Raw genomic sequence first — 72,089 nt, forward strand, 5'->3', positions numbered from 1 at the left:
TTCCCATGTGTAGACATGATACATTGTATCATCTCGCACACTGATCCTGAGACGATGACATTGAGCAGTGTCAGCGGGATGAAGATCACTACCTTCAAGGCACAAGATTATGATGAGATGTATCAAATGTCAGAACCCATAACCATCCTGGAGACCCCCTTCAACTTACCCAGCAATAATTCAAACTCCAGAGACATTTTGAAGAATTGGGTGAAGGCGCAGGCTAAATTTAGAATGATGCCCAACTAGGTCTATAAGACTAAGATACTGTGGAAGGCATATCAATACTTGGTCATTCTTACGTGTTGACTGTATCGCCAAGAAATCACCTAGGCCTTCCCACATAAGTGGGTAATCACACTAGACCAACTGGCCAGAGAGGGCAAAGCATGTAAATAGTCCAACATGTTGGCTCATTAGCTAAAAGAATAGGCAAGAAGGGCTCGACAGCCACCCAAATGTATGCAAGAAAATATCTACATGTCTACCTACATCTTGGATGCAATCTGTGCCCCATATGAGTTCCCCAGCTTGAAGTGGGCATGCACATAGGTAGAGACTGCTGTGAACACTTATTGTAAGATGTTGTCTAAATTCAGCTTCAGAGGAGTTATGACACGGTTGTCTGATCATTTTTTCACCCCAGTTTACAAGATGATATTGGAATAGGACCCACCCTGCATGTCGAAGGCAACAATGGAGGCACTCATAGACATTGTTGATTGGTATTCCTCACCATCCAATACCTTCATACATATGTACATCGCAAAGAAGTCTCTGCATGTTGTACCGAAGTTTTCCTTGGACATACTCATCATGTAGAAAGTAGCACATCACATCTCAGGAGGATTGAAAACTAGGATGCATCGGAAGAAGAAGGCACCTTGGTCAGCTCTTTCACTGTGCATTGGGTTATACAAGATCTATAGTTTGAAGAATTTGAATGTCAAATCAGAGTAGATGAAGAAGTATCCATTTGACCTCTGTTTTGGAATGGTTAGCGAAGTAATGTGTAGTAGCGTTTGGGAGAGCACCAGAGGTAGCAGTAGCAGTAGAGGTTAACATACCAGTGCACGATAAGGGAAAGAAGAATATTTTCAATCGCATGGACGAAGAGAAAATCTGCAAGTTCTGAGTAGATCCAATTGTGGAGAAATAATCTATGGCCATAGAGGCAAAGAGGAAATAGCGCGATAAGAGAAATGTTCAATGGCAAAGAGAGAAATGGAGAAGGAGTTGCATGAGTTAAAGGAGAAAATCCAGAAGGAACAGGAGTTGCACATAAAGGAGAAGGAAGCGTAGCAACAATAGCTATAACATGGGGTGCATGTTCTTCAAATGGATAAAACAATGCCGTTACTGGTAGTGGGCTCATCAGAATAGCTGGCATCGGGAAAATAGGGTGAGCCATCATAGGAGCAAACTTCACTCAAGAGATAAAGTGAGCACTTGAACAAATGGATATTGTTATGAAACCAGCTCAAGAAAAGATAGAAAAGATAGATCAACACCTTAGAATTCAGCTTCTTCGAGGGGGCAACCTCCTTTACATTATATAAATGAATAATTCTTGGATGATACAAATGACAAAACCTCCTTTCTATATATAGGAGTCTAAGGTGTCACAATATAATCCATCCGACCTAACAATAATAATATAAAGCCACAAAAATAACAATAGAGGGATTCTATGGGGCACAGAAATAACAATATGGGGGTAATAGGGGCACAACAATATAAATAAGGGGTATAACTACAATAGTAATGGGGTAATCACTAGTATTATAGGGACCCAACATGCCCCTCTCCTTCAAAAAAGTGTTGTCCTCAATGCTTGAGTAGTTATGGATACTTCTGCATAAAATTCTCATCCTCCCATGTGGAATCTTCAGTGGATAAGTTCTTCCACTTGATAAGATACTCTGAAATTGATCGATTTCGTAGCTATCGAGTTCTTGTTTCTGTGACTGTTTTCGGTTCCAATATAATTTTTCCTTCCTCGTCAAGTTTTGGCAATATTGTTTGAATTGGGAGCTTGTCATCTATAACCTTCTTTAAACATGAAACATGGAAAACTGGGTGCAATCGAGAAGCTGCAGGAAGCTCCAATTTGTATGCCATAGTACCAATCTTTTGCAACACCTTGTACAGACCATAATACTTTGGTGATAATTTATTATCCTTCTTAGCTTGCCTTAGGGACATTTTCTTATATGGTTGTAGCCGTAGGAATACCCAATCACCTACATCAAAACTTCTTTCACTGTGATGTTGATCTGCCTGTTGTTTCATTCTATTTTGTGCCAACACGAGGTTATCCTTTAAGAGTTGGAGGACTTGTTGTTGATGTTCAATGTGATGTTCCACTGCCTGAACCTTAGAATTTTCTCTTAAATATGATGTGATGGATGGTGGTTGATACCCATAAAGTGCCATAAATGGGGTCATTTTTTTTCTGTATGGAAGGAAGTGTTATACCACCATTCAGCCAGAGGCAACCATTTGACCCATTGTGTCTGTTTATCAGATACAAAGCAACGAAGATATCCTTCCAAACATTTGTTTACTATCTCAGTTTGCCCATCAGATTGAGGATGATAAGATGAGCTATGAGCTAACTGAGTACCAAGATAAGAAAATAATTCTATCCAAAAATTTCCAGTGAAAATGGGATCTCTGTCACTTACAATAATCTTTGGGTTTCCATGTAGCTTTTGAACTGTTTCCATAAATGCAGTAGAAACTGTACTAGCTTTAAATGGATGTGATAATGCACAAAAGTGTGCATACTTGGTAAGTCTGTCAACTACCACCATGATGACACTCTTTCCCTCAGACTTGGGTAAACCTGTGATAAAATCCATTGAAACCTCCTCCCAACGTTGGCTTGGAATGGATAAAGGTTGTAATAGACCCGGTGTCTTAATTGTTTCAACTTTATTTTGTTGGCAAACCAAACATTCCGCCACAAACTTTTGAATATCTGATTTAAGGCCATCCCAAAAAAATTCCTTCTTAACCCTGTGGTAAGTTTTTAAAAATCCTGAGTGCCCTCCTAAGGGAGAAGTGTGCAATTCCATAAGAATCTTTTGTTTTAGCTGGGAATTCCTACAGAGGTATAAGCGATCTTTGTACCATAACGAATCATTTTGCCAGCAGAATGTATCAGAAGTACTGGAATCCTGTTGTAGTTTCGAATAAGTGCCCACACTTCTTCGTCATTCTTCCATTCCTCCCTTGCTTCGTTTATCCAATCTGGTTGGATAATAGAAATGGCACACAACAATGCTTCCACATCCTCATCCTTTCTTGAGAGTGCATCTGCCACCACATTTTGCTTCCCTTTTTGTAGATGATTTCAAAGTCATAACCCAACATCTTTGTGACCCACTTTTGTTGCTCTTCAGAGGATAATCTTTGTTCTAAAAAGTATTTAAGGCTATCATGATCCGTTTTTACCTTGAAGTGTCTTCCCATTAGGTAGGGTCGCCATTTCTTAAGTGCATGAAGTATTGCCAACATTTCCTTCTCATAAATAGCTTTTCTTAAAAACTTTCCCTTGATTGGACGACTTTCAAAAGCAATGGGTCTTTCATCTTGCATTAGAACAACACCAATTCCATTTCCTGAAGCATCACATTCCACAATAAAGGTTTTTGTGAAGTTCGGTGTAGCTAAGACCGGTGCTTGGCACATTGCCTCTTTAAGATGTTCAAAGGCCTTTTTGCTTCCGGAGTCCATGAAAATGAATCTTTCTTCAATAATGTTGTTAGAGGTGCTGCTATTCTCCCATAATTCTTAACAAACTTGCGATAATACCCTGTCAACCCAAGAAATCCTCGCAGATGCTTTATGGATGTGGGGATTTTCCATTCCTTAATGGCTTTAATTTTGCTAGGGTCTACCTTAACTCCTTCATGAGATACAATATGACCCAAATATTCCACCTCCTGGACTCCAAAGAAACATTTGGATCTTTTTGCATATAATTGTTTCTCCTCCAATAGTTGTAGCACCCTGTCAACATGTTCAACATGATCCTTCCAAGACTTGCTGTAGATTAGTATATCATCAAAAAATACTAACACAAATTTTCTAAGGAATGGTTTGAAAATTGAATTCATCAAACCTTGAAATGTTGAAGGTGCATTGATAAGGCCAAAAGGCATGACCAAAAATTCATAATGACCCTCATGAGTTCTAAATGCCATTTTCAGAATGTCTTCAATCTTCATTCTGATTTGATGATATTCCGAACAAAGATCCAACTTGGTGAAGTAAATTGATCCATGCAATTCATCCAGTAATTCATCAATGACAGGAATGGGGAACTTATCTTTAATAGTGAGCTTGTTGAGCTCCCTATAATCCGGACACATGCGCCATGATCCATCCTTCTTGTGCACCAATACTACTGGAGCTGAGAAAGAACTTTGACTCGGTTGAATTATACCAGCCTCTAGCATTTCTGCAACCATACGTTCAATTTCACCTTTTTGGACATAGGGATATCTGTACGGCCTGATGTTTGGAGGAACACTTCCTGGAATCAGATGAATAGCATGATCATGATCACGCATAGGTGGGAGATCTTTGGGAGTCTCAAATACCTTGGAATGATTGTCCAGGACTTTTTGGAGATCTGGAGAAATAGATGATTCCAATGTGGAAACATCTAGCGAACATAATTGTGCAATTACACCTCTTTGCTCCTTTTTTAGAAGCTTTGTCATGCCATTAGAGCTGATTATCTTTCCTGGTTTCCCTGCAATACCACTTAATTCAACTTCCTTTCCTTCCATAGAAAATTTCATGAAAATTTCTTGAAAATTAAAAGCTATTGTACCCAAGGATTGTAGCCATTGGACTCCTAGTACAACATTAGCACCTCCCATTGGAATGGAAAGCATTGGGCTAGTCAATACATATTCTCCCATGGATAGCTTGATATTATGGCACTTTCCAGAGCAATTTATTGTTCCTCCATTTGCAATCATCACTTGACACTCTGGTGCTGGATATAGGAAGCAATTCAATTCTTTTGCTACCCTACAATGAATAAAATTGTGGGTGCTTCCTGAATCAATCAACACTATTACCTTTTTCTTCTTGATTTGTCCTTCTATCTTGATGGTTTGAGGAGTGGTAATTCCCGCCAATGCATTACAAGATATGGTCGGATTTATTTGTTCTTCATCTAGGCTTTGTTCCTGGAGTATATCCTCTTGTTTTGACCTTTCTTGCTCCTTTTCTTCTTCCTCTTCACAATCTATGTAGAATAATTTCTTCTCAGCACACTTATGACCTTTTGTGTATTTGCTATCACAATTGTAACAAAGCCCTTTTGCTATTTTTCTTCCAATTGTTGTGGTGTCAACCTTGTAGGTTGTGGAATACTAGGGGCAGCAACACTTCCGTCTTTATAGTTGTGAATGGTATGCTTCCTAGTTGCCATAATTTTGCTTTCCATTTTTCTTGCTAACCTGAATGCCTTCTCTAATGAATCAGGTTCCCAAAGGCGAACATCATGTTGGATATTATCCTTTAAAGACCCTATGAACACATCAATCCTATGCTCCTCTGGAATATCTTTTACCCTTATGTTCAATTTTTGGAACTCCTCAATGTGCTCCATTATTGAACCCTTTTGTTTGAGACTTATCATTTGGCTAAAAAAAGTGTTGCTTTTTGTATCCTCATAATGTGCTATCAATTCTTCCGTAAAAATTGCCCAAGTGATAAATTGTTTATGAGAACAAAGCCATTGATACCATACAAACTGATTTGGTTCCAAATATACAGTTTCCATACGTACCTTTTGTGCGTTTTGCACATTATTGAGATCGAAGAATTACTCCATCTGTAATATCCATGTGGCGGGATCCTTGCCATCAAACTTCCTCATATCGATTTTTGGAATATGGTGATTCTTCGATCCAACATTAGCATCTACGGAATCATGATTAACATTTCTTTTGTTCTCATCATGAGTTTCCTTTACTACCTTTTCACCATTAGTAAGTATTTCTTGTAGAAAATTTGTCAAATCTGTCTTCAAATCTGCCATGCCTGTCTTCAAATTTGTGTTCAAATCTATCTTCAAATTGTCCATCTTAGCTTCCATGCCATTTGTCTTAGCTTCCACGCCATTTATCTTAGCTTCTGTTAACTTTTGTGAGCGTGACATTTGTTGCACTTGTTCTTGTAATTTTGATATATCATGTAGCATTTCTTCCTCTTCTTCATGAGTCATGCTAGAGCTTTCAGGTTCCTTACTAGGTGTTTGCATTTTCTTTCCTCGGGGCATCAGTTACTGATAATAATTCTCTACTATGCCCTTTGAATTCCTTCAAAATAAATTTTCAAACCAAGCTTAAGCAAAAATTTAAAACAAATCTACACACCTTTTTTCACTTTGTAGGAGCTTGATATTGCCTCTGATGTATCTCTGTAATTTCCAATCATCTAGTTCTGAATTTGTGATCTATGATAGCTCTCTGTGTCCTCTTTCCAATGCCACCAGTCTGATCCAAATTGGATTCTCCAAGAAAGAGTTATGCACAATCTGGCAAGATGACCGGATTATAGACCTTTCCAGAAGAGCGAAATTGTATGAAGTGCCACGTGTACAATTTTCGATCTTTGGTTCTGAAAAAGATATACAAGAAACTACAATCCGTCCTCTTTCTGTGAATTCTTACGAAATTTCAATCTGATTCCCAGAGAGAAAGTTATGACGATTTTCCCCAGGTCACCTATTTTGAATGTAATTCAGGAGTCTGTAAAAAGACCAACTTCCTCAGATCATATCTCCGCAAATATCATGCGAAAAGCTCTGAAATTCAGACCCAAGGTTCAACACGATCTCTTCTCAAATTGATTTGTTTTGTGACTTCTGAAACATCAAACAAGAAAAGTTATAGCGGAAATGCCACGATGACCTGTTTGGAGCAGCGAAACCCTAGAATCCAAAGCTCTGATACCAAATGTTATGAAACCAGCTCAAGAAAAGATAGAAAAGATAGATCAACGCCTTAGAATTCAGCCTCTTCGAGGGGGCAACCTCCTTTACATTACATAAATGAACAATTCTTGGATGATACAAATGACAAAACCTCCTTTCTATATATAGGAGTCTAAGGTGTCACAATATAATCCAGCCAACCTAACAATAATAATATAAAGCCACAAAAATAACAATAGAGGGATTCTATGGGGCACATAAATAACAATATGGGGGTAATAGGGGCACAACAATATAAATAAGGGGTATAACTACAATAGTAATGGGGTAATCACTAGTATTATAGGGACCCAACAGATATGGATATGGAATGGCAAGAATTAGAGAAAGACACCAACCTCATGCCTCACCACTAAGAGGTCAACCCACCAGCTTCACCACATCTGGAAGATAAGCAAGTCCTAACCAACCAAGGAGACACTAAGATCCTTGGAGATCAGTTGGAAGGAGAGATGTACAACATCTCATTCGACAAGTCTCAACATAGAGTTGTGTAATATCGTAGAGTGTCGACTCCAAAAGATCACACATCTCCTACATAGTATGAGGAACGAGTGATCATGTCTGACACGTGTGAACATCCAACAGCATTGGCCGATGCTACCAGTTCTTATGCCGAAGCCACTAGCTCGATTGTTCACTTTCTGATAGCTAAGAACAAGCAAATGGTGAAGAAACTAAAGACAACCAAGAAGGGAGGAGAAGTCTTTATAGCATCCGCCGAAGGAGAATTGAAGAAGGCAATACTAGATTAATTGCTTTCCCTTGACATAGTCATGCGGGTGTTCTATTCCAAGTTTGGTACCCTGCATAAGGCAGTTGTCCATCTCAACAGATGGCACTAGTGATGTGTTAGAAGAGCATGTATCTTCTCAAAAGTGCATGATGTTGTTGATTACATGCAAACATGGACAATGAGATATAAGGGAGCTCTACTTCACTTGCCTAAGATGATGAATCCCAGAGAGATCAATATAAAGGTATGCATTCGGAGTCAGATCCAGAACTATGAAGAGCTCCTGCAACTCATCACTAGTCTACAGGCTTCCCATGCATGCCTATTCAACAGTATGGATGTTGTGGTGCACGCACATGTGATCCCATATATTGGGACTCTCAGCTAGGCGAAGATGAAGGAATAGGTTTGACTAGAGCTTGACTAATACTTTGATGAGTTGATGCTTATAGCCACCAGCCTAGACTTGCTAATCAATCCAAACATCATACACAATTATGATGTTGTTTCAGTCGCACTGAAGACAATGATGCACATGCTATAAGACGAGTTGGACAGAGGAGCCCGAGCAGTGTACCTAGATGTTATGGAGGCAAGAGTCAGGTTCCAGAAAGATGTCACCTTGGAGTACATAGACACCATTTCGGAATATCGATCTTGGTGTCAATTTGCTACTATCGATCATCAAGAGGATGTCAAAGAGTTAGACTTCCCATGGTTTTCTGAGTCGTAGTAATGTCTTGCATGGTTGGCTCAAGCCATTTTGTCTCACATGGGCACATGTGCATTGTAATGTAATGTCTTGTCAAGTGTAATTTCAAGTGTCGATAGTTGGATGTAACAGTCATAGAGTAAATGATGAGGGTAGATGAACTGTCACAAAGGGGAATGTCAAGGGTAACCCCACCCTTTTCTATAAATAGTCCCTCATAACTCATTGTAAGGGATTTTGGTGAGCCAAGCTTCAATAGGACTATCTTAGGGAAAGCTTGGACAATATTGTAATGTGCCTCGGCTTCTCCACTGCGTAGAGCTAGTATATCTCTTTGGAAGAGCATGTGGTTGTGGCTGTAATGTTCCACTATTACAACTAGTGGCTGGACATGGATGTTTGCATGACTGGAACTTTCACCTCTTAATATAACAGAGCCAACACGTTTTCATGCATATTTTGTTATTGTAGTTGGGCAATTCTGGTTACTGTAGCAATGCAAGTTATTTAACTTACGCATTTGTGTATGAACTATTTTGTATGCAATTGTATGAATCTTGTTGAAGATGCGTTGTTGGTTTAAACATCACTTTGGATTGCTCACTATCTTGCTTTCCATCTAGGGATCCATCTTTTCTCATATGTTCCCTTCCAAGTAGAGTACTATTACAGGTTTCCAAGGGGCTCACTCAACTCACCCTCAGTGTGTTAGAACCTCTAATGCACCTTCCTTAACTCAGCACAATTGTCACACCCTTGCTACCAATGAGGACATCTTAGTTGCCTCTATGTGAAATCGCAGTTAAGGCATTACTGTACGACCCACTATTGCGACTCCTACACGAAATGGTTTGAGGGCTAATTGGGAATTCTAACCGAGGAGATCTCTTGACTTGTTGGTGGGTCCAGCACCATCAATATAACTCTCAAAGGAATTCATGGCAATTTGTAAGTGTGGATATAGTGAGTATTTCCCTAGTTTTGTTAGGTGGCCTTTTCCAAAATACCTAATAGATGTATTCCACTCACTTGTATCTTGAGTATGGTTCTTATGTAGAATTATTCTACTAAGGTTCAACTAAAAATATTCATCTATAACTCTTCCATACTAGTAGTATATAAGGTTGTTAACCAAATTTTTTTATGCTTATTATCTTTACATATCATCTTCATACAATCAGGAGAAACTATATTTTTTGTACATAATTAACATGTATCAATGGAAATTGTATCCTATTTAATTTGTACTAATTTACAAAAACATATTATTGTACATACTTCAACATGCATTAGAAAGAGTAATTTAACTACACCTACCCATGTACATACATCAACATGCATTAGTACCAATAGTCTCCTTTACAATTTATTTATGTGTACGTTTTACCTCAAGTTACCACCATTCTAATGTCAATATTGGTATATAATTTTCACTAGCACACTTAAATATATATATATATATATATATATATATATATATATATATATATATATATGAGAAAATCATCCATACACTTAACATAGTTTTAATGTTACTCTTAAATACAATAATAACTTATCTTAATGTTCAGTATTCATTTAGGAATATTATGGGATAGAGCACATTCCTCCCAACCGATGAGTTGCACACTAGCAACTCCCCCACAAGGAAAACGTCCTTGCATCCATAGATTCTACACAACCAAAGTCATCCAAACTATTTTCACATAGTGGTAATTATTATTTTCATCTTAGCATATTTTTTTTAAAAGCATCTTAATTATAAGGTTTTCCCACCTTTTTTCTTTACCTAATATTTTTGAATTTTGGAAAACTTACTTTATTTTTCCTTGATAAGAATTCCTTTCTCTTCAGTTATGTTTATGTAACATAAAATTTCTCTCCAGTTATGCTGTTTCACAGTGGCAATATTTCTCCTCAGAACTTTGGGAGAATTTGGAAAGGTCCACCATTTGGACTTAAACATTTAACAGTTACCTGGACAACAAGGAAATCTACATTACTCATGTGCTATTTCCCATATAGCTTCCAAAGGAAAAAATAATTTATATATTAATGTGAAATTCATTTACATATGTCAATTTCACTTAGTCTTGGTCCCACAACCAACATTTACACTTTTATAAAGCATGCAAAAAAAATTGCACCAAGGGTATCATACCTCTCCCACTCAGATTAAACACCATCCTGAGTGTTTCATTAGTTCTCATCACTTATAAAAAAGTTAAAGAAATTCCTCCCACATATTCTCTTCCATATTTGATATAGCCTCCTTAGGGTTGAAGTGCTTCCATTGTGCTCTAATTTTAGCTATTCCTCAATTCCGGAGTAAGGTTTACTCCTATGTTAAATTCACATTCAATTCCAATATGTTCACATCCATGCTAAATATTCACTGTCAATTTCCATTCATGCACCCAACAAAAGTCATCAACATACACCCAACAAGGGTCATCAACATGCACCCAACATCAATTAGCAACATCATTATAAGCACATAAACAATGGTAGTTAGTAGAAACACGTCTTTTTTTAAACTTATATAATGGATATTTCATGTAACATGGACCCCATTAAATGATTTCTCTACATAATTCAAAACAAGGAATTACCAATTCCATTTTTACACCATTCACACAAAAATAATATTTTAAGGACTAATTACTTAACTTTCCACTTCTGATAGGTTACAACTAATCACATGTCACATAATATCAAAATATGCATCAGTCATGCATGGTTAAATTTTTGGACAAATTCCTTTTTATGTCATTTTCATGGTTGTTATATTATTGTTTATTCTATCCAAATAGACTTATCAATGTCTCATTTCATCATTCCACCACTTTATTCTATCCCCTTTATCTCCATTTATGTTTGACATCGTGTTTAAGTAGGGTATTCCACTTCTAGTTGTTTTCTCATTTAACTCTCCTTCCAAATCTCCTTCTTCTTTTTGCTTCTTCATTCCCAAGAACCACGAAGACCAAATCATAGGAGATAATAAGAAGCATACAAATAAGGGAGGAAATATCAACATAGACATATCAAAGAACAACACGACCATGCTCAAGGTTTATGGCCAAAACAACAAATGAGAATTCCCCAGATAACTCATACACTATTTTCCCATAACTCACTCCCTTGAGCTTTTATTTCCTCCTATTTTGTAGGTTGTTGATGGTGGTTACATGCATTTTTCTTTTTTGAAAAAAACATGTGGTCTTCTCCCCTTTCAATTTTATACGTATCATTTGTTTCAACAATTTTTTTGTTAGTACTAATATCTTAACCATGATCGTCGTCTCACATAACCTCATAGACACATACTCATATCATGCATTCAACAATACTTTAAATGTTCCTACAATTAAAATACATAATCAATAAAATTTTTGAACATGTATATGGAGAATATTATTTCCTAGTATTGACTTATGAATAATGCACTCATATTATGCATATCACCATGCATAGGTGTCGATTGTGTCATTCTACCATCCACACCTTATTTTTCGTAACCTTTATTCTTCTAGACTATCTGAAATAATTTCCTTAGTCTCCAACTGGGTTGTTAACTTACTTCTAGTTATAAGTTTACTATTTCCCATATTTTTTCCTACGAATCAAGTTAAGACAACAAACTACTCAAAGTCTTAAGCATGAAAATTCGTTATTGTATGCACCTAGCATCTCCTCAATTCATATCTATCATGATTTTATGCACGATTTCATCTTTTCAATTTTTATCATGCCTATGGTATCATTCATTAGCTTATGGTACCTTTTCAAAACTTTTAAAGAAATAATACATAAATCTAGCAAGAGCTAGGTTAAGAGATTTCCCCATAGAGTTATGGTTCCACAACTTAGCGATAAACATTTTACAATTACATTGGGATGCTCTAGGGAATGTATTTATAATTTTTCCTTTTTACCGTATGACACCAATTCAAATCAATGTTTAGGTACAAAAATTACAGTTAAAAACCATTTCAATCAACCAAACTTTCTGGTCACTTTAGGTTTCGGGTATACTTCACTATTTTCTTTTGTGAATATTTATAAATCAATAATAATAGTTTGTATTCCCTTAAATATATGATGTCCATTTCATTGTTTAAGTATATGTTAATGCAAGATTTATTTGAACTTTTTAGGTTCCACTACAATTCCTTCTTTGAAAATTACATGTTATAAATATTGATTTTGGTGTCGATTGAATTCACATTTACCAAATTTGGCATGGAACTGATGTTCTCCGAGTATTTTCAACATTATTCCTAAGTACATTCCTACTTCTTTGGTGTCTTGGAGTAACCAAGATGTCATCATCACTATCATTTTTAGTTTGACATGCTCAAAATGATTATATTGCTTTGTTATTTTAGGGACTGTTTTACTCTTAATCATGAAATTGTTAGCCTCACTCTCTTAAAAATAAATAATAAATCCAATTATTAAATTAAATAAATAAAATCATGAGAATTCCTCAAACCAAGGAGTCTAGTTTAGATGAGAGATTCTCTCCAACTACCTCTCCTAAATTAGTGTGTAAGTTGAGAAATTGTCTCAACCAAGTGAGTCTAAGATAGACACACTATCTTAAGACCACTTACTCATGTATTTAAATGTATTATTAAATTTTTTGAATAATGTGAATTACATGAGCATGAGAGACCACATGATGGATCTCTACCTTTTCTGCCATTTTAATTTTTGTGTGTTAATTTGTTGTGCATATGGTTATATGGCTTTGTGATTCTTCTTCATGTGATATCTGAGCTCAGGTTGGAGCTATATATGAAGAACAACTAAGTGGTGAGGAAGGCAATGGTATACTTGTTGAATCTTGTTCAGTTTGGCACAAATTACATGTGCAACACACCCTTAGTGAATCTGAGAGAGGCCATTTGAAAATGTGCTCAGAAGCAGCATCATGTCAACAAAAACTGCATGGACATTGGTGCCGCTACAGACTCTTCATCTCCTCTTCATTGTTGATGTGCTCCTCAAAAAATTTCTTGAGCTTCTTGCACACCAGGAAACATAACCTTACAGTAGCACATATTCATGGGAGCTCAAAATTCTCTCTACATTATCGTTCATGAGCTCTACAACTATTTTATGTGCTTTTCTCACTACATCAACCCCTGAGATTTTCCCATCATCATTCTCAATTTCTTTGAGTTCTTGCAGATCCTCTAAATCATCATCCTCGTCTTCGATCTCTTGTTGGGTAGCTACAGTTCTACTAATTCAGAGTAGTAGAACTAGCGAAATGCAGATTAAGCTTCTGATAGTCAGATTGTTATAGAGAATTCGTTTTTTGTATAAGATCTCCATCTTAGTGACTTGGTCAATTTGTAGAGTTTGAGTTTGGGTAGAGAAAAATTCCAAACCATGCAACTGAAAGGCAAAGATGGATAGCTTAAGGTTTTTGTTGCATGCTACTGAATGAAGTCATGCGTATCGAGTATCAAGTCATGGGTGTGGCATCACGATCTCTCCAGCAGGCCATTATTGTTCCCTTGTCTGATTCTGTGTAATTTCTGAATTGAACATAGGATAAGATGGGCTCCATTCAAAGAGAGTCGTAAAATGTTTTGTTACTTTAAGAATTAGAGTTATTACCCCAAACACGTTTCCTTAATGGAGGGATTTCTGTAGAATTTTTGGCCTCCAAACCAGTCTGCAATGACATACATGGTAAAGCGTTAATAACCGCTGGAGAGGGAATCTATCAATTTTGTATGCTAGGGTTAATTCCATATACAGTCCACCTCTATTGTCTGTCTGTAGTTTCTGTGAGGGCAAGTGAGATTTGGTGACACCGGGATTATAAAGACCTCCCTACTCTTCCTCTCAGCCAGTAGCAACAGAAGCAATAAGAACCATTCTGGGATCAAGTGGTCGAAGACTTTGTAGATCTACATAGACCAGACCAGGTCCAAATCACATCACAAGATAGGGTGATAGGGACACAGCCAGTGAGCAATGTGGGCAATGTGAAGTGTTCGACATAAATTGTTGATTTCTGTTACAGTTGAAATCAAGCTAGTTTTATATTATGTTTGGTGCCACATAAACTGGACAATTTTCATGGCATGAGTTACATTAGTTATAGGACTTTGAAGGAGCTGCATTGACAGGCAGATATGACATTCAGGCCTAGCAAGCTTTCAAAGCCCAGCCCCCAACTCCTCGTATCTGCAAATTCTACAAAGGAGGGTTTCAACCCACCATGCACTTGACAATTCGGTTAAGATCGGAAACAACCTCGGGAGGCAGCATATCAATAGTAAAATTCAAATTCATGATTTTTTTATTAAGGGTCGCTTATTGTTGAAATCCAAAAGTAGTATTTTACTTTGAGGTAGCTTAAATTCATTTCAAAGTCAAAGTCAAATGTGAAGTCATAATGACAAGTGAGAAAAGTGAGGGTTGATGTGAAAGAGAGGTAAAAGAAAATATTAAAGTTAACTTTGACGCTAGAGCTTGGCATTATCATTGTTTTAGAGTTAGTTTTTGAAGACAATTTGATGCCAAGGAGTTCTCAGTCTGTGCTTGAGATGCCTCACGGAAGACATTGTCATGATGATGTATCTTGAAGGTTAATAAAAAATATCTTTTTGTGGTGATCGTGTCCTAGATCTGCCAAAAATTGAATAAGGGGATCATAGGTACACTCTGAATCATGAAGTTGCTTGCATGATTTGTGTCTAGTTTGTAAAACACTCTCTTTTTTAGGCTTAAACAAAACAAGTACATGCACATAAGAAATTTTACATATACAAGTCATCGATGAAGCTCCTCAAATCGAAGCTCCCATAATCAATTAAGTTCATAAGCACAATCATCACATCATCAACCTGATAAAAGTAATATTCTGCAACAACATTTCACAACTGCTAATTCATGCCATCAAGTTAGGTATGCTACAAATTCAAGAATTTCAAGCCAAGACAACATCAACATCATCAACACTTTTTGTATCACTTGCAGATAAAAAAAAATTAACTGAATTGTACGGGTGTATTCTCAGTTGTAACTGACACCCTAATTTGACTTGTTAAGGTGAATACATTAAGTCAAGTAAGTCTTCAACTGATTCATCAAGATTGAACTTGTAGTTTGTCTTGAGTGCATTTTCGACAGTGTTCAACACCCTTTCCTTTTTTTACAAATCATCACATTCACTGAGTACATTCAACAAATCACAAGTGTTAGTAATCAATCAAGCAAGTTCAAGTGAGAATGTCAAAATCAAGTGCAAACCCTGAGATCTACAACAAATGAGCCAATGTGAAGTTGATTGAAGCATTCACAAAGTGTCAGTGAAGCATTCAAGCAAAGCAATCATCATCGAGCAAGCATGAAATAAAGAGTTCAAGCAAAGAAGTTATAAAACTCTAGCAAGTGTTTACAACATCAGTAATAAGCAATAGTACCAATGAGCCTAAATTCAAAGTGAGTAAGCTAACATGGTGACACACATTCAACTGTCCCAAATTCTTACCAATTTGATTTTATCATCAGCTGGGGACATGGTGAAAATCAACAAAAAAACTCTTGCTGACATTCAGGTGCATATTCAACATGTACATGAAATGATTGAGTTACTTTAACTGGAGTCGCAACTAGAGAGAAATGTGTTGCTTCCAAGTCTTTGACCAATCCAGAGATAGCTGATCGTTCGACTTCATTCATCCAACCAGCTTCAAGTGTTGAAGTTGTTCCAGTTCAACTTTCTTCCAAACCCATCATCAAGCCATAGGAAGAAATTCAAGGTAATTGAATCGACGAGGCTTAGGATATGTCAAAGACAACGACAAATTACATATCCCTGATTATTCAAAGCCCATTCAGTTTGTCAGTGCCAGATTACTTGAACAAACCACCTCAGCAAGTTCTTAGCAACTTGCAAACTGACGTTAATTCACACAAACTGAATTTGTAGACAAAAATAAATGCACACAAACTCAAGTTGTAGACAAATCAAAATGTTCTCATTGTCAAAGAACCGGTCATCTAGAAAATCAACGTTTTGATCTCCATCCTTGTAGCCATTGTGGAAATTCAAATCATACATCAGAGAAATGCTGCAACCAACAAGAGTCAGCCGGATTGAAGATAAATTATTCATGGATTGATCCTTGGGAATGGTCATCCACAACCAGAATATTGTCCAAGTTTGACAATCAAATTCACTCACACATATTGCAACCAATAGTCAAATGAATATGGTACCCTTTTACAGTTCAACGGGGGAGTACATCGGTGAAATACTCCTCCACCTACAGGGGGTAGTTCAGATATAATTTGGAGAAGATTGCCTCTCCTTTCAGCTAACAAAAGGGGGAAATTTCAATGAAATTTACAAGTGGTTGTCAGAGTGAAAGTCTAGACAACTTCAATGAAGCAACCAGTGGGCACCTCCATCAGCTAGTGGGTGATCATCATCAGCGGATTTGCCAGTGGGCATTCATCATATTTTGTCAGTGGACATAGGATGCTGATTTCAATCAAAGGAAATATGGATCCTTTTGTAGCTTGACACATGATGGAGTTGTCAAGTGACATTTAGAGATAAATCAAACATGCAGCTGACTCATGGTCTCTTCATATTGCAGTTTCTTCAACATCCATCTTTGGCAGTTTCTTTCAGGCAAATGTTTTTTTGAGGATCAACTTGAGAACTTGGAATATGATTCCTTTTTCATTTTGGATTTATCATTGGGGGGGGAATGTTAGCCTCACTCTCTTAAAAATCAATAATAAATCCAACTATTAAATTAAATAAATGAAATCATGAGAATTCCTCAAACTAAGGAGTCTAGTTTGGATGAGAGAATCTCTCCAACTAGCTCTCTTAAATTAGTGTGCAAGTTGAGAAATTGTCTCAACCAAGTGAGTCTACAATAGACACACTATCTTAGGACCACTTACTCATGTATTTAAATGTATTATTAAATTTTTTGAATAATGTGAATTACATGAGCATGCGAGACCACATGATGGCTCTCTGCCTTTTCTGCCAGTTCAATTTTTGTGTTAATTTGCTGTCCATATGGTTATATGGCTTTGTGATTCTTCTTCAGAAATGGTGTGGTATTCCATCCTTGTTTACCATCACTTTCATTATTTTCAACAAAAAAATTAATCATTAATTCTTTTGTATCATACAATTATTTTTTTCTCATGTTTCTTTTTCTTGAAAATTTCACTATCCATGTTCTCTGACCCAACTCTTAACTCATTTGGGAATTTGAATTTAAAATTTAAGATATATGGAAATCAATCTTTGAGATACCTTAAATGAAGGAGGCTACCAAAATATTTCCTCTTAGAATGTCTACACATATATTCAAATTTTCTAAGTGAAAAAAATTCCTCCTTAATATTATTAACTCTTACACAAGTATTATCATTCATGGAGACCAAACCTACTCATGACAACTATGGTGGTATATTTATAGCCATATGTGAAAAAATTTAGTATACTAACACTCGATTTATGCTCTTAGTATAGGTTTCACTTGATAAAAATGTTTGATATATCTGAATAAGTTGTAACAATGTCTTGACGGTGTTGGACCATCCAACATTGAGGGGATCTCCTCGATATGAAGTCCCAACTAAAACTCACACCATTTGGAGTTGGATTCCCAACAATGGGTGACAATTTTATTCCTTGATTGCGAAAACACGCAGAATGAAGTATGGTAATTTTGGGCGAGAGCAAGCGTGTGACCCTGTAGAAAGTCAAGTGCGATGCATTAAGGTTTCAACACACAAAGGGAAAAGGAAGTGCGCCCCTTAGAATCCTATAATAGAATGTAACTTAAAAGGAGCACACAAGAATGATGACATCACAAGTTAAGATGCAGAATAGTCCACAAGTTAAAGTGATGAATTAATACAACAACAAACATTCAACAAGATTCATTCAAATGCAAACAAAATAAATCATAAGCATAAGCATAAGTTAAATAACATACATTGAAAATACAACAAGAATAGTCCTACTATGTTCACAACATATGCATGAAAGCTATAACACCCTCCTCCCACATCCACCCAAGTAACCGTGCCAATCGAGGTAAACATGAGACGAGAGGCTACTATGATTAGACTCAACCTCCTAGGTTACCTTAAGGAAGTAGAATCAACATAACATCACACACAACCATCCAACACCATCAACAAAACCCTAAGGAGATAAGCCATCCATTCAGACAACTTGTTCCTGGGTCCCACTATTTTTCTGGGAAATTTAAGTCTCAATCACTCTCATGCTATGGGAAAGGGAGAGAACAGAGACCAAAATTCACTCTCATAGGCCTGCCTGCCAGCAACTATGGTCCAAACTTGTCAGTGCTATGGTAGAGACTCTGAGATTTGAGCCACTTTTTTAGGTCCAGATCCCAGGGCATTGCCCAAAATGGAAATAAATCTCATAATTAAGTAAAGTATAATGAAATAATGAAGCAAAAGTAAATAGTTGATCACAGCCTTAACCAGACCCCTACTAGCCATGGTAGGCATTTCATCGAAGATATCAATGACATGTAACCTAAAGGTGTAAAAAACATAGTTAAGTTTAGGGATCTTTTACTTATCTGAGAATCACCATGAACCATTGTTTCCTCATGTCATTTTCTACCTTATCACTCATTAGGTCATAGATACAATACCCATTCAAATACAAGTGAAAACATGTTTATAGCTAAACATAGTTGTTGCCATAAAATTAACATATAACTAGCATGATAGGAGAAGAATTAAAACAAACATATCATCCATGAAAATCCATATATACACGAGTACATTTACACATGAAAATCAATGGAACGAATTTCTCATTAATCAATGCAATGAACCAACTAAAGATGGGACTATGACATTTCACCCGATTATAGATTGGCTGGACCAAGTCTCTCTCCATCCAATCACCCCTGTGCCATATTCCAAGCATGAATGTGGGACTCATAGGACCAATCAAAAACACCAATCAATGTGGATTCCATTGTTGCTCTCCACCTACGCTGTGAGGAAGTTGAGTGCCTCGTAGTCTCTCAAGATTTATCGTGCATCCGTAGTTCAATCCAGGGATCACTAGGCCCTACACTAATACATACTCTCCAGGATTTACCATGCATTCCATCACGGAATCACTAGTCCCAACGGAGAGAAAATCCACATGTTGGCTTTACCATATATCCCACCATTCACCGATAAGGATTCCTAGGCCTACCGAGACACACAATCTAGCCTTACCACAACACACAGTCTGTTTCAGGGGTTACTAGGCTAGTGGATTCGTTCATCCTCAGTATGATTTAGGGACCACTACCACCATGTGTTTGTCAATTCGGAGATCCACCCCACTCAACTTCGAATCCAATTCGGCCATCTCACACAAACCGGATGAGAGGATCCATCTCATCAAAGCTTTTGGGAAATGGCAACGCTAGGCTAAAAATACTATCACACTTGGAAAAACCAATGCCATGGTAGAAAAGAAACACAGTCAATCCCAATGCATGCCAAATCTATCAAGGAAAATACACATGCAATTTGATACCTGCAATGAAGCCCGTTGTAGTTGCTTGATCCTGCCTTTCCTTGCGTGATATTTTCTTCCTCTTGCCTTGTTTTCCTTTATTTCTCCAATGCCAAAGTGCTCCAAGAAAACTCTAAGTGTCCAAGAGTACGAGAAAGAGAGAGAATAATGAGAGAGCTCCAAAGATAAACAAACAAAATATTACCAATTGATCCTCAAAAGCCTTTTTATGAATGAGGCCTCCATTTTCTTCATTTTCCATTATTTTCCTTCATTTTCCTCCTCACATGAAACCTATGACTTTTCACGTCCTTTTCTCCTAATTTCTAATATTTTCTTAAATAATTGCGACAAAGTGTCATTTTTCCTCTTTAATTCCCCTAATTTCCTTAGCCATAAACAATCAAATGAACACCCCCTAGGATGTGTTTCTCAACATCCATCTTGGAATAAGCGTCCCAGTCATCTGTGGTTATTGTTTTTAACTTTATTATATGGAATTTTCACCAGGGTTGTTACAGAACCCTCCCACTTGGGGGAAACCATCCTTAATGTTCAATCACATATATATCTCAAAAACTTGCTGAAAGAAGACATACTACTCATGGAACTTTATAACATAGTTCAATGCAGTATTTACAATGAATGATCTACTTAATAGAATAACATCATGACAACATACCCCATATTGGAGCTTTATATCATAGCTCATTACAATATTCATAATGATCATCCTACTGAGTGCCAATCCACATGACATCATAACATCATGATAACATAACCACATGATAGCATAATAATATAACCATACTAACATGACACCCATTCTATATAGTGGAGCCTTATAACACACCTCATTATGATTTTTACATCCATACATGAGTGTACATATAGCAACACCATCTCAACTATTAAACAAAAACATATGCCAAATCATATACCAAACATATATCAAACATATACTAACATCATATAGAATATATCGAAACATTGTAAGGTACATATCAAAATATCACATAGCATGTATCAACCAACGTAAAGCATATATCAATCACCATAAAGCATATACTGAACCAATGTAAACAAAATATTAAGCCACCATAAAGCATATACCAAGCCATCATAAGAAAATACTAAACCACCATAAAGCAACTACCAAGTCACCATAGGAAGTCATCAAACCACCATATCACGGCTGCTTTCCCTCAGGTTGTAAACAAGGAAGGATGCATAGCCCAGATCTAATACACCATCTCTGATGTAGCTTCACTGGGCCCAAAGTTATTACATTTCACTTTAACTTTCTCTATTGCTTGGTTTCAGAGAATGAGCACCTTTTTCTACAATATACACTAAGGATCTGGCTAGAATTATTCATCTGGTTCCACCTACAATACACACTAGTCAATTACATGGTCAACATCCTTCACATACTTCTTAAGAAAAGATACATGGAAAAAATAATGGACTTTCATTGTCGGAGGCAGTGCAATTTGATAGGCTATTGGCCAAATTATATCAATGATATTGAAGTGTCCACAAAATGATGGTGCCAGCTTGGCACATGAGCCAATCCGTAAGGAGCTCTTCTTTAGTTTGATGTGCAAGTACACTTGTGCCCCAACCTAGAACTCCTTGAACAATTTGTTCCTGTCTGAATAACTCTTCTTCATATCCTGTGTTTCCTTGAGATTCATCTTAATCACCTGCATCTCCTGTTACATGTCTACCAACATATATGGTCCAATCAATACTCTGCTAACCAGATCACTCTAACTAATGGGAGTGTTACAAATACACCCATATAATGCCTCAAAACTGGTCATCCTCAGTGAATCCTCATAATTGTCGTTGTATTAAAACTCGACCAAATGGATATACTCTTCCCACTTCCTCCGTAGATGCATCACATACATCCTCAACATGTCCTCCAATATATTTTTGACCCTCTCTATCTATCCATCTATTTGCGAATGATAAGTTGTGTTGAAGGCCAACTTTGTGCCCAAACCTACAAATAACTCCTTTCCTAAGTTGCAAGTGAAATTTACAGCCCTGTATGGCACAGTCTTCTTCAGAACACCATGTACTCTAACCACGTCACGGCTGAATACATGTGCCACATCACTAGCTGAGAACATAGACTTCACTGGAACAAAGTGTGCAACCTTGGTTAACTTGTCCACCATGACCATGATGTAATCATGTTGCTTCACTATCTTTGGCAACCCTATGATGAAATCAATGGAAATGACCTCCCATTTCCACTTGGGAATAGCGATCCGATATATCAATCAACCTCGATGTTTTCACTATGCTTTCACTCGTTGGATGTAGAAACATATAGCCAGAAACTATGCTACATCCCTCTTCATATTCAGCCAATAGTAATATATCCTCACCACTATGAGTGTCTTCTGATAATCTAGGTGACTCGAATAAGATTTCGCATGAAATTCCCTCAATATCACCTTCTTGAGTTCAGTGCTATCCAGTACATATATTATATCTCAGAACTTGACAAATCCCTTTGGTGTAAGACAATAGTCCATGCCCTGTGCACCTGCACCTATACCTGTACCTATGCATGTACTTGTACTGCCACTTATACTTGTACCACTACATGTACCTATACATGATCCTGTACCTGTACTTGTACCGTGACTTGCTCCTATACCTATATTATCACCTTGTTGCAACCTGTCCACAGTATCCATATACCTGACATCCTATTGTCGTATGTACAAGATCTTATCCTACAAGTCCATCTCGTAGGATCTCATAGCTGCCAAGTGATGTATATATACATGTCCGCTAAGAGCATCTATCGACATGTTCTCTTTATCCTTGATATACCTGATCTTGAAGTCAAACTCATTGATCGTGGCCAACCATCTAGCCTACCTAACATTCAGATTCAGTTGGTAAAACAAATACTTCAACCCTATGTGATCAGTCATAAGCACAAACCATCTTCCAAGAAGATAATGTCTCCACATCTTCAATGCATTTATATTAATTGCTAACAACTTGATATCATGTGTGGGATTGTTTTTCTCGTGCTCGTTCAGTTTCTAGGATTCATAACATACCATTTGTCAATCCTAGATAAGGACTCCACCAAGTCCTCTCTTGCAAGCATATGTACATACTATGAATTCTTTGTTGGGATCCATAACCTATAGCACTGGTGCATTTGTCAGCAATTGCTTGAGCTGCTCAAAGCTAGCCTCACACTCTTCAATCTATTCAAACTTCTTACCTTTCCTCTATAATGATGTAATGGGATAAGAAATATATGAGAAGTTCATGTTTAACCTCCTATAATAGCCTACCAGACCCATGAATGATCTCACCTCATCCACACTCTTAGGATCTACCCACTCTGTGATGGCCCTTATCTTCTCTCAATCTATTGCAATTCCCTCCTTGTAGCCCACATGCCAAAAGTAGTGTACATCATTCTGAAAGAAGCTACACTTGCTAAGATTTGCATACAACTAATTCTCTCTCAACAACTTCAATACTGCTACTAAGTTCTCGACATGATCTTCCTCATTTCTAGAATATACGAGTATATATCATTAATGAACATAATAACAAACTTATCCAAATATGGATGTAATGCACTATTCATCAAACAAATGAATGTAGTTGGAACATTGTTGAAGCCAAATAGAACAACAATAAACTCATAATTCTTGTACCTAGACCTGAACATGATCTTGTCAATGTCTTCCTCTTTGATGTGTACCTGATGGTATCCCGATCTCAAGTCAATCTTTGAGAACATTGTTACTCCCTTCAGCTGATCGAAAAAGTCATCAATCCTTGGAAAAGGGTACCTGTTCTTGATAGTCACTTTGTTCAGTTGTCTATAATCAATGCATAATCTGAGGGTACCATATTTCTTCCTCAAAAACAATACCAGTGTATCCCAAGGTGATACACTTGGCCTAATGTATCCCTTCATGAATATTTCCTTTAGCTACAATTTTAACTCAACAAAATCAAGTGTGCTCATCCTGTAAGTTTATTTTGATGTTGGAGATACCCCTAGCATTAAATCAATTGAAAACTCTACCTCCTTGTGAGGTGGAAACTCTGTAATGTCCTCAGGGAATACATCCTAAAACTGTTGCAACAATGGGTATTTGTTCAACACATCTGCATCCTCAAACTCCTTACCCTTATCACTAGTAATGTGTATTGCAAATAAATTTCACCCTTTCCTGCGGCTACCCTTGTCTTGCATAGCTATCACCATCCTAATTGATGTGGCTTTATTCATACCTTGCAAGAGTCTTCGTTCTCTATTGTCATTAACACACTCAATAGCTTTGTCATAGCAGTCAATCTTGGTTCTATGTAGATACAACCAATCCATTCCCAATAACATACTATATAAATCGCATGGTAATAAATTCAAATGTGATGTTGTAGGCATACCATTCAAATCAAATGCATAATCTCTTACTCAATGATGAACTCGCTTCTTCGTACATGTATACAACTCCACTAACCAAGAATATTCATGAAACTCCTTATTCAACCCACACTTATCCACCAAGTTAGGTCTAACATAGCTATAATTAGATCCAAGGTCAATCAAAATACAAATAACTTGATAAAAAATGTTATCATTCATCTCAATGATAGATGCTTGGTGTTCTTCTTTCCCTCTGTCCATGGCTACATAGATATGTGGAATACTTTGACCAACATCGCGAACAATCTGTGCCTCCTGTGCACTGTATTCCTTAGGCCTTTCACCCTAATGTTGCATACAATCTCTCCTGCTCCTCACCACATGTCCAACAGTCCAACTGACTAGTGCCCTCACCTCTATGATGTTGCTACTGTTGTGGCCCATGTGCTTGTCTAGCTCCATTAAACCTCTTTTGCGGTGCCAAATTTTCTTTCCCATCTCGATGTTGAGGCCTTGTCCTCTTAGGCTACCATTTATCTTTGCCTTTACCTTTTCCTTTCCATCCATTCTGAGATTCATTCTTATGCTTTGATTGCTCATAGAAATGCTTAAGTTTCCCAATGACATCCTCAAGTGATCGAGGCTCATCATACTCAGTCTGATCTCTAAACGCTAATGGAAACACACTGAAAAATCTTTGAAATTTAGCCTTCTCATCAATAAGATAAATACATCCCTCAATAACTTAAGAAACTTGGTCGTATACTCTTTGTCTGTCATTTACCCCATCTTTAACTCATAGAATTGTTTAGCCTTGTTGTCATAGTACCTTTCTGACAAGTACATTTTCCTGAAAAACCTCTTCAATTCCCGCCAACTCAAGTCATTTGTCTTGATGTCTCTAACTTGCTTAACATCTTCCCACCAAGTGGTTGCTTTACCTTTCAAGCTAAAGATATATATCCAGGCCTTCATGTTATCTGTTTACTCATGCAACTCAAATAATTTGTTCATGCCAAGTATCCAATCCTCTACATCTTCTGGATTCTTCACATCTCCATCAAAAGTAGGTGTTTTTTCTTTCTTCAATTCATCCAGCAAGTACCCCATATCATTCCTCCTTTAAGGATGATAGTGACGACGATAATGATTTCTATAAAAAACAGAGCTAGAATAATACATGTACTCATCACCCCTCCTTTCTGGAGTGTCCAACAACTTTCCTTCTCTCACCGTATCAGATATATCCGACCTATGTTTTCCATATGTTCCATTAGTTCCATCCTCATGTGCATGGATGATCCCAAGTGGCCCTTGTCGTTGCAAGTCCGACAAACTCTAAAGAAGTATAGCATTAACCTCCACTTGCTTCTCTTGTTCATGTATGATCTGGTCATTATTTTCCTTACAAATCCTCATGTCTTCCTTCAAGCATCTTAGTGTATCGACCAAATTAGAAGTATGCCCCACTCCACATTGCTCATCTGATGCATGGTGATATTCTATGTAGTCTACCACCTTGCTAGCCATTTGATATCTATCTTCTTGCTATGGATAATATGTCAGGTAAACCAAATCGCAATAAATTGGTGTACCTTAGTATAGCTTGGAGAGGATACCTTGTCTTCGAGATCATGAAATCAACGTGATACATGTATAACATAAACATAGAAACATATATACCTACACAAATGAATGCATCAACATGTAAACATCACTCTAACTAGGGTCCAGTCATTAACTCAAGGCCATATCAACAATACATGCTATGACCTCATGCATGACAACAACCATTACTCCATTGTACAAATTGCTACATGAAATCGACAATATGCATAAGAAGTGCCTAACCAACTACAAATATGCATAACCACATGTAGTCAAACATAACCGATTAGCTCTTGTAATCAACCTACTAGACTAGTGCATGAAATCAAAATATTCAAAATGTATCCTAACATATAAGGATGTAAGTAGGTGACATAAAATCAACATGTAAGCGACAAATAACCATATACAGTTAGTCACATACCTATGTCAATTAATCTTCTTGAAATCAACATTAAATTCTTCATGATAACCATATTATAACCCTAATCCATCATCAAGCAAATGCAACAAGTATATAAGTGTAAGACAAACTCATGCAACTAACATGCATACATGACCAACACACATTCAACCCATTCAGTCTAAGAGTTTAGCCATGCTTTGATACCACTCGGTAGCACCCTCCTCCCACATCACCCAAGTAATTGTGCCAACCAAGGTAAACATGAGATGAGAGGCTACTATGATCATATTCAACCTCCTATGTGAACTTATGGAAGTGGAATTGATGGAACATCAGACAAAACTATCCAACACCATCAACAGAACCCTCAGGAGACAGGTCAGTCACTAAGACATCCTATCCCTAGGTCCTACTATTGTTTTGGACAATTTAAGTCTCAGTTTCTCTCATGTTGTGGGAAAGGGAGCGACCAAAGACCTAAAGTCACTGTCATAGGCCTACCTTCCAATGCTTATCAGCCAAAATCGCCAATTCTATGCCAAAGACTATAGGATTTGAGCAATTTTTTCAGGCGCAGAGGTGAGGGCATTGCCTAGAATGGAATGAAATCTCATAATTAAGTAAAGTATAGGGAAACAATGATGCAACATGAAATAGTTTCTCAATGCCTTAACCAAACCCCTACTAGCAAGGACATGCATTTCATAAATCCTATCAATGACATGTAACCTAATTGTATAAATAAAAGAGTTAAGTTTAGGGGTCTCTTATTTGAGAATGGCCATGAACCAATGTTTACTCATGTCACTTGCCCCCATATCACTTATTAGCTCATAGATATAATACCCATTAAAATACAAGTAAAAACATGTTGATAACCAAACATAGATGTTGCCATAAAAAGAATAGATAACTAGCATAATAGGAACAAAATTACAACAAACATATCAACCACCAAAATACATATATACACCAATACATTTACACATGAAAATCAATGCAATGGATTTCTCATAATCAATTCAATGAACCAATCAAATATGGGACTACCACATTCCACCAGACCATAGATTTACTGAGCCAAGTCTCTCTTCAGCCAATCAACCTCGTGCAATATTCCAAGCATGAATGTGGGACTCATAGAACAGATCAAAAACATCAAATCAATGTGGATGCCACCATACTTCTATGCCTACACCGTGAGGAATTTGAATGCCTCCTGGTCTCTCAAGCTTTACCATGCATCCACAGTCCGATCCAGGAATCATTAGGCCCTACAAAATGACATACTCTCGAGGATTTTCTATGCATTCCATCCCAAAATCACTATGCCCAGTGGAGAGAAAATCACCTCTTAGCTTTATCATATATCCCACTATTATATAGCAAGGATTCCTAGGCCCATCAAGGCACACAATGTGGCTTTACCAAAACCCACACTTCAATTCAGGGGGTTACTATGCCAGTGGCTTCGCACATCTTCAGTACGGTTTAGGGACCACTACCACCATGTGTCTTTCAATCTAGAGATCCACTCGACTCAACTTCAAATCCAATCTGGCATCCCAAACAAACTACATGAGAGACCCATCTCATCAAAGTTATCAGGAAATAGCAAGGCTAGGCTGAAAATACTGTCACATCTGGCAAAATCCATGCCATGGTAGAAAACAAGCACATACAATGCCATGCATGCCAAATCTAGCAAGGAAAACACACATGCAAGTTGATACCTACAATGAAGCCTGTTGTATATTCTTCATCCTTCCTTTCCCTGCTTGATCCTTTCTTCCTCTTGCCTTCTTTTCCTTTCTTGCTCTAGTTCCAAAGTGCTCCAAGAAAAATCTAAGTGTCCAAAATTAGGGTAGAGAGAGAGAATAATGAGAAAACTCCAAAGCTAAACTGACAAAAGGTTACCAAGTGATCCTCAGAAGCATTTTTATGAATGTGGCCTCCATTTTTTTCATTTTCCATTATTTTCCTTCATTTCCCTCCTCACATGCTATGACGTTTCACCTCCTTTTTCTCCTAATTTCCATTTTGCCTCTTTAATGCCTTAACCATTGCCTTTGCCAATTTCCTTAGCCATAAACAACCCAATGAACACACCCTAGGATGTCTTGCCCAATATTCAGCTGAGAATAAGTGTCCTAGTCATTCATGGTTATTGTTTTTAACTTTATTACATGTAATTTTCACCGCAATTGTTACAAAAATGTGTTGGCTCTGATTTTATTATAAGTGAAAGTTTTGTTCATACATACACCATTGATTACCGCTAGCCCCAAGAGTGGAACATTAAACTCAACAACGCCTTCTCCTCGAAATAAGTATACTCACTCTACACTATAGAGAATCCATTGCTCTTCACAATCCTCCCAAGCTCCTTCTGAGCCTAAGCCTAGCCAAAATATCGGCTCTGCAAAATCTCGTTACATGAGTTATGAGGCTTTATTTATAACAACAGGGGGTGACTCTTCAACTCCCCTTTGTGACCTTTGGACTACCCTCATGACTCTCCAACTTGTTTACAAAAACTACTCATTACATTACATCATGACTCTTCATATTCCAATATTGACACTTGGAATTTCACTTACAACATAATTACAAATAATATTACAAGTTACACTCATACCCATATAGGAAAAAAATAGGGTAGAGACAACTTAATAGCCTAACAAGACAAAACACTATGATGGTTGAGCTTGGGAACACTCTAGCTCGACAACTTCTACTTGAGTCTTCTCGGCCATGTATCAATGCCAAGCTTGGTACTGTGCGATTGAATCCCCAAACTACATGATGGTGTCAAGATGGAAGTAGACTCTAGCCTCCATAGCATCTAGGTACAATGATTTGGAACCAGTCTTAACTTCTTTCTCAAGCAGGAGAAATATGGTTCTAATCTGGACAGGACCATCAGTGTAGTTCTACATGTTTTTTCTGTTCAGCTCTAAATCCTCCTTGGTGGAAACTTGTCTTAGTTCCTCCAATGACTCTTCAATATCTTTCATGACTCAGTGTTTGTGTTTAGGTTCGATGAGTGAGCTGACTAATGGGATCTTATGGGTTATCACCATGAAATAAAAAATGTTGTAAAACCATACATATGAGGTCTAAATGTCTTCAATGAATGAGTCAAGTTGCTTGTTGTTGCGCATCAACATTCAAACTCTTTCCTTCGCCAGTTCTGCCTACAACTTCATCTTTTTTATCAAAGTAAGTGGTGCCCCTTTGTATTTCATTATCTATTCTTGCTCAGTCGTGATGGAAGTTTCCACGTTCCTAAGAGTATTGAAAAAATCCTTTCTCTGCTACTACAAGCTAAGAAAATGCACAACTACCTTACGTATGGTCATGAGGTCCTCAAATAGGTCCTGGATGGTATCTTCAAGTGTTTATACCTCACTAGGTATCATTGTTCTCACTTCCCCCAAGTAGACCTATGTGGTAGTTTCATTCTATGCTAATCCACGAAGTTATTCTATCTGTTGTAGGGAAACTTATAGATTCTATATCAATTTCTTACTCTCGACTATCAAATACTGGGTGTTTAATATTGTGACGCCCGTGAAGGCCAAGTTTGCTTCTGCAATGGAATTTGGATTCCTGCTAGTTTTCGCCACTATCACCCTTTCTCTAATGAATGCAGGTGATGCATGACATTCAAAAAATTCTCTCTCTACGCTTGTAAAATCCTCTTATGAATTTCATTATATGACAGAATATACACATCCATTACTATATCATCATCAAGAGGAACTATGTCCCCAACCTCACTTGGGGCTAACTCTATAGCTGGAGGTGGTGGAGACTGAATGGTGGGATGTGGTGTACTGGGCATTAGGTCAACATCTTCGTCCTACAGTTCTGGTTCCAAAATCATATCTGCAACCTCAATCAACTCTTAAATCTTCTGAGAAAGCTTCTAATCCTGCATTTGTTCGACCTTTCCCGCTGCTGCTAGTTGGTTCTGTTCTTTTTCTTCAACTTGAATTAACACTTCTTCTTCAGTCATTGAACCTTGCATTTATTCTTCTTTCTGCTTTTGTTTCTCCTCTTGTTCTCTCCTTCTCTATTCATGTTGTTCCTTCAGTTCTTATTTTTCTTACTTCAATCTAAGTTATGCTTCCTACAAGCTCTATTTTTTTGTCTTCTTCCACTCTACTATGTATCCTTCGCTTCCTCTTTTCTTCTGCTACCAAATCTCCTTGCATAAGAATTAAATCCTCTATCACTCTATATCTTTGTTCTCTCTCTATTATGTTAGCAACCTTTGTCCTTCCCTTATCTAGTACCATATTGCTCAGTTCTACTAATGTTGTTGGAATTTCTGCCATGTTAGCATTGACTCCTTTTCTACAAATAATTGAGTTTTTGCATATATTGACAAGTTAACTGGTGATTTCTCAATTGCTTCCTGAATAATTATTCCATTACACTCTTTTGAAGAAACTCTCTTTGGTTCCATGGTAACAGTGACTGCTACAGATAGGTGCCCAACAATTGTGGTACCTGTGGGATAGGAAAGGCACTCATGGAAAGAAAACATCAGTATTTAGAAATCTACTTTCATGGCATAATCAAGAAGAAAAATGAGCATCGAATGAGAGGGATTGTGTAATTTTGAATAGTGGGAGGGACTGGATTCTTGTGGGAACTACCCACTCTGGAGTCCCAGTAGATAGGGATGAAGCTTGTCACATAAGACTGCGCAATGCACAGTTCTTCCTGGACAGTGGTCTGGGAGAGATTGCACATTGCATAGTCTCAGTGGCTAGGGAAACAGGTTGAGCCTTGGAACTATATAATGCATGGTTGGGCCAACATGTACTATGAAATACACAGTTCTAGAGGCTAATCTCTCAGCTTGAGCATTAGCATTATGCAATGGATAGTTGTGAAAACTGAAAACTGGCCTAGGAAAGTACATATCTGCCGAAGGGAAGTGTGAAAAATGAGTAGATATAACTGATGGTGCGAGCTTGAGTGCATATTTGACTAAGTGTGAATGAATCATGATATATCAAGTGCATAAACTGAATGAATTAGAAAAGAATAAATTTTTTTAGGAGAGTTTCCAAAATGAAAACCATCGGTTAAAAAACAAAGAAACCGATGCGACACTTGTGAAAGGAAAATGATAACTTGAAACAACACTTCTACAATCTAAAACAATTTAACAATATAGCAATCATGAAGAGAAATAATCAAAACAATACTCATAGAAGTGAAACAACCAAAAGTGGTAAGAGACAACATAAGTGAAACTCACACGAAAAAAGCGATGATGGCCACACCAAAGGTTCCTTGATCTCCTTGGGACTGCTATAGCTCCAATATTGTATGTCTAAATGAGATCTAGAGGCATTGCTTAACTAGATTTGAGCAAATGAGGGTTTATGATGCAAATGCCTAAAATCAAGGAAAAGTGACAGTTGGCAGAAACTTCTAAAAATAGAAATGTTCCACCTTTAGGAAAGTAAGAATTGATCCCTACTTCCTAGGGATGATCTTTTACTTTCATATTTATTTCTTTTCTGAGGAAAGTTTCCATGCACACTTCCCGGAAAGTTTATACAATTCTGGGGAACTGGGAAACTTTCCGACTCAATGCACTTCCTAGTTTATGAGCTCATTGAGGGATTTCATTTTTGGGCTTAGTGTTGGCTACCTTCAATAACTATGCAGTTTGTGAGCTCAAGGTTGACTTCCAGTATGAAATACGTAATTCCCATCATCAAGGCTGACTACCTTCAAGGATTGTTCAATTTCTGGAGGCAAGCTCAGAACTACTGTGTGACCAATTTAGGAGGTTATCTTGTGACTTATAAAGATCATGTCAGTGTAAGAAAACAAGAAAAAACAGGCACAAATGTAAAATATAAGTCTCATTCAACTCATTAATACTCGACAACAATACAAGATAAGCTCCTGTGGATAGGAAGGAAGGCTAAAAAATGGAAGCATATGCCAAATTATGGAGGTTGGTTGTAGCCGCTATAGAACTAGCAACACACTAGTAGAGCTCTAACTCTCTATATGGATCTTGCCTCATGCAAAACAGGTCTAACTCTTCTAGAAGTATTGTTCAGTTCAATGATTTTCATAGTTTCTTCACTTAGCTTGAGTTAAAGATATAGTCCCTACCATTCTCTTAATCAACAGAACACATACCAAGCCAATTCAAAATAAGTTGTTTTGATTGGGGATGAGGAGTATATAAATGCACAAGTAGAAGAAAATTTTAGTCTTATTTTCCATCTCTGGCATTGCTATGCTATGAGCAAGCCTGCTTCAGGAACACAAACATTGCTCTGTTGCTAGTGAGCCTGGACAATACTTGGGTGGAGCTTCTTGCTTCACCTCTCTATACGGGGATCCTTTTTTTCATTCACCCTATATTACAATTCTCAATTTGTTTTCATTTTTTTCAAAGAATTGTTCATAGGCACTTATTTAATTCATGGCAGCGGAAGAGCGATCTTGACTTATTTAGAGAAGAAGAGGTTGTCCCTTCAAAGAAGGATATTTATATATACCAATGAAATACTTGTTAAGGATTTCCTCCCCTCCTTACTCTACTCAACTTATTTGACAAGTATTAACCAAAAAATAGAAGTTTGATTAGAGTAGGAGGTACTAGCTAAAAGTGAAAGCATCTCGATTTCATTGTGACTTTCTCCGAAAAGAACGTATTTTCCATCAAAGTATCATCAAATAAAAGAAATGCAAAATTCACATAAAGAGAGGGAGTAAATTGATAACCAAGCATTGATAGCAATACAACTCCCTCTTGGATTTCACTGTGCTTACCTAAGTAGCCAAACATGGTCTCATGGGGAAGCTGACCTATAAATGAAAATAAAAAGAAATGAATGGAAAGAAGTGGAGTGAAAGAAAACAAAGTAAATAAAATCAAAGGAACGAATAAAGAAAAACAAATCTACTCCTACTCCTAACCTAAGCAGGACATAGGCCAAACTCCTGTGAAGTGATACCTCCAATGTAGCCAGTGACAGATGAGCTGGCCTATGTAGGCAAGGGAATGCATGTCAAGAAAGATATATGAGAAAAATAGTAAAAAATAAAGATAAGTCATTACAAAAGAAAATGTTCTAAGTTTGAATGAACACACAAAAAAGTAAAAATGAAAAGTGCATGAAAGACACTCTATAGATGTACAATGGTGTTTAAACACACTATGAGTCAAATACTTTCAAGCACAATCTTTTGAACTACAAATATGAGCAAACATGAAGAAAGAAGAAATTTCCGTTTTGCAACAATGCTCACCACGTATGACTCCTCTAGTGCTTGACTGATAGGATCGTGTAATACAAATGGCGAACGTGAGAAATATAAGACATATTGATTTTTGATAAGTGTGATAGAGTGATGAGGAGCCTCAAAAGATTCAACATTATTTTGATCAGAAGCAGAACTAACCTCAAGACTATGAGAACATGACATAACCATCATTTGGGGCTGAGGTGCTTTGATAGCTTGAGGAAGTTCCAACTGATCAGAAGATAGATTATTATAGATCGATGGCTATGAGATATTAGCAATGGAAAATTAAAAACTGTGGCCAAATTAATCAATGAAGGGATCGCGATAGCCATGATCAAAATGTTCAAGATCACAGATGAAGGCATCCTCATGATTTGACAAATCGAAAATTGGGGAAGATGAAAAATGAAAAATTTCACCCTTTAAGGTTTCAAAAAGATGAGATGAGAGGTTGGGAAGATCAAGAGTAGAAGATTCATTCTCTCCACATCTGGATGAAAAATTGACATCCCACATATTCCGTGAATGATTAGAAGTATTAACATCATTATAAAATAATTTTTCATAATATTCAACATAAATGAAAGAATCATGGGAAATGTCAGAATGATGAAGGAGAGGTAACAAAGGAAGAGAACCATCCTTCATCGTAGCTTCTTGGTCACCTATGGGCTCCCCAACAAAATCATCGTGAATGATATCACAAGTTGGCTTCTCAACATGAACTCCATCCAACACTTGATCCTTGTGAACATCACAAGAGAGATTTGAAATAGGCAAACATGAAAACTCACAATATAGAGGATCATAGGGACGAAGGGATGGGGTATAAAGAGATAACACTTCATCATAATAATCAAACTCACAGTCCAAACCTGTACTAAAATTCTGAGTATGTGGGGTGGGAGAAGATGGTGGTAGATCAAAAGATGAATTTTGAATCTCTCCCACAAAAATCTATGGAACTAGAGTTGTTTTATGAGAAGAGGACGGAGGGTCACTTGGAACAAACAACCTTTTCCTTCACATATTTATAAGGTCTAACAACGAGGTATGTTGGGAGTGGTTCTAAAGATTCTAAATCGTGCAGATTTTCTGAAATGTGAATAAGATATTGAAATATTCCTAACAAGAAATTCAAATCAACTTCATCTTTCAGAAATTCAAAGCAAAGATGCATGAAACGATTGTGAAAATGATGCAGTGATTCATTACGAGATTTTTGCAATTCTAAAATTTTCTTTCACATACGTTTACAATCATACATATCAAAAGCGTGAAACCATTCTATGAAAATATGTGTGAAAGAGTGCACTGAGGCATCAGTTAGTGTGTGAAACCATTTCCTTATGCACCCTTCAAACATGAGGATGAACAACCTACATCCAACATCCTCACAATGGATGTTGTTTTCTATGCAGAATTCAAGAAAGCGATTCTTATGCTCAAATAAGCTTGTCTCGCCCTCACCATGAAAATTGAGATTTGAAAATTCAGCTATGATACTCGCCGAAACTTTCAAAATTCAGTTTCTGGGAAAAAAATTTCAGGGTTATGATTGTGGAAGAAGTCATTAAATGTGTGCAAAAATTAAAAATAGACTTCAAGGGATCATTTTTTCATCTAGACCTCCTTATAGCACCAGAAATGTTGATGTTGTTGGACCTGCCAACATTCATGGGATCTCCCAGATATGAAGTCCCAACTAGACCTCACACCATTTGGAGTAGGATTCCTACTAATGGATGGTAATGTTATGCCTTGACTACAAAAATGCTGATAGTAATGCATGGTTACATTGGGTGAGAGAAAGTATGTGACCCTGCGGAAATTCAAGTTTGATGCATTAAGGTTCCAACACACGAAGGGAAAAGGAAGTGCACCCTTTGGAAGCCTGTAATAGTATGAAACTTAAAATAAGGACACGAGCATAATGAAATCACAAGATAATATGTTGAATAGTCCACATGTTAAAGTGATGAACTAATACAACAACAGGGATTGAACAAGATTCATATAAAGGAAAATGAAATATTTCATAAGAATAAGCGTAAGTTAAATAACATACATTAAAAATATAACAAGAATAGTCGTACTATATTCACAACATATGCATGAGAGCATTCTGGCTCTAATTTTATTATAAGTGAAATTTCTTCTCATACATACACCATTGACAATCAATCTTCCCAATAGTGGAACATTAAAGTCAAGAACACCTACTCCTCCAAAGAAGTATTCTCGCTCTACGCTATAGAGAAGCGAAGGCTCTTCAAAATACTCCCAAGCCCCATCTAAGCCTAATCCTAGCCAAAATCTTCGCTCCCTACAATCCTGTTACATGAGTTACGAGGTTCTATTTATAACAATAGGGGTTGACACTACAAGTCCTCTTTGTGTTCTTTTGCCTACCCTAATGAATGTCCAACTTAGAAAAATGACTCATTACATTACATCATGATTCTTCATATTCCAATATTGACCCTTGGAATTTCACTTACAACATAATTATAAATAATATTGCAATTTACAATCATACACATGTAGGACAAAATAGGGTAGAGACAACTTGACAACCTAACAAGACAAAACACTATGATGCTTGAGTTTGGAAACACTCTAGCTCAACAACTTCTACTTGATGCTTCTTGCCTAGGTATTGATGCCAAGCTTGGTACTATGGGATGACATCCCCAAATTGCATGATGGTGTTAGGTTGGAAGTAGACTCTAGCCTTCATAGCATCCATGTACAATGATTTGGAACCAATCTTATCTTCTTTCTCGAGCAGGAGAAACATGGTTCTGATCTAGACAGGACCACTGATTTAGTTCTACATGTTTTTTCTGTTCAGATCTAAATCCTCCTTGGTGGAAACCTATCTCATCTACTCCATGTACTCTTCAATCTCCTGTCTGACTTGGTGTTTTCATTTAGCTTCAATGAGTGAGCTTACTGATGGGATCTTGTGGGTTCTCACCATGAAATCCAAAATATTTTATCATTGTACATATGAAGCCTAAATATTTCCATTGAATGAGGCGAGTGACTTGTTTTTCTACATCAACATTCGATTTCTTGCCTTCCCCATCTCTACTTGTAGCTTTGTCTTCTTTATCAAAGTAAGTGGTGCCCCTTTGTATCACATTGTCTATTATTTCTCGGGGGTGATAGAAATTTTCACATTCCTAAGGGTCTTGACAAATTCCTTTCTCTACTACTATAAGATATGCAAGTAAGAAACTACCTTATGTATGGTCATGAGCTCCTCAAAGAAGTCCCGCATGGTCTCTTCAAGTGGTGATAGCTCACCAAGTATCATTGTTCTCATTTCCCCCAAGTAAACCTATGCAGGAGCTGCATTTTGTGCTGCTTTGTAGAGTTTTTCTATCACTTTCCAGGAAACTTATAGATTCTATACCAATTTTTTATTCTCCACCATTAAGTATTGAGTGATTGATCTCGTCTCACCCACAAAGGCCATGTTGGCTTTGTTAATGGAATTTAGATTCCTACTAGTTTCCGCCACTATCACCCTTTCCCTAATTAATGCAGGTGATGCATGACCATTTGGAGAATGCTCTCTCTAAACTTATACAATCCTCTTCTGAAGTTCAGTATATGAAATATTGTACACATCCATTACTGGATCATCATCCATAGGAACTATGTCAGGGGTAAATCTGTGGCCGGAGGTGGTGGAGATTGAACAATGACCTGTGGTGCACTGGGAATCAATTTAGCATTTTCATCCTACGGTTCTAGTTCTAACTTCATGTCTACAACTTCAATCATGTCTTCAATATATTGAGCAAGCTCTCGATCCTACAATTTCTTGATCTCTCCCTCTCCTCCTTATTGGTTTTGTTCTTTCTCTTCAACTTGAATCAACGGTACTTATTCTGCCATTGTGTCTTGTCTTTATTTTTCTTCCCGGTTCTACTTCTCCTCCTATTCTCTCCATATATATTCATGTTCATCCTTCAGTTCTTGTTCTATTTCGTTCAATCTGAGTTTTTCTTCCTGTTAGCACTCAGAATGAACATCAACGCTAAGAAGAGGCAATCTTGAGGTAACCACAGACCAAGCTTTCGATCTGGCATCTAGCTCTACCAGACCAGAGAGGGCTCTCTCTTTGCCAACAAAATGTGACTGTAATAAGTGAATCTTAGGTGAGCTATGAAGAATGATTTGGCTGAAATTTGTGGGTTGAAAACAACAAGAGAAGGGACCATTGGGCTATGGAATCGAGGCTAGTTTCTATTGGTAAACATGGGGCAAAGTAAGTGCAATGTTCAGCCAGATTAAAGATAAAATGAGATAAGAAAGGAGGAAAATGATCGCTGCCCTATAGGAATCAATCATGGGATGGATCTACAATGGCAACTTTACGAGAAAGAGAAGCACAAGATTACTCAACAGAGCATCTAATAGAGGATGGATTCTGAAAAGATAACCACTACATTAAAAACATAATCATTGTGAAAGGAGCATCATGCGTGGATGGATTCCTAACACTTCCCTTAGAAATGTTGTAACGAAATTAGAAGAAGAAATAGAGCATGGAAATGAATTTACAAGAAAAACATGATGCACATCAAACACCGTGACAGATCCCAAATCTAAAGGGTAGAAACTGCTCCATTAAAAATAATATTTAGAAAAATCTTTACACAACCCAAAGTAGCTTTCCTCTTATAAAAAATTCAAACCGTTTACACTCAAAAATTTATAAAATATATACAATCAGCTCATCCCTGTACTAAGGGAGTTGAGCTCAACCATCTCCCTAAAGATAGAAACAACTACATTAAATTTGGACCGAATTTCTGAAAATAGCGGTCAGAGATGAACTTGTATCTCTTGAACCATAACACCTGTTACAAAACTGAAAGAGTTTTTCATAGATAAGGCATGTTTGAGAAGAACCTCTCTCAAAGATTGCAAATTCCTTTCTAGTTGCTCACAATCTGTGCCACAAATTAATCTCTAAAACATGAAATCATTAAATATTTAAATCTGTAAAAATATGTTGTAAATATCTAGTCAAATATTCCAATTCACAACACCTTTTAATACACTAAAAGAGGTTATTGTTATATTTTTGTGGTTAACAAAAACCTCCTTAGGTTTCTCAAAATTACTTTCCATCTGTTGTAAAATGGCGCCACAATACAATGACTAAAACAGTAAAACAAATACAATTTTTTTTTTGTTTTAATGTAGGCATCAAATAGCATTGTATATCTCCCACATAGTAACACCTGTGCATAAACTGAAGGAGCTTTTTGTTACTTGGTATGTGATCGACAAAAACATCTTCCACTTTTGTAAAATTCATGTCCATTACTTAGAAATTGATTTTGTAGTAAACTTGTCCCTATGTACAGCAAATGACCTCAAAACATGCATAACCAAGAAACAATCATTCATTTCAATCATATCTTCTAATCTCAGGGTCAGTTTTGGGAGTGTGATATACCATTGGAAACATTCTTTTGATCTTCTTCTGATGAACATGCTTAGGATATGATTTGCACTGAAGATCATGTGTAAAACATCTTTGAAACCCAAACACAGTAAGAGCCCATTTTGATCCCTGGTGATAGCATGCGAAGACTGGAACTAACATTGGCCTTATTGGGGATGGAATCTCCTTGGAGGTGTCAAGAAAACTGTAGAACAATTGCCTAGCTCATTGGGCCAATATGGTCAAAAACATACAACAAAACCGAACATTGAAAATCACACACTACAAACTGTAAAATAGACGCTCAAGGATGTCTGTCCAACAAGCTTATTACACACTTATCCTACACTAATCTACTGCAAAATCACTGAATCAAGTGATACTAAAGTGGCAAATCAACTATTCAAGCAGTTGTTGTAATGATGCGGTTGTTTGATGGTGTTTTAACCAGAACATAATTGGAAATTCTACGGGCAATATATACACATAGTACCTCTGGCTCTGTAAAAGGAAATCTGGATTTTCATTCAACTTAAGAAAATATTCCATATATGCTGCTATAGGATGATAAAAACCAGATTCTATCTGCTGCCCCAACTCATTAAAATATGTTGGAGATGGTCACATCCTTGTTGTAAATCAAAACATCCTTCAATCCAACCATCCAAGGGTAGCCTTACCTTTTCTTCTTTGGGAGGAGGGAGAGTTTCCAAGAATTGTTTAGCATCTTGGAAATCATATGATTCAATTTGAACATCCAATAGTTCAATTTCATTTTCTAATATTTCAGCAACTAAACCAAGAAAACAATTTTTACCTTCAGGTGTGAGTTGGTTGGGTTTCAAACAACGAAATACTGATGTTGAGAAACTCTGATCAATCTGAAATTTCACTAACTCATTCCTTAAAGTTAGTAATGTTTCCCCAGATAAAGGATTTTCCACATACCCTATCATTGGTGATTACCATCAATACTCTGAAATATGTATTCTTTAGCATTGCACTATGAACTTTGAAGCTCAGGATCATGAACAATCGAGTCACTAGGTGAATGATTTCAGCCTTCATAGGTGTCTAACTATTTTCCACCATTAGCAATCAGATTTTCAACTTGAACGATCTTTCCCGGAGAAGATCTGTCACCTCGTCCCTAACAACGACACCAATATCTTAGCACTCATAATTAACCTCAATGCTGAGAAGAGGCAATTATGAGGTAACCATAGACCAAGCTTTCGATCTGGAATATAGCCTTGCCAGACCAGACAACGCTCTCCCTTTACCAACAAAATGTGGCTGCAATAAGTGAATCTTAGGCTAGCTATGAAGTACTGGGATTTGATTGAGAGTTCTGAGTCAAAAACAGTAGGAGAAGGAATCATTGGGTTATGGAATCGAGGCTAGTTTCTATTGGAAAACTTGTGGCAAAGTAAGTGCAATGTTCAGCCAGATAAAAGATGTAAATGAGAGAAGGAAAGAGGAGAAATCCTGCTGCCCTTCAGGCATCAATCAGGGGATGGATCTACAATGGAAATTTTAGAAGAAAGAGAAGCACATGGTTACTCAACAAAGCATCTAACAGAGGATGGATTCTGCAAAGGTAACCAATAAATTTAACAAAAAAATCATTGCAAAGGAGCATCATGCATGAGTGGATTCCTAACACTTCCCTTAGAGAATGTTGTAACGAAATTAGCAGAAGAAACAAAGCAAGGAAATGAATTTACAAGAAAAACATGATACACATTAAACACCATGATGGATCCAAAATTTAAAGGCCAGAAACTGCTCCATTAAAAATAATATTCAGAAAAAGCTTTACACGATCCAAAGCAGCTTTCCTCTACTAAAAAATTCGAACCCTTTTGCACTTTGAAATTCATAAAATATATACAATCAGATCATCCCTATACTAAGGGAGTTGAGCTCAACCATCTCCCAAAAAATATAAACAATTACATTAAATTTAGACTGAATTTCTGAAAATAGGGGTCAATGATGAACTCGTATCTCTTGAACCATAACATATGTTACAAAACTGAAAGAGGTTTTTTAGATAAGGTCATGTTTGAGAAAAAAATCTCTCGCAATGTGAAAATTCATTTCCACTTGGTCGGAATCTGTGCCACAAAATAATCTCTAAAACTGGAAATCATTAAATATTTAAATCTCTAAAAATAGGTTGTAACGATCTACTCAAATATTCCAATTCACGACACCTGTGAATAAAATGAAAGAGGTTTTTGTTTTATGGCTCATGTTTGACAAAAACCACCTTGGGTTTCTCAAAATTACTTTCCATCTATTGTAAAATGGCACCGTGCTACAATGACTAAAATAGTAAAACAAATGCAAAATTTGTTTTGTTTTTAATGTAGGCTTGAAATATCACTACATATCTCCCACATAGTAACAACTATGCATACACTGAAGGATATTTTTGTTATTTGGTATCTGATTGACAAAAACCTCTTTCACTTTTGTTAAATGCATGTCCATTACTTCAGAAAATGATTTTCTAGTGAACTTGTCCTTATGTGCAGCAAATGATCTCAAAACATGCATAACCAACAATCAATCATTCATTTCGATCATATCTTCTGATCCCGGAGCTGGATTTGGAAGTGTGATATACCGTTGGAAATATTTTTTCATGCTGCTTCTGATGAAAATGCTTAGGATATTATTTGCACTGAATATCATGTGGAAAAAAACTCTAAAAACCAGACATAGTAAGAGCCCATTTTGATCCCTTGTGACAGGCTGTGAAGACTAGAAATAACATTGGCATTATTGCGGATGGCAGCTCCTTGGAGGTGTCAAGAACACTGTAGACCAAGTGCCTAGCTGATTGGGCCAATACAGTAAAAATGTTACAACCAAACCGAACACTGAAAATGACACACTGCAAACTATAAACTAGATGTTGAAGGATGTCTGTCCAACAAGCTTATTGCACACTTCTCCTACACTAATCTAATACAAAATCACATAATCAAGTGATACTAAAGTTCCAAATCAACCAATCAAGAAGTTGTTGTAATGATGCAGTTGTTCGATGGCGTTTGAACCAGAACATAATTGGAAATTCTACTAGCAATATATACACATAGTACCTATAGCTCTGTCAAAGGAAATCTAGTTTTTCATTCAACTTAAGAAAATATTCCATATATGTTGCTATAGGATAATAAAAACTAGATTTTATCTACTGCCCCAACTCATTAACATTTTCTCTCAGCTAAAGATCATCAGATCTGTTGGCATTATGACTCAGGTTTGGTGCTATGGCACAGGTGTTGTCCTTGATGGCAACCCAGTCAAGTGGAAAATCACTATTCAGGCTCTGAAAATAATAGAAAATGAGATACCCACAGGTGCGCCTAACAAAAGCTGCGGACCCGTAGGTGCCCCGAACACGAAGTGCGGGCATACCCGCAGGTTCTCCGAACAAAAGGTGCGGACATCAAATTCACTCACTTTCATGCAGAGAAGCGCGTGCACGTGGGAATTTTTATGATTGATCCATGGTATTTAGTCCGACGTTTTTTGATCCTATGGTTTTGGTCCGTGGTATTTCATATAAATATTGAACCCCGGTTTTGGGTCCCTTGTATTGGCTTTCTATGGTTGTGGTCCATGGTTTGAGTAAGGGCTTGCCTATAAAAAGGAAAGGAGATCAATTGGCTAGGCACTCATGTGTTGAATATCTTAGGATGAACGAGATCTGAAATTCTTGTACTCGGTTGGTGAGTTATAGTTGAACCTGAACATGAGAAGACATATCAATTGAGGGGTCGTGATCTCTCTGGCGCGTGATCAGATCTGTGGATCTGACAGTCTGTGGCACATTGGAGGACTGATAATTTGGCTCTATTCGGAGGTCCACAGGCGATCCATAGTGCAGGTGCTAAGGTATGTAGTTCAAACACAGATGCATTTGCGAAGGTACGCAACTCAACGACAGTTGCTGGTGCGGAGGTACGCAGCTCAGCGATAGTTGCAGGTGTGGAGGTATGCAGTCAGCGACAGTTGTAGGTGCAGAGGTGCGCAGTCCAGCGACAAGTGCTATTGCAGAGGTCCACAGGCTAGACACAGACTAAGTGCGGATATCCGCAGGTTTATATTGGGGATGTTGCGGACTTTTCTCTTGAAATTTGTTTTAGCTGCTTCTGTCTATCACTGCTATGTTCAGGGTTCTGATTGGTGTCTGATTACTGGTACTATGTTCTGAGAAGTCATTGATTCAATATTTGCACAAGGAAGTTGGTTGATTGCAGATCTATTTGATGTTTGATTAAGATTCTTGGATCCAGTTTGAAAATTTATGAAATGTGGTCCCTGGAAGAAAAGAGAAGGTTGAAGCCTTCAGTAGGTAAACACCTACGTACTAGTAGCTCAGCTAGTACAACAGCCAAGGGGGTTGTAGCTCCCTTCCAGGAGAGTCTGGAAAATGAGAGAGGGTTGTAGCTCTCTGCAGGTTGCAGCCTGCATACTAGTAAAGGACTGCACCAGTATAGAATTATTGTAAAAAGAAGTTTCTAATTGAAAGAAGATAGAGACATATTGCAGCAGGTGGTTTTCACCCACATTGGGTTTCCACCTTATATCTGGTGTTCTTTGGTGTGACTATCTGTTTTTCTTGTTCTTGTTCATTATTATATGGTACTGACATACAAATTAATGGTCAACATCTGAAGAGTAAATTAAATTATAAATCTGGAAGGTATAGTGAAAAGAATTTGATAATATTGATTCAACCCCCCCGCCTCAGTATTATTTCCAACAATTGGTATCAGAGCTAGGTCCTTCAGAAGAAGCTTGATCGCTTGAAGGAAGATCTATCATGATGAGAAACTACGAGAGAGAAGCATCAATCAGGTCACATTTTTGATGGGACAAATTTCATATATTGGAAGGTAAGAGTCACTGCCTATCTTCAATCTCTTGGTACAAAAGTCTGGGATATCATAGATATAGGGTACACTTTTCCGTCAGCAACACCTACAGATCCGGTTGGTAAGAAGCAATATGAAACAAATGCAAAGGCTGTCAATACTCTATTAGGATGTCTATCTCAATCAGAGTTCGTCAAGGTTATGCTGTACAAATCCGCGAAAGAAATATGGGATAAGATCATTCTGAGCTATGAAGGAGATGAACAGGTAAAACGAGAAAAACTTCAAACCCTCAGAATTCAATATGAAAATCTCAAAATGTACAATGATGAAAGTGTGGCTAACTATTTTCTACGTATAGATGAGATTGTTAATTGTATGAAAAACTTGGGTGAAGAAATAAAAGAGGTAGTTGTGGTTGAAAAGGTACTAAGGTCTTTGTCCTCTGAGTTTGAATCAAAAGTTTCCACAATAGAAGAAAAACAGAATCTACAACAACTTACCATGTCACAGCTGCACAGAATTCTAACTGCTTACGAAATGAGGAAAGGAGGACCATCAGACAGAAGAGAAGTTGCATTCAAGGCTTCAGGCAAAGGAGATTACTATGAGTCAGGACATTTATCAGAAGAAGAGGAAGAATCAAATTTTGTCAAGAACCTTCAACGGGGTGCTGGAAGATTCAGAGGTGAGTTATCTTTCAAATGCTTTGCTTGTGGAAGAGTCGGTCACTATGCTGCAAAGTGTACTCATAAAGATAAGCTTGATAAAGGTAAGGAACCTATCAGATGGAACAAGAAACAGAATGTAAATAAGAAAAACTATTACACTCATGAAGACAGTGATGGACTTTCAAATAGTGATGAAGATGAACAAGGTAACAATTATAGACTTTTAATGGCTTTTGAAGATGATGATTTCATGGATGCTATAGATGAAGAAGGTCTGTATGAAGAGATTTATAAACTCAAAATTTGTTTAGAAGAGAAAAATATGATTATTGATACTCTGCAATTCCAAATGGCTGAAAAGGAAAAACTTCATGAAAAATTAGAATGTGAAATTGTTGGTCTTAGAAAGGAGATTGAGAAAACAAAAGCTCTTAATCTTAGATTTGTTAAAGGATCTGAAACTCTAGATGAGATTATCAATGTGCAGTGTTCTCCACTAATCAAGACAAGTTTGGGATATAATGAAGAAGCATCTCAAGCGTAGAAACCATCCACCTCCAAAAGTTATCTTGATGCAGCAAGGAGGAGTGAGCAAAGGTCAAATAGAAATCACCACGTAAATCAGGGACAATTTACCTCAAGAATGAACAAAGACTACGAGGTAAATCAGGGGCAATCCACCTTAAGGATGAACAGAAGCTACTACCAGCCACAGGTAAAATCTTCCCAATTTGCCTCAAGAATGGATGTCAGTAGAAACTACAATCGGTTGGTTGGTAGATTTGATAACCGTAGGAGTTTATTCAATGGCCAATGTTTTTCTTGTCATAACTTCTGTCACAAAGCAGCTCAATCTGTTGCCTATAAGACAATCATGACTAGAGAAGCTCAAAAACAAAGAAGTATGACTGGGATCATGAAAAGAACCTACAATAACTTTTCTGCCCTTGAGAATGAAATTGAATGTTCTATTTTTAACAACTTTGGTCATGAAGATTCTGAATGCAAGAGCAGGTTTCGGCAAACAAAGGAACAAGCCTCAAATGCCAAAACATGGAGAATGAAAGAACCGCAACCAAAAAGATGTGGTATAGCCTTATGTGCGGAAGGGAAAGAAAATCAATGGTACATCGACAGTGGATGTTCGAAACATATGGCAAGTGATAAAGGAAAACTTCAGTCATATAGTGCCTTAGAGAAGGAGAAGAAGGTCTCATTTGGAAATGACACCCCTGCACTCATAAAAGGTAAAGGTTCTGTTCAGTTGAAAGAAAAGGTCAAAGTTGGAAATGTTATGTATGTTGATGGCTTAAAGCATAATCTATTGAGTGTCAGTCACATGTGTGATCAAGGAACGGAAGTAATATTTCGATCAAATGGATGTAGTGTTCGTGATCTTGATACAGGAAAAACAGTGATCAAAGGCATAAGGACTCCAAATAATTTATACATATTCAAAGAAGGACAACATCAATTTTATCTAAGCAAGAATGATGAACACTGGTTATGGCACAGAAGATTGGGGCATCTTATCTTCTCACAGATAAGGAAAGCATGTAAATACCAGGCAGTTCGTGGTCTTCTAGACATCAGAATTCCAGACAATACAATTTTCAAATCGTGTCAGTTTGGTAAGAAAACCAAAACTAACTTCCCTGGGAAGGCAGGATCAGCTAGCAAGCCACTTGAACTTGTCCATACTGATGTATGTGGTCCATCTAGGAAAAGGTCACCTTGAGGAGAAGAATATTTCATATTATTCATTGATGACTTTTCCAGGATGTGTTGGATAGGACTTATGAAGCACAAAGATGAAGCCTTTGAAAAGTTCAAATCATTCAAAGCCTTGGTAGAGAATGAATTAGATCACAGAATCAAATGCCTTAGGTCTGATAGAGGTGGGGAGTTTACCTCGAATGAATTTTTTGATTTTTGTGAAGAACATGGAATAAGAAGGGAATTCTCTACAGCTAGGACTCCTCAGCAAAATGGAGTAGTGGAAAGGATGAACAGAACGGTTCAACAAATGGCTCGTGCTATGCTTGATGAGTCTGGAACTCCTACAACCTTCTGGGGTGAAGCTGCATTTGCTGCAGTTGTTATTCTCAACAAGACAAATATCCGGGTGAACAACAATCAAACTCCTCATGAACTCTGGTATGGTGAGACTCCTTCGGTAAAACATTTCAAAATTTTTGGAAGAAAATGCTATATTAAAAATAATGATGAAAATCTTGGCAAGTTTGAACCTAGAGCAGATGAAGGCATTCTCCTTGGTTATTCTCCTCATAGCAAAGCATATAAATGTTACAATAAAAGGCTTGGAAGAATTGTCGACAGCATTGATGTAGTGGTGGATGAAAAGGAAATCACTCCCAAACAGGTAAGATCTAAAGACTTCGAAGATGATGAGGACTATCCATCAACATCAAATCAGATTCATGATGAAGAAGAAACCCATGAGGCACCAGAGGAACAGATAAGGATAGAAGAAAAGACTCCATCCAGGTATGTTCAAAAGAATCATCCAGAATCTCAAATTTTGGGGCAAAAGGAGGCAAGTATACAAACAAGAAGAACAATTGCAGAAGCTTCAAGCTATTTGGCATTACTCTCCTCTGCTGAACTACAAAATGTAAAAGAGGCATGCAAAGATGAATTTTGGGTTAAGGCAATAGATGAAGAACTTGAGCAGATCGAAAAGAACAACACTTGGGAGTTGGTTCCTAGACCAAAAGATAAGAATGTCATAGCCACAAAATGGATCTTCAAAAACAAGTTGAATGAAAATGGGGAAGTAATTAGAAACAAGGCCAGACTTGTTTGTAAAGGGTATGCTCAACAAGAAGGAATAGACTTGAAGAAACTTTTTCTCCCGTTGCTAGACTTGAGGCCATCAGAATGTTCCTTACTCCCTCTAGCTTTCAGAAGTTCAAAGTATTTCAAATGGATGTGAAATCAGCCTTTCTGAATGGAGACTTAGAAGAAGAAGTGTACATTGAACAACCAGATGGTTTCATCCTTGAGAATGAACCAAATCTTGTATGCAGACTAAAAAAGGCTCTCTATGGTCTTAAACAGGCTCCAAGGGCTTGGTACTATCACTTGGACAAATACCTTCATCAACAAGGTTTTTCAAAAGGATCAGCAAATAGCAATCTTTATATAAAAATTGAAAATGACAAATTGCTAATAATTGTTGTGTATGTAGATGATATTATCTTTGGTAGCAATGAAGAAGCTATGAGTCAAAACTTTGCCTTGGTAATGCAGAAAGAATTCAAAATGTCATTGCTTGGAGAGCTGATATATTTTCATGGTCTACAAATCCAACAAAATGAAGGCGATATCCTTTTATCTCAAACCAAGTACCTCAAGCAGATCTTAAAGAAATATGGCATGGAAGATTTGAAACCAGTATGTACCCCTATGGTTACAAGATGCAGCCTCAGTGCAAATGATGAATCAACAGTAGTGCATCAACCAACCTATAAATCCATGATTGGAAGTCTGCTTTATTTGATAGGTACCTAACCAGACATCATGCATGCAGTGGGAATAGTTGGAAGATTTCAGGAAAATCCAAAAGAAACTCATCTTCAGGCAGTTAAGAGAATCTTCAAGTACCTTCAAGGAACTCAAAACTATGGCTTATGGTATCCTAGAGATACAGATCTCACACTTCATGCTTATACAGATGCAAATTGGGCCGGAAGCGTGGATGACAAAAAAAGCACTAGTGGTGGTGCATTCTTCATGGGTTCCAGATTAGTATCTTCGTTCAGCAATAAACAGAGTTCAATAGCATTATCTATAGCTGAAGTAGAGTATGTGGCTGCTGCATCTTGTTGCTCACAACTTCTTTGGATGATGCAAACTTTGCAGGACTTTCAAATCACTTGTACTCCACCTATCTCCATCCTATGTGATAATACAAGTGCTATCAGAATTTCAAAGAACCCAGTCATGCATTCAAAGACCAAGCATATACCTATCAAATATCATTTTCTTTAGGAACAAGTGCTTGAACAAAAGGTCAAGTTGGAGTATGTTCCCTCTAAGGAACAAGTTGCTAATATACTCACCAAACTGCTGCCCAGGGAGACCTTTGAATACCTCAGGCAAAAGCTGGGGGTAGTTGATGCATCATCTTGCTGTTGAATCTTGTCTGTTTCAGAGATTGTTGGTTGTACGCGGGTTTCATATGGGGTATATGCATACACTCGCTGGTTTATGGATTGGTCAAAGAACAAATGGCACAAGTTCAAGGGGAGCATATATTCTTCTAATAATGCATTGTTGGCATTATTGTAGAAGATCTTGGAGGAGCAAGTACAGAAGGAGAACATGGATGCTGATCTGAATATTGCCGCTAATGTTTTGTCTCTATGTCTTATATTTCTTTTGTCAAGGTCATGTAACGTCCTATGTCTAGGATGAATGATATAATGTACTTGGTTGTCATATGTAAATTTCTGATGTAAGCCCACTTGGTTGGGTGGATGATCCCCACTTGGTTGGGTTATGAATGTATGTATAGAGTCTTTTGGTGATAGGAAGGTCATTTATGGTGTATGGTGGATTATGCTTCTTCTTGAAGAAAATTTCTTTTGCAGATCTGGCCTACAGTCAGGGGGAGCACGATCAGCATAGCAAAGCAAAGTTTTCAGCATGTTCTTAGGGGGAGCATAACCCTTTGCCCTTGATGACAAAGGGGGAGAATGACTTTGAGGATCTTGGGGTTGCCATCAAGTCCAAAGGGGGAGATTGTTGGCATTATGACTCAGGTTTGGTGCTATGGCACAGGTGTTGTCCTTGATGGCAACCCACTCAAGTGGCAAATCACTATTCAGGCTCTCAAAATAATAGAAAATGAGATACCCCCAGGTGCGCCTAACAAAAGCTGCGGACCCACAGGTGCCCCGAACAAGAAGTGCGGGCATATCCGCAGGTTCTCTGAACAAAAGGTGTAGATGTCAAATTCACTCACTTTCATGCAAAGAAGCGCGTGCACGTGGGAATTTTTATGATTGATCCATGGTATTTAGTCCGACGTTTTTTGATCCTATGGTTTTGGTCCGTGGTATTGCATCTAAAATATTGAACCCCGGTTTTGGGTCCCTTGTATTGGCTTTCTATGGTTTTGATCCATGGTTTGAGTAAGGGATTGCCTATAAAAAGGAAAGGAGATCAATTAGCTAGGCACTCATGCGTTGAATATCTTAAGACGAGTGAGATCTAAAATTCTTGTAATCGGTTGGTGAGTTATAGTTGAACCTGAGCATGAGAAGATAGATCAATTGAGGGTTCGTGATCTCTCTGGCAAGTGATCAGATCTGTGGATCTGACAGTCTGTGGTATATTGGAGGACTGATAATTTGGCTCTATTCGAAGGTCCGCAAGCGATCCATAGCACAGGTGCGAAGGTACGCAGTTCAGACACAGGTGCATTTTCGGAGGTATGCAACTCAACGATAGTTGCTGGTGTGGAGGTACGCAGCTTAGCGACAATTACAGGTGTGGAGGTACGCAAATCAGTGACAATTGTAGGTGCATAGGTTGGCAATCCAGCGACAAGTGCTATTGCAGAGGTCCGCAGGCTAGACACAGACTAAGTGCGGATATCCGCAGGTTTATATTGGGGATGTTGCAGACTTTTCTCTTGAAATTTGTTTTAGCTGCTTCTGTCTATCATTGCTGTGTTCAGGGTTCTGATTAGTGTCTGATTACTGGTGTTGTGTTCTAAGAATTTATTGATTCAATATTTGCACAAGGAAGTTGGTTGATTGTAGATCTATTTGATGTTTGATTAAGATTCTTGGATCCAGTTTGAAAATTTATGAAATGTGGTCCTTGGAAGAAAAGAGAAGGTTGAAGCCTTCAGTAGGTAAACACCTACGTACTAGTAGATCAGCTAGTACAAGAGCCAAAGGGGTTATAGCTCCCTTCTTGGAGAGTCTGGAAAACGAGAGAGGGTTGTAGCTCTCTGCAGGTTGCAGCCTACGTACTGGTAAAGGACTACACCAGTACAGAATCATTGTAAAAAGAAGTTTCTAATTGAAAGAAGATAGAGACATGTTGCAGCAGGTGGTTTTCACCCACATTGGGTTTCGACCTTATATCTGGTGTTCTTTGGTGTGACTATATGTTTTTCTTGTTCTTGTTCATTATTATATGGTATTGACATACAAATTAATGATCAACATCTGAAGAATAAATTAAATTATAAATATGGAAGGTATAGTGAAAAGAATTTGATAATATTGATTCACCCCCCCCTCTCAATATTATTTCCAACAAGATCCTTGCTGTAAATCAAAATATACTTCAATCCAACCATCTAAGGGCAGCCTTACCTTTTCTTCTTTGGGAGGAGGGAAAGTTGCCAAGAACTCTTTATGATCTCAGAAATCATATGATTCAATTTGAACATCCAATAGTTCAATTTCATTTTCTAATCTTTCAGTAACTAAACCAAGAAAACAATTTTTACCTTTAGGTGTGAGTCGGTTGGATTTCAAACAACGAAATACTGATGTTCAGAAAGTTTGATCAATCTGAAATTTTGCTAACTCATTCCTCAAAGTTAGTAATATTTCCCCAGATAAAGGATTTTCCACATACCCTGTCATTGGTGATTACATCAATGCTCTGAAATCTGGATTCTTTTGGAGCGAAATCGCTCTAAACATTGAAGCTTGGGATCTTGAACAATGGAGTCACCAGGTGAATGATTTCAGCCTTCATATGTGTCTAACTACTGTCCACCATCAGCAATCAGATCTGCAACTTGAACGATCCTTCCTAGAGAAGATCTGTCAACTCGTTCCCGCCAATGGTGCCAATATGTTAGCACTCAGAATGAACCTCAAGGTTGAGAAGAGACAATTCTGAGGTAACCACAGACCAAGCTTTCAATCCGGAATCTAGCTCTGCCAGACCAGAGAGGTCTCTCTCTTTGACAACAAAACATGGCTGCAATAAGTGAATCTTAGGCTAGTTATGAAGTACTGGGATTTGATTGAAAGTTGTGGGTCGAAAATAGTAGGAGAATGAATCACTGGGCTATGGAATCGAGGCTAGTTTCTACCGACAAACTTGGAGCAAAGTAAGTGCAATGTTTAGCTAGATAAAAGATGTAGATGATAGAATGAAAGAGGATAAATCCCACTGCCCTATAGGCATCAATAAAGGGATGGATCTACAGTGGCAACTTTAGAAGAAAGAGAAGCATAGTGTTACTCAATAGAGCATCTAACAGAGAATGGATTTTGCAAAGATAAGCACTACATTTAACCACAAAATCATTGCGAAAGTAGCATCATGCATGGATGGATTCCTAACACTTCCCTTAGAGAATGCTATAACAAAACTAGCAGAAAAAACAAAGCATGGAAATGAATTTACAAGAAAAACATGTTGCACATTAAACACCGTGATGGATCCCAAATCTAAAGGGCAGAAACTACTCCATTAAAAATAATATTCAAGAAAAGCTTTACACAGTCCATATAAGCTTTCCTATGTTAAAAAATTTGAACCCTTTACACTCTGAAATTCATAATATATATACAATCAGCTCATCCATATACTAAGGGAGTTGAGCTCAACCATCTCCCTAAAGATAGAAATAGTTACATTAAATTTGGACCAAATTTCTGGAAATAGGGGTTAAAGATGAACTCGTATCGCTTGAACCATAACATATGTTACAAAACTGAAAGAGGTTTTTGTAGATAAGGTCATGCTTGCGAAAATCCTCTCTCAAAGCGTGGAAATTCATTTCCAGTTGCTCAGAATCCGTGCAACAAAATAATATCTAAAACAGGAAACCATTAAATATTTAAATCTGTATAAATAGGCTATAAATATCTAATCAAATATTCCAATTCATGACACCTATGAATAAAATGAAAGAGTCTTTTGTTATATGGATTCTTTCTGAAAAAACCTCCTTGGGTTTCTCAAAATTACTTTCCATTTTTTGTAAAATGGCACCGTACTACAATGACTAAAACAGTGAAACAAATCCAAAATTTGTTTTGTTTTAATGTAGGCTTCAAATATCACTACATATCTCCCACATAGTAACAGCTATGCATAAAATGAACGAGGTTTTTGTTATTTGGTATGTGATTAATAAAAACCTCTTTAACTTTTGTAAAATTCATGTGCATTACTTCATAAATTGATTTTGTAGTAAACATGTCCCTGTGTGCAGCAAATGACCTCAAAACATGCATAACCAAGAACCAATCATTCATTTCGATCATATATTTTGATCTAGGAGCCGGTTTTTGGAGCATGATATACTGTTGGAAATATTTTTTCATGCTGTTGTTGATGAACATGCCTAGGATATTATTTTCACTGAAGATCATGTGCAAAACATCTCTGAAAATCAGACATAGTAAGAGCCCATTTTGATCCCTAGTGACAGGCTGCGAAGACTAGAACTAACGCTTCTTGCAAGCTCTACTATTCTCTCTTCTTATAGTCTTCTCTCTATATCCTTGGCTTCCTCTTTTCTTCCACTACCAAAGTTTCTCACATTAGGATTGAATCTCATTTCACTCTAAAACATTTTTTTCCCTCTATTTTGTCAACAACCTTTCTTCATCCCTTATCTTGTACCGAATTGTTTCCTTTTGCTACTGCTCCTAAAATTCTTGCCATGTTATTATGGAATCCTTTTGTAAAAATAGTTGAGTTTTCGCATATATTGACAAGTTAACTTGTGCTTGCTTAAGTGCTTCCCCAATACTACTTTCACTACACTATTTTGAAGAAGATCTCTTTGGTTCCATGGTAACAGTGACCGCTGGAGAAAGGTGCTCAACACTTGTGGTACCTGTGGGACTTGAAAGACACTGATCATAAGTAAATATAGAAATTTTGGAAATATACTTTCAAGGCATGATCAAGCAGAAAATTGGGCATATAATGAGATGGATTGCATAATTTTACTAGAATGAGGGACTGGCTTCCTATGGGAATTACACACTAAACAGTCATAGCAGCCAAGGATGAAGTGTGTGGCTTGAAACTACACAATGTGCAGTCTAGCCTGGGTAGTGCTCTTGGAGAGACTGAACATTGCATAATCGCAATAGCTAGGGAAGCAGGCTGAGTCCTAGAACTACGCAACGCATAGTATGGCCAGCCTGTTCTATGCACTATGAATTTCCAGAGGCCAAGGTCTCAGCTTGAGCATTAGGATTTCACAGTACCTAGCTGGGAAAATTGGAAACTGACCAATGAAAGTGGAGATCTGCCCAAGGGAAGTGTGAGAAATGAGCATATCTAAGTGATGGTGTGAGATTAAGTGTAAATCTGACTAAATGTGAATGAATGATGATAGATCAAGTGCATAAATTGAACGAATGGGAAAATAATAAAATAGTTGATGAGAGTCGCCACAAACGTGACCATCAATGGAAAAACAAAGAAACTGATTGGACACTTATGAAAGGAAAATTACAACTTGAAACAACACTTCTACAAGATAAAACAAGTTAAAGCGCCAGCAATCATGAAAAGAAATTGGAAAAAAAAACTCACAGAAGTGAAATAACCAAAAGTGACAGAAAAGGGAGAAAAAGATGACCAAAGTGAAACCCACCTAGCAAAGTGACGATGATTTCACTGAAGGTTCCTTGATCTCCATAAGAATGCTAGAGCTCCAAAATCATATGTATAAATGAACTATATAGGTTCTAATTAACTAGATTTGAACAAATGAGGGTTTTATGATGCACATGCCTAAAATCACGGAAAAGTGACACTTGGCAAAAAATTCTAAAAATGACAATGTGCCACCTTCGAGAAAGTGGTAATGGATCCCTACTTCCTAGGGATGATTTTTTCCTTTCATATTTCTTGATTTTCCAGGGAAACATTCCATGCATGTTGCTGGGAAAGATTACGTAATTCTTGGGAACTAGGTAACTTTCCATCTTAGTGCACTACATAGTTTCTGAGTTCAGTGAGGGATTGCGTAGTTTCTAGGCTCAGTGTTGGGCTACCTTCCATGAATACATAGTTTTTGAGCTCAAGGCTAACTTCCAGTCTGAACTGCGCAATTCCCATCATCAAGTTTGATTTCCTTCAAGGATTGCACAGTTTCTGGAGGCAAGCCTAGAACTCTTGTGTGACCAAGTCATGAAGTTAGCTTATGACCTAGAAATATTATCTAAGTGTAAAAAAAGAGCAAACAAAAGAACAAATGAAAAAGGTAAGTCTCATTCAAATCACAAGTACTTGACAAAAGTATAATATAAGCTCTTGTGGATAGAAAGGAAGGCTCCAAAATCAAAGCATTGGAAACACTTTGGACGGTGGTTGTAGCTGTTACAACACAATGTTAACATTTAGTAAGCTCATGCCAACTCTTTTTTAGTACATCATCTCTTATGCTATATTTTACTTGTAATATATTAAGTTGTGAACCCCTCTTCTAAGTTTTTATATGTTGATATTTACATACCTTACAATCTATCCATGCGGCATGTTCTACTTATATACCCTTCTTTCCTTTCACCTAATCATAAATGTCATACTAGATTATTTATAATGAAGGTTTCCAACGCTGCTTAGCCTTTATAGTGCAATTCTTCTTTCTAGCCGAACTCTTCTACATATAAACAAGTCTTGTAACTCATTATATTACATAGTTTTTCAAAACCAGCTTTCACCTAAGATAGCCACATATAATTCTGCTAACTCTTATACTATATATGTTTGGTTTTAGAAGCTCTCTAAGTTTTGTAGCATTGTTGTGGGCTTTGTCTATTTTCCTTCTAGTTTGTTTTCTCTCTCATCCCAAATTTATGTCGATACAAGTGTATCAAACTAGAGAGGTTTAATTCTAGTTTACCAATTATGTTTTAATTACCTTTATGATGATATGGACACAACTTACTCCCATTATGAGATTGACCCTCAACTAGGGTTACTTTGTACTCCTTAAAGTTAATTATTTTTCCTCAACCAGTTTATATGGTTATAGTGATTTGTTATATACAAACAACTACAAATATGATTCTTTTCCTTCTCGATATGAGTATAAAAAAACCATAGGTATTACACTTAAACATGTACTTTTTTCCTAGGTAATTAAACCATACAATTATCTCAACTTTCAACTCAAACTAACATGTTGTTCAATTTTGATAATCGCGGATTTCACTACAAGGAAAAATGTTGACATGTTATACTAATATTATTGCTACGATTATGTTTAGATCCACAATAAGGTTCTCTCAACATCATGATTATTAACAGAATATAAAGATGATGGATTTGTATAAGATGGGTGTGATAAGTATTCCAATGGAATCCTTCATCATTGTTATGTATACAGGTCTGCCAAAAAGGCATAACATATGGGGTTACATCACATAGGATTTTTCCATACAACTATTGGAGAATAAATTACTATAAAACTTTCTATTCAATCACCTTATTTTCTTTCGTTCTTCTTTATCTCTAACCATTTTATCAATATCCAGTGATTGTGAGCCCCGTTCTAAACATACTTTGTAAAAATAGGTAGTTGTAGAATACATGCACCCATAAAGTTTTATAACTACTCTCCAAGAGTATTTAGCAAAACACTTTAGAATTTCATATTTTAATATCAAGATTACCCTCTTAAGCATTCTCCTAATTACCTCTTGGATGAAATGTAGTACATCTCCAATATAGGACACCTATACATATAAGTCCTAAAATTTATGCACTAGAAATACTTTTGCATAAGTTATATAATACTTTACAATATTAACACTAAAACAACATCCAAAACTCCATCACCATGTCCTGCATCCTACAATACTAACAAATAACTAACATACAGACAATTTCATATTCTTTTAGGAATAATTTCATATGTTATCACTCCAACTTATATATGAACATATCCATCCGTACTTACCATTTCTTTAACAAAGTAAGATAGGTAACTATACAATTTTCATCTTACATATCTATATATGTTTGTATTGTTCTTTTGGATTCCATACATTCTTATTTTATTTGTCTACTCAATATGCAAAAAATCATAGATTAAGGTTCGCTTAGTTATAGAATGTGTTACTACTTAGTTGATCTATTATAAAATTGCTTGCACTCATATCTTCCCAACATACATATTACTATAGGTAGGGGTATACCATCAACAAATGGTTAGCATTTTAGATCCTAATCTACCTAATAAAAACATATATATTACTTATATTATAGTAATATTCCATTTTAATAAAAAATTTCAAGTAAACACAACATAGTACACATATACTTATCATTTCCCTTGCCATGTACACCAAATTATTACTTTATTCAATACTAGCTATATTCAATATATAGAAGTGGTTTTTCTATCAAATACATAATAAGATATTCTTGTTCAACACTTGCCTTCATCCAATGTTCATTACTTTCCCTTACACTAGTTAATTCCATTTTTAGGTAATTTACCATTGTAACAATTATGTTGTTGGAGGTGACACGTAATCTCCCAACGACATCCAAATCTTCTATCCTTGACCAAGAGGTCTAGGAGATTCACCAACCGTTTTTTCTTCTTTTATTCTTAGTTTTATGTAACGCCCGCAATAGCTTTCTTAAATTTATATTGTGATTTGGCCCATAGGGCTCATGTTCTAACTATATCTTTGATACCACATGTAATGTACATCAAAATCAGGCAAAAAAAATGATCATATATTGTTAATTTTCATTTCCAAAGGAACCTCCCTTATTTATGATACATATCTTCACAATAATATACTATTCAAACAAAACCATTTACATTTCATGTTCATTCTCTAATGGATTGTAATCCTTCCTTCCTTGGCCAATCACCATTTATGATCTATGAGTATCAATACTCTTCATTCTAACTTCTCTAGGATAACTTATTATGAATACAAAGGGGCATATGTTTCTATTCACCCCAAACATACTCTCAACCCATTTACACATAGGTGGTCTAACGTTAAATGTCTCCTCATATCTTATTTTCAATTTTACCGCTTTGTATTTATGATCTTTATGTTTTTTTATCAATACATAATACATAATGTATTGGAACCTTTACTTTATTACATGTCTCATGGGCTCTAGGGTGATGCTTCACCCATCAAACCTTGACCCTTAACACAATGATATTAAGTGTCGCACATGTTACTAAGGGTGATGATAACATATCCCTAGTTTAATTCATACACTTGGATGATTTATTAACGAAACACTTTGATGGAACTTAATCATTGATCCAGATTGAATTATTATATTTTTTTCATCCATCTCAATACATGCAGAGTGGAAAAAGTGGAGAAATCATCTCATGGGACCATTTTTACCAACAAGACCCAAATTGGCAAAATGGGGTCCGAAACCATCTTGAAGTGTTTTGAGGCATCAAATGATGTTTTCTAGGGGGTAACATTTTTTCCCTTTATCATCTCACATTTTCATGCCATTCTACACATAGAGATATTTCCAAAAACACAAGAAGCAGGTCAATTGAAGTCCATCTGAAAATGTTATGTCACTCAGAAGTTGACCTTCCTATTTTTACACCTATAGTTCAGAGGATATTGCATCAGCCCTTATTATTCATGGAAAATCAGATAGCCACATGATTATGATGTAAAATACTCTAGAGGAGTCTATATTGTAACTCTACTTACGAGTTGATTTAGTCAAAATTAACCACTAATAGCCTATCATGTTCTGTTATAACCAAGCCACTAGGAGGAAGATACATTATGTTCTTTCGAGAGAATTTTAGTCCATAGCTAAGCACACATAGCTAGGAGAGATAGGAGGTCGAGAAAATAGAGAGGATATAAGTATTGTAGTAGCCAAAGGGCCACAGACATTACTTCTTTCTACCTACAGTCATATTTCTAGATAGAGAAAGAGATCAAAGTGGCCTCACCTTCCAACTAGCTTTTCTCCTGAAATGGTTTCCGAGAGAGAGCATATTTTGTCTTACGTGTGTGTTTGTGAGCTTATTTTTTCATTCTTTAATTTTCTACATAATTTCAATTCACATCCATGCACTAATTAGAATTAAATATACATATATTCAAGTTTAATAAAACTTTAATAGTGTAGCATATCAAATTTTTAATATAATAGTATAAGATCTGTTGTGACAAACTATCAAGTGGAATATCCATTGTAGTTTTTTGGATTATTTTTTATCAGAGAACGTTTATTTGGTTAATATTTCAAGATTTTAGGGCCTAGATGACCAATGCGAAAAATTTTAGAACACTAATCATGGACGACGAATCTATAAATGAACCTTGTGATCTTCTAAAGATGAGGTTTTTGTGGCTCAAACAACAAGTCGCAAATATAAACTGCAATGTAAAGCTCCTCATGATTGCCCTATGAAATAACCTATGGATATTTCAAGAAAACGGGGGTTCAAATGCAGAAGAAAAATCAAAATAGGGATCGAGAGAGCAGGAAGACACACAGAGCCAGTTGAAGAAAGAACCTAGAAAAGATCAACCAAGTTTGAGTGTCATGAATCAATCCCTTTTTAAAATGGAACAAAATTTTATATCAAGTCCTAGCATGGCAAGATCAATGCTCTGAAGCCAAACCATTGGATCCAGTAACTAGAATTTTATTTCAAACTCCATCAGATCGAGGAAGGGAAAACGATATCATTCCCATGACTGAAATTAGAGGGCCAACCACTGAGTTGGTGGTAGAGCCACATAGAAACCCTGAGGTTGGAGGGAGAACCTTCAATGAATAAGTGTGAAGATTTCAAAACCCCCATTAAGTCTTATTTTTATCCCATTGGGTATGTGGAGGATCAACGGATCCGATGGCATTACTTTAGGAAAAAGTCAGGGCAAAGCGTGCAAGAGTACAAAACGGAATTCTAAAAGATGGCTATAATGTTGGGCGTTGGGTGCGGGATCCCCCAAGGGAAGTTTTGGGGCTTAAAGCCCATATTTTGACTAAATCTGATGTAAAGAATCAGTGTTTTGTGGGCGCGGAGCGCGAGCTTGTAAATGAGTCATAGGGTTGTCAGCCCTCATTTTTGTAATGTAATGTTGGCTTTAGAGATCTAACCATGGCCCGCAGACCATGGGATTGTATAAATAGAGTGAGGCTCTAAGTTTTAAAGAACAAAGAAAATAAGTCATGAATGAAGGATGAAGAATTGAGTCTTATCTTAGCGTAGAGTCGAAGTCTTGGGTCGTAGAGTAGGAGAAGGCTCTGCAGCAGAGTGCGCAGAGGCCTAGTAGTCCACAGCTGAGTGCACAGGGTGAGTTGAGTCTATAAATGTTGAAGAAGTAATAAAGGGAAGTTTCATACCTTTTCTATGTATCTTTTTCCTATTTTGTGCATTGAATGTATTGGGTATAATTGCAATTTCATTATTTGTATGGTGCACGAACTTATATGATTATGTTGATTAAGTGAATAGAAGATAAAGTATATGTTTATGCGAAGTTAACTAACAATTATAAGAAGATAAGTAAGATTCCTGGGGTAACTTGGGGAAATAGTGCAGATCATTGCCTTAGCAATGCGAAAGCAGCTGAGCCCCTGGTTAGGGATATGTGAACGTGATTATAACAGATCATGAAGGCTTCACAGGTCAGGGCAGTGTACGAAGTGACCTGTGAAAAACCATTCACAGTTGGACTAAATCAACCCCTTAGACATCTCCAGGGCGCGGAATCTTGGTTCCATCATCCCCCCATACTGCTTTGGGTGAGAGCTCAGTCTGCACTCTATGGGTTGTTGCCAAAAGGGCCAGTAGTGTAGGGATTTGTTTGGCTAATTAACTCCAAACTTCGGTCAAGCCCCAACAAGCCAAAAAATGGTTTCGTTGTCGGGACGAGAGTCTACATAGAGATGTCTGATGTCGTATCATTGGAATCCAACTTAGAAGGAAATTGAAGGTTGGTTGGACAGGAGAATTCACGAGTTTGTAGCACAGGAGAACAGGAATCCGCGACTGGCAAAAGAAGAGTGGTTAGACTGTTACTTATACATAGAGATCCACGAAATATTTTTTGCATCTTTCCCTAGTGAGCTGTATGAGTGGGTCGCAAAGCTAGTCCATAGCCAAGGAAGGTGGAAACTCAACGGTCCCATTGTGTGGACCCTAGAGTTGGTGCGCAGAATGGAAGCATCAAAAGATAAGATCGCACATGTTGTTGATCATTGGCTCGATCGAATTATACGAGGATTCATAGCTCAGTTCACGGTAGATACTTCAGTTAGCTATAGGGAGGTAGAGCAACACTTTCTCATAGAACTGCGAGTAAGTACGTAATGTCTCTGAATACTTGGATTAAAATGCTATTGGGTGAAAAGTGGTTTATGCAATTACCTTGATGTTCACAGCTATGCGAGGTGAAAAAACCTACAAAAAATAAAGAAGTAAGGGACCAGAGAATAGCCCTTTGATTTCACCTCCATGAGGGGATGAGGAAGAACTCACGAAGGTCTCTTCGTGAAGCGTGATCCATTTGATAAGTTAGAGGATTCTATGCATACCACCCCCACCCATATTGCCACCAACTTCACTGCGTTCACCTCCATCTTCACCCATACCACCTCCGCCACCACCACGAGTCAATATGGTAAGCACAATAAAGTTACATGTGTTCAAGGGTGCGGGAAATGAGGATCTGGACCAGTTTTGGTTTGTGATAAGAGCCGTATGGGAAGCACAGGGAACTACAAATGATAATATAAAGAAAGTGACACCGGTTAGTGCCCTGTAGGATCACACGCTGACCTGGTATATTAAGCACTCAAATGATAATCCGAATGCGGGAATCATAGATATCCAAATTACACTAAATAAGGAATTCAGCAGGCCAAAGTCAGAAGTGTAGTCAATCATTGGGTTCTATGAGATCATGATGCTACCAGGCAAGACTCCTTTAGAGTTGGATCAGAGGCTAAAGTGCATGCTTCACGAAGCTAATATGAATTTGACGGATGGACAACACCATGAATGGTTTGTAGCATCATTAACACCACATTTGAGGAGCCCGCTATCGCGGCAGAAGTTGTCGACTCAGGCAGAGGCCCTAGAGATTGTGATGAGGCTTCATGAGACCCCAATACAAGATCCCAACTTGGGAGTTCAGCATATCCACGTGAAATTGAGAAAATTATGCCTTGAGATGCAGAGTCTAAAACAGGATTGGACAACTTGATCAAAAGTGCACGAAGAGGTGTGGTGTGTAAAATGTAAGGGTCAGGGTCACAATAAGGACCACTACTCGATATTCGAAAATTACGTCGTCAAAGGAGGACTGATGCCATTAATACCGGAAGCATAAGCAAGACCTAGTGCGGCACCTACTTTGTGGTGCATGATTTCTCAAATAGGTGGAAAGCATGCTACAAACAACTGTCATTTGTTACAGAAGTACACATAGAATTCACAACAGTTGTTCTTTAATTTGTGTAGAGCAGTTGGACACGATGAGCGCACTTGTAGAAGCTATGAGCTGATGATGGATAGAACTCCAACCTATAGAGTTTAGGCTAAAATGCAACCCCTAGACCAGAACATGGGGGTGGCAGATGTAGGATTTTGGGGGCACAGACAGCGCCAAGGTGGAGGAGGACCTGGTAGAGGTCGCAAATAGCTAATATGCTACAACTGTGGAGAGTCGAGACATTATGCTCGTGATTGTATGAACCCAACATGTCCATCGTGTCTGTATTGTACCTTTTTTGATCATGAGATGAAAGATTGTCCTATGCTGATAGCTAGGATACGTGACAAGGGAGCGCTACCCCCTTCCCTGACTTAAAACCTATAGATGATGAGGTCTAAGCTGCGCAACGAAGACCCTAATGTGAACATTATGCTTCGAAGTGGAATTGAAATGGGAGATGACAAAGGTAAACAACCTGAAGATAGTACTTGGGTTTGTAAAGATCTGGCAAAATAAGCGTAGTTTTATTTGGAGCGCGCTTGAGAAACCTTTATGGAAGCTAAGAAGAGCTTCGCTGATGCCTCCACTTCAGGAAGAAGAGATAGATTGGAGCTAGAGATGGACCCATCTATGATTATGACATTCCAGGATACATGCATGAAGCTACTGCGCAACAGTAAGGCTGTAAATGGATTACAGGAACTCGTTAACAAATTCACTGGGACCACGCCAGGAGATCTGCACGTAGTCTGGAAGATTGGAATGCATAAGACTGGGACAGGGAGAGAAATGAGGTTAACCATGTAGATTGGAGAATATGAGATAGACCAAGTAATTCTGGACTTAGGATTGGAGGTGAACGTTCTACTGAAGCAGATACGAGAGCACATGGGGAGGCCTATGCTGCAGTGGTCTCCTATTCAGCTGCAAATGGTGAACCAACAAAAGATAATATCCTTGGGGTGATTGCAGGGAATCACCATTGATATTGAGGGAGTGAGGGAACTAGAAAATTTTGAAGTTATAGAGATTGTTGATGATATTGATTGGGCCATTGACATGAACGGGGTGATTAATTTGAGGAAGCACAAGATGATTTTTGAGAAGAAGTCTTTGTGCATAGTTATACACTTGGACCCTATTGGGGGATCGCGCTACATAGAGCCAGTGCATGAATAAGAAAGTGATGACAATTTGGACTGCATCTACAAGATAATTACGTGAGAGAAAGACTGGGTAAATCCCACAGCAGATGAACGGATCTCATGGGAGTGTGAAATCTCCTGTGTTTCAGATTCAGATGAGGAGATAGAGTGATGGCAGAACCAGTTACATGAGGTAATCGTCCTTAATTGTAACATAATGACAAGATCACTGTGCTACGTATCAACAGAAGTGAGAGATCTCCATACTTATGATGGGTTAAGTGAGGTAGATACTTTCTTGGATCAGTTTGAACTGAAGGTACCAAAAAAACAACAATTCCAGGCCTTGAATTGGGTACTGTGCGCTACGCCCGCGAGGTGGTGGGGTACATACAAGGGAAGCTTTGAAGACTAGAGTGCATGTAGGAGGATGATGCACACATGGTTTGGTAAGCCTGAAGTGTGATTGGTTGATAAATACAATGGGCAGGATGGTTTGTGCGTGCATTTGTCCAGGTGGGTACAGGCATATGGCAAACAACCTACGTGGATGCACATGAACTTCACGTTGGGAGATACGGTCAACAAGCATGTGTTGGGGGGGGGGAATGCGCCAATGGCTCCTCAAGTTGGAATGAGATAATATGGAGAGAATGATCGCGTAGAAGGTTATCCACGCAGAATCATTTAACAAGGTCGGTGAAGAACTAAACAAAGTATGTAGTGCACAACGAAGTGATTGGGACCTGCTGTTATGAAACTAGCTCAAGAAAAGATAGAAAAGATAGATCAACGCCTTAGAATTTAGCCTCTTCAAGGGGGAAACCTCCTTTACATTACATAAATGAACAATTCTTTGATGATTCAAATGACAAAACCTCCTTTCTATATATAGGAGTCTAAGGAGTCACAATATAATCCGGCCAACCTAACAATAATAATATAAAGCCACAAAAATAACAAAAGAGGGATTCTATGGGGCATAGTAATAACAATATGGGGGAAATAGGGGCACAACAATATTAATAAAGGGTATAACTACGATAGTAATGGGGTAATCACTAGTATTATAGGGATCCAACATGCCCCTCTCCTTCAAAAAAGTGTTGTCCTCAACGCTTGAGTAGTTATGGATACTTCTGCGTAAAATTCTCATCCGCCCATGTGGAATCTTCAGCGGATAAGTTCTTCCACTTGATAAGATACTCTTAAATTGATCGATTTCATAGCTGTCGAGTTCTTGTTTCTGTGACTGCTTCCGGTTCTAATATAATTTTTCCTTCCTCGTCAAGTTCTGGCAATATTGTTTGAACTGGGAGCTTGTCGCCTATAACATTCTTTAAACATGAAACATGGAAAACTGGGTGCAATCGAGAAGCTGCAGGAAGCTCCAATTTGTATGCCATAGTACCAATCTTTTGCAACACCTTGTATGGACCATAATAATTTGGTGATAATTTATTATCCTTCTTAGCTTGCTTGAGGGACATTTGCTTATATTGTTGTAGCCGTAGGAATACCCAATCACCTACATCAAAACTTCTTTCACTGCGATGTTGATCTGCCTCTTGTTTCATTCTATTCTATGCCAACACAAGGTTATCCTTTAAGAGTTGGAGGACTTGTTGTTGATGTTCGATGTGATGTTCCACTGCCTGAACCTTAGAATTTTCTCTTAAATATGATGTGATGGATGGTGGTTGATACCCATAAAGTGCCATAAATGGGGTCATTTTTGTTGCTGTATGGAAGGAAGTGTTATACCACCATTCAGCCAGAGGTAACCATTTGACCCATTGTGTCTGTTTATTAGATACAAAGCAACGAAGATATCCTTCCAAACATTTGTTTACTATCTTAGTTTGCCCATCAAATTGAGGATTATAAGATGAGCTATGAGCTAACTGAGTCCCAAGACAAGAAAATAATTCTGTCAAAAAATTTCCAATGAAAATGGGATCTCTGTCACTTATAATAATCTTTGGGTTTCCATGTAGCTTTTGAATTGTTTCCATAAATGCAGTAGAAACTATACTGGCTTTAAATGGATGTGATAATGCACAAAAGTGTGCATACTTGGTAAGTGTGTCAACTACCACCATGATGACACTCTTTCCCTCAGACTTGGGTAAACCTGTGATAAAATCCATTGAAACCTCCTCCCAACGTTGGCTTGGAATGGATAAAGTTTGTAATAGACCCGATGTCTTAATTGTTTCAACTTTATTTTGTTGGCAAAGCAAACATTACGCCACAAACTTTTGAATATCTGATTTAAGGCCATCCCAAAAAAATTCCTTCTTAACCCTGTGGTAAGTTTTTAAAAATCCTGAGTGCCCTCCTAAGGGAGAAGTGTGCAATTCCATAAGAATCTTTTGTTTTAGCTGGGAATTCTTACAGAGGTATAAGCAATCTTTGTACCATAACGAATCATTTTGCCAGCTAAATGTATCAGATGTACTGGAATCTTGTTGTAACTTTTGAATAAGTGCCCACACTTCTTCATCATTCTTCCATTCCTCCCTTGCTTCATTTATCCAATCTGGTTGGATAATAGAAATGGCACACAACAATGCTTCCACATCCTCATTCTTTCTTGAGAGTGCATCTGCCACCACATTTTGCTTCCTTTTTTTGTAGATGCTTTCAAAGTCATAACCCAACATCTTTGTGACCCACTTTTGTTGCTCTTCAGAGGATAATCTTTGTTCTAAAAGGTATTTAAGGCTATCATGATCCATTTTTACCTTGAAGTGTCTTCCCATTAGGTAGGGTCGCCATTTCTTAAGTGCATGGAGTATTGCCAACATTTCCTTCTCATTAATAGCTTTGCTTAAAAACTTTCCCTTGATTGGATGACTTTCAAAAGCAATGGGTCTTTCATCTTGCATTAGCACATCACCAATTCCATTTCTTGAAGCATCACATTCCACAATAAACGTTTTTGTGAAGTCCAGTGTAGCTAAGACCGGTGCTTGGCACATTGCCTCTTTAAGATGTTCAAAGGACTTTGTTGCTTCCAGAGTCCATGAAAATGCATCTTTCTTTAATAATGTTGTTAGAGGTGCTACTATTCTCCCATAATTCTTAACAAACTTGCGATAATACCCTGTCAACCTGAGAAATCCTTGCAGATGCTTTATGGATGTGGGCATTTTCCATTCCTTAATGGCTTTAATTTTGCTAGGGTCTACCTTAACTCCTTCATGAGATATAATATGACCCAGATATTCCACCTCCTAGACTCCAAAGAAACATTTGGATCTTTTTGCATATAATTGTTTCTCCTCCAATAGTTGTAACACCCTGTCAACATGTTCAACATGATCCTTCCAAGACTTGCTGTAGATTAGTATATCATCAAAAAATACTAACACAAATTTTCTAAGGAATGGTTTGAAATTTGAATTCATCAAACCTTGAAATGTTGAAGGTGCATTGGTAAGGCCAAAAGGCATGACCAAAAATTCATAATGACCCTCATGAGTTCTAAATGTTGTTTTCGGAATGTCTTCAGTCTTCATTCTGATTTGATGATATCCTGAGCGAAGATCCAACTTGGTGAAGTAAATTGATCCATGCAATTCATCTAGTAATTGATCAATGACAGGAATGGGGAACTTATCTTTAATAGTGAGCTTGTTGAGCTCCCTATAATTCGGACAGATGCGCCATGATCCATCCTTCTTGTGCACCAATACTACTAGAGCAGAGAAAGAACTTTGACTCGGTTGAATTATACCAGCCTCTAGCATTTCTACAACCATATGTTCAATTTCACTCTTTTGGACATAGGGGTATCTCTACGTCCTGATGTTTGGAGGAACGCTTCCTGGAATCAGATGAATAGCATGATCATGATCACGCATAGGTGGGAGACCTTTGGGAGTCTCAAATACCTTGGAATGATTGTCCAGGACTTTTTGGAGATCTGGAGAAATAGATGATTCCGATGTGGAAACATCTAGCGAACATAATTGTGCAATTACACCTCTTTGCTCCTTTTTTAGAAGCTTTGTCATACCATTAGAGCTGATTATCTTTCTGGTTTCCCTACAATGCCCCTTAATTCAACTTCCTTTCCTTCCGTAGAAAATTTGATGAAAAGTTCTTGAAAATTAAAAGCTATTGTACCCAAGGATTGTAGCCATTGGACTCCTAGTACAACATCAGCACCTCCCATTGGAATGGAAAGCATTGGGCTAGTCAATACATATTGTCCCATGGATAGCTTGATATTATGGCACTTTCCAGAGAAATTTATTGTTCCTCCATTTGCAATCATCACTTGACACTCTGGTGCTGGATATAGGAAGCAATTCAATTCTTTTGCTACCTTACAATGAATAAAATTGTGGGTGATTCCTGAATCAATCAGCACTATTACTTTTTTCTTCTTGATTTGTCCTTCTATCTTGATGGTTTGAGGAGTGGTAATTCCCGCCAATGCATTACAAGATATGGTCGGATTTATTTTTTCTTCATCTAGGCTTTGTTCCTGGAGTATATCCTCTTCTTTTGACCTTTCTTGCTCCTTTTCTTCTTCCTCTTCACAATCTATGTAGAATAATTTCTTCTCAGCACACTTATGACCTTTAGTGTATTTGCTATCACAACTGTAACAAAGCCCTTTTGCTATTTTTTCTTCCAATTGTTGTGGTGTCAACCTTATAGGTTGTGGAAGACTAGGGGCAACAACACTTCCGTCTTTATAGTTGTGAGTGGTATGCTTCCTGGTTGCCATAATTTTTCTTTCCATTTTTCTTGCTAACCTGAATGCCTTCTCTAATGAATCAGGTTCCCAAAGGCGAACATCATGTTGGATATTATCCTTTAAAGACCCTATGAACACATCAATCCTATGCTCCTCTGGAATATCTTTTACCCTTATGTTAAATTTTTGGAACTCCTCAATGTGCTCCATTATTGAACCCTTTTGTTTGAGACTTATCAATTGGCTAAAAAAGTTGTTGCTTTTTGTATCCTCATAATGTGCTATCAATTCTTCCGTAAAAATTGTCCAAGTGATAAATTGTTTACGAGAGTAAAGCCATTGATACCATACAAACTGATTTGGTTCTAAATATAAAGTTGCCATACGTACCTTTTGTGTGTTTTGCACATTATTGAGATCGAAGAATTGCTCCATCTGTAATATCCATGTGGCAGGATCCTTGCCATCAAACTTCCTCATATCGATTTTTGGAATATGGTGAGTCTTCGATCCAACATTAGAGTCTATGGAATCATGATTAACATTTCTTTTGTTCTCATCATGAGTTTCCTTTAGTACCCTTTCACCCTTAGTGACCATTTCTTGTAGCAACTTATTCATATTTATATTCAATTCTTCCATCTTATCATCCATGCCATCAATTTTAGCGTCCATGCCATTCACCTTAGCTTCCATGCCATCCATTTTAGCTTCTATGCCTTTCTTTAAACCATTCATCCTAGCTTCTACATCTTTCCTTAAACCATCCATCTTAGATTTTGTTGCTTTTTGTGCAAGTGACACTTGTTGCACTTGTTCTTGTAATTTTGATATATCATATAGCATTTCTTCTTCTTCTTCATGAGTCATGCTAGAGATTTCAGGTTCCTTACTAGGTGTTTGCATTTTATTTCTTCAGGGCATCAGTTACCGACAATAATGCTATATTATGCCCTTTGAATTCCTTCAAAATAAATTTTCAAACCAAGCTTAAGCAAAAATTTAAGAAAATCTACACACCTTTTCTCACTTTGTAGGAGCTCGATATTGCCTCTGATGTATCTCTGTACTTTTGGATCATCTAGTTCTGAATTTGTGACCGGAAGTAGCCCTCTGTGTCCTATTTCCAATGCCACAAGTCTGACCCAAATTGGATTCTCCAAGGAAGAGTTATGTGAAATCTCCCACAGTGACTTGATTATAGACTAGTTCAGTAGAGCGAACTTGTACGACGTGCCACGAGTCACTGTTTTGACCTTTGGATATGAAAAATGCATACAAGAAACTAAAGTCAATCCTCTTTCTATACCTTCTTATGAAATTTCAATCCAATCCCCAGAGAGAAAGTTATGACGATTTTCCCCAAGTCACCTGTTTGGAATGTAATTCAGGAGTCTGCAAAAAGACCAACTTCCTCAGATCATATCTCCGCAAATATAGTGCAAAAAGCTCTGAAATTTAGACTCGAGGTTCATCACGATTTCTCCTCAAATGGGTTTTCTTTGCAACTTCTAAAATGTCACAGAGAAAAAAGTTATAGCGAAAATGGCACGATGACCTGTTTGGAGCAGCGAAACCCTAGAATCCAAAGCTCTGACACCAAATGTTATGAAACCAGCTCAAGAAAAGATAGAAAATATATATCAACGCCTTAGAATTCAACCTCTTCTAGGGGAAACCTCCTTTACATTACATAAATGAACAATTCTTTGATGATTCAAATGACAAAACCTTCTTTCTATATATAGGAGTCTAAGGAGTCACAATATAATCCAGCCAACCTAACAATAATAATATAAAGCCACAAAAATAACAAAATAGGGATTCTATGGGGCACAGTAATAACAATATGGGGGCAATAGGGGCACAAAAATATTAATAAGGGGAATAACTACAATAGTAATGGGGTAATCACTAGTATTATAGGGATCCAACACCTGCACGTACTAGCAGTCTTATGGGCTTATAGGAAAACATGCAAGAAACTGATGCGATAGATGCCTTCCAGGTTGACCAACAGATTGAATGTTGTAATGCCGATAGGTTATATCATGCCTTGTCCGTGCATAGCAGTGTCTACGGATATGACAGATTGCGGAGCCTTGGGAAAAGGGATTGTGCAGTTGGAAGAACTCGAAGAAGAATACTTGGGACCTAATGAGGAGATCGAGTAGGGTGATCTTAGGCTCCAAGAATTCATGAATGAAAGAGCTCGATTGAGGGAGAAAAGTGTCCTAGTGGAAGAAGAAGTCCGGAAACTTGAGGAAGAAATAAAGAGGGACTTTCTTGAAAAAAAAACGTGGTGATAGAACATGATGAGCACGATTACATTGACAAACTTGGGGAATACCGCTGAGATTTTATCAGTATAATGATTTGGATGGGATCATATGTTATTAAGGAAATCACCTATTGTGTCACGGTGCAGTTAATGAATTTAAATGGCGAAATCTTTCCAGGAAAAGTAAATGTTAGTTGGTTGAAGCAGTGTACAGGTGGTTCGACCACCTAACTAGCCGTGGGAAGCACAGTCCTAGCGCTCTAGGTAGTTGAAAGGAGGCGTGGGACTATAAACTACTATGCCCTGGAGCTGCGCGATGTCAGGACTGCATGCAGGAGCGAAGTGTCATAGGGTCCACGACAGCATAAGGGTAGTTGCGTGGCTACGCAAGTTGGCTAGAAAGTGACTGTTGTAGTCACTATTCACAATGTGATGCTTGGTTTGAGACCAAATGGAGTGGGAGATAGGCATTTAAGGCAAACTTTATGGGCTACATTTGGGAAAGTCTGCTACCAAGGGAGGATTAATGGACTAGATTTGGGGGGAATGGTCGAATTCAAATTCAAAAGGCGTTATAAATTGCAAAGGGGTGCCCAGCAACCAACACTTGACCATTTGAGAATTGAGTTATCATACACCAAGAGAGTTCTGAACCCATATCTGGTTGACCTATTGAAGTCGAAGATGTTGTTTGAGCACCCACCTGAGCAGTTGAGATATTTGTGGAACAACAATATAGCAGTGTTTGAAGAAGCCATGGATATCATAGAGATGACCGTTGAAGAGGTCACGTAGGCCATGACGACAGGATATGCCCCAGAAAGCTTTGGGATAGTCGCAGAAACCCCTAATTCACCATGCATGCTGAGACCTAAGGAGGATAAGAAGCCTATGGTTCCAGTGCGCATGTCCCTAGAAACTCACTAAGAACCAAACTTACTATGGAAGAAAAGGGGAGGACAATTAATTTGGAAACTGATGAGGAGGAGGAAGACCTTGAGGAAATCCTGGTGGAGGAGGAGGAGGACGAAGAAATGGAGGAAGAAACCCAAGCTGCAGACTCTTTGACCAGGTTTCTCACATATGTTCCTCTACAGAAGGGGAAAGAAAGGGTCCCCAAGGACCTAGATGAGAGCAAGAGCTCTCTACACGCTTCGTTGCTACCCAATGATATAATTTTTGATGGAGCGCACTTGGGACGAGTGCCGATTATAAAGTTTGAAGACTGGGATGTCGCGGACCATGAGAAATTCCCACACTTGGAAACTGTGCAGCTAATGTGGCTAAAGAAAAACGTAGTGGCAAGAGTCATAGAGTTGGAACCACACAAGTGGTTGCACGAGATAGAGAAAGTAGGGTTGTTAAACCTGCTCTAGGCGTCGTATTACCATCACACCCCAGTGACTATCTTTGTCATCAGGAAACTACTTTGCTGATAGATGATGGGTGTTCGTGGTTGGAGGAGCCCATCCCCATCATGGACCACCTAATCCATAGAATTACCTGACTCCCTTGAAATGGGAAGACTTAGCAGATATTTTGGAGGGTAAGAGTAACGATGTGGCCATCACGGAGGCCATGAAGAAAAAAATTAAGATGGAGAAGAAGAAGAGGGGATATGTGATCTCCAGTATTAACAATAATGAAGTTAGAGTCGTGACGTAGATACTGGCTGGCAAGGTTATG

The sequence above is a fragment of the Pinus tabuliformis genome, chromosome 2_1 (genome assembly GCF_031772625.1).
Source record: "Pinus tabuliformis cultivar Carrire ecotype Pingquan chromosome 2_1, CPIR1, whole genome shotgun sequence".
NCBI lineage: Eukaryota > Viridiplantae > Streptophyta > Pinopsida > Pinales > Pinaceae > Pinus > Pinus tabuliformis.